The sequence below is a fragment of the Lolium perenne genome, chromosome 4, assembly GCF_019359855.2.
Source record: "Lolium perenne isolate Kyuss_39 chromosome 4, Kyuss_2.0, whole genome shotgun sequence".
NCBI lineage: Eukaryota > Viridiplantae > Streptophyta > Magnoliopsida > Poales > Poaceae > Lolium > Lolium perenne.
The window spans coordinates 179665640-179737728 of NC_067247.2; the positions used below are offsets into that span (position 1 = coordinate 179665640).

The following is a 72089-nucleotide window of genomic DNA, read 5'->3' on the forward strand; positions in this document are numbered from 1 at the left end:
CCTTGGTCTGCGCAAGCCCTCGGCAGCTCAGCTCCAGCCGGTCGTGGAGAGCGCAGCCAAGCGGCTGCCGCAGTGGGGTGCCCGCCTGTTGAACCGCGGAGGTAGGACCATCCTCGTCCAGACCACGCTCAGCGCCATACCGGTCCATGCCATGATGTCCCTGGACATCCCTCCTAAGACCCTACAAGCTCTCGGTAAAGTGTGCCGTGGTTTCATGTGGAAGGGGCGGGCCGACGTCAGTGGTGGCCACTGTTTGGTGGCGTGGGATAGGGTGACCGCCCCCAAGAGGTGCGGCGGCCTAGGCATCCCTAATCTTCGCCTTCTTAACGTGGCTCTGCGGTGTCGGTGGGCTTGGCTCCAGCGAACCGATCCGACGAAGGCGTGGGCCGAGTTCGATCTCAAGGTCCCTCCTTTGGCACGGGCCCTGGCTGACTCGGCTATGGTGGTCTCCTTGGGCAATGGTGAGGATGCCTTGTTCTGGAAGGACCGCTGGATTGGTGGTGCGCGGGTGGCGGACCTTGCGCCTAACCTGGCGGCCTTGGTCAGCAAGCGGCACGCCAACTCCCGCTCCGTCAAGGAGGGGCTCGGTGGGGAGTGGATGCGAGATTGCGGTCCCAACTTGGGAGCTGCGGCGGTCCCAGAGTTCTTCCTCCTGTGGAATACCATCTCCGACATCCTCCTCTCACCTGACCAGTTGGATGCCTTTCGCTGGCGGTGGACGGCAGACGGTGCCTACTCTGCCAAGTCGGCCTACGACGCCTTTTTCGCCGGGACCACTATGGCGCCGGTGGCCTCCCAGATTTGGCGTTCGCGGGCACCTTACAGCTGCAAGTTCTTCGCCTGGCTGGCCTCCAGGAACAGGTGTTGGACGGCAGATAGACTGCAGCGGCGTGGCCTCCCACACCCCGCTGCTTGCCCCCTGTGCGATCAGGAACCGGAGTCCATCCAGCACCTTCTGCTTGGGTGTGTGGTCTCGCGTGGGGTCTGGGCCTGGGCCTTAGCTCGGTGGGGGAAGTTGGAGTGGCTTCCCTCCGTGGACACCGACCTTCTTCAGTGGTGGTCCTCCTTGACATGCCCCTCAGGGTCGAGGCGGGACCTTTGGACGGCGGTGATCCTTGTCTTCTGGTGCATTTGGAGGCACCGGAATGACGTGGTGTTCAACGGCGCAGTACCGGAGGCTCGAGCGATTAGGGGTAGGATCAAGGAGGAATCCCTCAGTTGGCGCTTAGCTAGGTTGTTCCGCTCCGAGTCTTTCGGTTTTCCCGATCCTTTTCCTTTTTCGTGGATAGACGGAGATTAGACTTTGGCAGGGGAGCTGTCACCCCTGTTGACAGCACGAACTCTGTGGTGTGAGCCTTCTGGCTGCTCTTCTATGTGATCAATACACCTTCCAGGGTGTATTCTCGAAAAAAAAAAAGAAAGAGGATGAAATATGTACTCTCTATTGATCTAGGGGCACACTTTAGATTACCTGTTACGAAGGATACTGAATGCAGAAGTGGAGTGTTACAGAACGATGAAAACTGATGGAGGCAGGATACAGAGGAATGGTTGGAAGTCAAAGAGCAGTCCCTACTGAAGCAACGCGTTCTTGCATCTCATCAACAGTTTGGGGGCACCTTGCGCAAAATATGTAGTGTAACACTGTCTACAAAGTCACCCTGTTCTGATGTGGCCACTAGCCTGCAAGCTGCAAGGCTGCTTAGTATTACTATAATTTACCTAGAGATTTAAGATTGAATCGCTAGAACCCCAACTTTCTTTATAGCGCTTGTACATATGCTCGTTAAAAAAAGACAGTTCAGAGAATGGGTACAGCTAGAATGGTTGAGCTTTATAGCGGAGAAGAAGAACAAAACCACTGAATAAAAAGTATGGGAGGTAGAGAGAGTACCTGACAGGGTGAACTGATAAGCCACAGATCATAGTACCGCTGCAGGATTATATCGAGTCTGGTAAGCCAATCACGAAAGAGATAAGAGCATCTCCAGCGGCCGCGTCCCCCAAATGCAGCCCCCAAACAAAAATTTAAATAGTTAACATCGTCGCGATCGAAGTAACCGATCGAAATATTGGACGCGCGATCATGTTACAGACTGGTGCCGTGCAATCTAAACATAAACTAGAAGAAGGGGTTCAGTGAGGCTGACGGCGCATCCTGATTCGACGTAGGCCCTTCGATCACGATGACCTTGTCGGTGTGCCTGCTCCATCGCCGACGTCGAGGCAATCGCCGATGCAGATGCTGTTGACGCAAGTGTACGACGCGCCTGCTGGTGCCGGCTCTTGCTCCGGGTGTGGGGTTGCTGCCGCTGCCTCAGCCGCCGCCATTTTGGCTTCGATGTCGTCGAAGATCATGCCTTTGTAGAAGTTATGCGCCGCCCGCGTCCGGGGAGACATTCTAGCTGTCGACGCGGTCAGCAGGGACATATCCTCCTTGAGTTTCTTGAGCTCCATCTTCTCCTCTTGCATCTTGAGCAGCGCCGCCCACCTTTCGTCGGCCTTTTTGTCGTGGGAGAGCAGGGTCGAGGAGACCTCGGCGAGACACTGTGTGATCGACGCGTGCGTATTCTCGGTCGCCGCTGCGTCGGCCAAGGCGGCCTTGGAAGCCTTGTTGCCGATAGGGGCGCCCTACCGATGTTGCGAGCGGCGCATCCAGATCAATGATATTTTTCCCCTTCGACAACGAGTGACGGGTCGACCGCCATTTCTCGTTCATTTTGAGCTTGCTATAGCAATGCATCAGCGCGGAAGACTTATTCCCTTCTGAGTGCTTCTGATACATCGCCATGGCGTGGTCGAACTAATCAAAGGAAGCACAATCAGATCGAGATTAAACTAGGCGCAAAAACTTTTCGTAGAAAGAGGCGTACCACATCGCTGACGTTTGTGACCCTCTCGCCTCTGGTCTCGACCTTGTTATGGAACCCATGGAACATGTTCACCGACGCCTGGATGATGGCCAATCGCGTCGATATTGTCTTTTGGCTCCTCTTCATTGTCATCTTGCGGTAATCCTTGTTGACAAGTTTGCGCTTATCGAACTCCGTCTTGATCCTCGCCCAATACTTCCCGTACTTTTGGTTGGCGCCGATGATGGAGTCATGGCTCACCGTCGACCACGACTCGCAGAGACATTCATCCTCCAGAACCTTCCACTTGGGGCCTCGTGTGCCCGAGGCTGCCTTCTTCTTCCTCACGCCGGCGGCGTCAACCTCCACGAGGTCGTCTGCATCCTCCGCGGCATCCGCGACGTCCTCCACCCCCTCGTCCCTCCCCCCTCCTCATCCTCCTCACCACCAGCACCCTGGAATTCGAGTGGACCCCTGCGCCCAGTAAACGGTGTGCCGTCCGCACCGAGGCCTGGCTGGCGCTGGATCGCTTGGTCGTACGCCCTGGGAGTAGAACACGATGTTGGGGTTGAAGCCGCCATGCGGCAGCGCATCCTCGTACCGCGGCGACAAGTTCGGTGTGACGCAACCTGGAGCGGCATAAGGGCCGTCGTTGAAGAAGCCGGATGTCGACGGGGACACCACTCCCAGAATGTACGCTGGCCCCGACGTACTACATGGGCTCGCGTTGGTAGCAGCGATACACGCGGCCAGCGCCTTCTGGTGCGCACGCGCCACCTCTGACTTCTTCTCCTGCTGCACCACCCGCTGTCCCCTCCGCTCCGCCGTCGACATCTTGCACCGCAGACAATCTTGCTCCCACCTGTCGTCGATCCAGCCTTCCAGTTTCTTCCTCGCAGTCGGCGCCTTCCACGTCTTCGGGAACGGCGCCTTCGGCCCTTTCATCTCATTGCCGGGCGGCTTGGTGGCCGCTTTCTTGCCATTTTTTTGGGGCCTGTCGGCGGCGCCATGGATGGGAGAGGGTAGCAGCGGCGGGAGGGAGAGAGTAGCGACGGCGGGAGGGATAAATTAATCGGCATGAGAGGCGGTGAAATCTTTTGGGAGGGAGAAATGCGCGGCGGGAGAGGCGCGATGTGGCGAGAGAGGGAGTCGAATTTTTATGTCTCGCTGACGCGCCGGTCCCGTGTCTGCTTGCCTCTCCCCTGTGGACCGGGACAGACTCGGTGCGCCGGACATCGTATTGGGCTGCGTCGGACAGAAGGAGGCTTTGGGACGCGCGGCTGGAAACGGAATTTCGTTCGGTGTCTCAAATACCTTTGGTGAACGCTTTGAGGCGCAGCTGGAACTAAGAAGGTGGACTTGCTAGTCAACCAGCCCGGCATACGCGAATGGTAAAGCTTAGCTTGGCTGTCGCAGCCACCGTGGTCCTTCTCCACGGTGTCGCTTCTTAATTATATGTCCACCTAAGAGCAATTCCAATAGTGCAGCCGGATGCTGGCTATAAGACCAGCTATAGTTAGCTTATAGCTAACTTGTACAATAGTTGGCTTTAAGGATTGATAACTTTATGTGTAAAAGGCCCACCACACATACTCACAAAGTGCCTAGGAGCACGTGAAGAGCTGGCTCTTGCATGAGAGCCCATCTCTCTTCTCTCTCCACTTCTCTCTCATCCACCTAAGCAAAACAATACTATTTTAATTCTTATAGCCTGCTGAGTCAGCCTTATTGTACTTGCTCTAAGGCGTAACCAGTCTTTAATAGTACTGTACTGCGAATCAGTCCGATGGTTTGTTTCGTATCGGATCACGATATAGAGTGTTTACCCTAAATTAAGCGCCATGGAGTTCTTCTCCACACTAAACTGAACGGCGAGGCATTTTGTTCCTATACACAAGGCGCAACTGAGCGCGGCTGGCTCGGGTGTGCCGGCAACGCCCCTGGTCGCAGTACTGGGAGATGCATCATTCAGCACCAGTAAGAGCCAAGAATTCCCGGAAAACAATACTGAAGACAATAATTAGACAATATTTTCATATAAATAATAAAATATATGTCTCAACAAGCAAATAATAACACAAGCCTGAGGCAATTGGATTCATAACTAGATAACTGAAGGTGCTGGTAGAATTCTAAGGTAGGACATACTTACTGCTCCCTCCTCCTTTCTCCGGGCTTGGGACCGGCTATACCCATAAGTATTACACTTTTCATGATATAGGCGGAGTTACCTACCCTACCAAATAAAAAGTACAAGTCCATACAAATTTAGGTTTAAAAACATTACAAATGAAGTAGATAAAAACTGCATTTTTTCTTTTTCTTTTTTTCAATTTTTTTGGATTTTTTCTTTTCTTTTTTTGGAATTTTCTTTTCCATTTTTTTTTTGGATTTTCTCCTTCCTCCTTTTTTTTGACACAAGATAAATCTGATAGTATTTGTGCGCCCATAGATCAATCACCAGGTTGCAATTTCCAAGCCCTTGCAGTTAACTTCCTACAAAATAAACCAGCATACAAGATAAGCATAATGACTCAAAATTTAAAAAGAAGAACCAGATTAGACTACATAAAAGGTTAAGATCTAGTTATTTGCCAAATTCTTAACAAAACTGGGGTGTGTGCATCTGTCAAACGACATATGGCCATGAAGATTACAATCATGCTGGTTTTGTCATTGATTGTAGCATATCTTGCGCTGCCGCTAATAATATATATAGCAGATTTTTTTCAAATCAACCCACTCTAGTAACTAAAAAGGACAGAGTTGTACAATACATTCCCTTCAACACATTTCAAATAGATTGAAACTAGTATCATCGCTGTCTATTTACAGAAGCACACAATCTCGATACCCATTCAAATGGGCACACTCAATTTCAAAAGAAAATAAAGAAGAAATTATCTACTAGAGCTCTTTTAGGAAATGTACAATCACAATAGATTGAAACATTTTACGTGCTTAATGTTAACACTATCTAGACAAGGCTGCTACCAAGACCTTATTATAAGTGTAAGGGTTTATGCAGTTCGTTGTGCATTGCTAATAGGAGTATAATAAGCTAGTAAAACAGGCAGCTTCTAAAAAATCTTGTCGGTCCAAATTATCTTAAGTAGAACACTTATGACTGTAAATTATACAAGGTGAAGTATGGCCCCTGACTTGGCATCAATCGACTAAAACTAGAGGAAATAACAATAGTACAATACCCAATGGAATATACACAAGACTCAGATCAACTCAAATTTGCTTATAGGATGAGGGGCGTCAAAAATGTTTGTACCGAACAAAAAAATAAGATGAAATGTGCTCTTTTGTCAAAAATGTCAAACGGCCTGGGTTCTTCCTTTTATGGAAAGAAAAGAGCACAGCCTGCCAATGGATGCAAACCATTGACCGGACACCCTTGGTGCCGTGGATGGATCGATCGGGAGAGCGCGCGCGTACTTAAAACTCGTGTCGTATGGGACTCGGTCTACGCGCAAAGCCTGCCCCAGTCTCGTTGAGTCGTTCGTTCAGTGGCGTGCGCTCTCCCGGTCGTAATCGCAACGCAACCGATCAATCCATATCCACGGCACGCCGCACGCACCAAGAGATCTTGGTGCTGATACGAAGAAAACATAAGCTAAAGCCAAACGAGCGCCACAGCCGGCCTGCACAAGCGGAGGAGGCAGATAAGAGATAACCAGCCTGAGCAGGAGCGGACGAGTGTGCCAGCGCAGAGGGCCACAACCTTGCTAGGAACATGATCGACCCACTAAGAGAAATCTCTACCGGCATCCTCGATTGCGGCCCGATAGTATTTTAGAGGCCGGTATAAGGGGCTCGCCCCAAATAGCGCCGGCGCATTTTCGAGCCCAATAGAAGCACCGGCAACCCGTGCCACCCCCTTCGCGAAGAGCGCGAATCGGGCGCGCCGGCGTCTCGCGGTACGACGTTTTTCGTGGGTGAGGGCGTCTTGTCAGCGAGAGGATGCGACGGTTCGCATCGGAAACGGCGTGGGAAGGTTGGTCGTCGGCGTTTAATGGTCTCCCGCGTGAAAACCGAGGCGACGATGAGGGCGGCGACTGGCCACGCGGCGTCCATTCGCTTACACCGCCGTAAATGCGGGTAGTTGGCACCCCTATTAGTACGTACGCCGTCCACCGTCACGGTGCTATCCTCTCATATCCACCACCGCCGCCACGCCAGTATCTCCTCTCCACCTCAAAAATGCCGCGCTGTCTTAAAACGACGTACTCCATGCTTGGCCTCAACGGCCGCGCGCTGCCTGCGGCGCCTCCACCACCGCAGCCGGAGCCGGAGCCGCAGCCCGATGCGGACTACAGCTCGGACGACACAGTGTATCCACGGTTCGCGGTGTGGCACGAGGCCTACGTCGCATACGCGGAAGCTGAGGCGGCGGAGGAGGCGGAGTAGTGGGGTGAGAAGCCGCAAGCCCGCTCCGACCCTGAGCAGGCGACGATCCTGGCGTCGTTGAACGCGTAGCGCTTCCGGAGGTTGAAGGAGGAGGAGCGGGAGTTCATCAGTGACGCGAACCTCAAGCATGCCATCAAGATCTCGCGCCAGCGAGCGGCCACGGAGGAGGCGGGACACCTCCTCATGGAGGCAGAGCGACAAAAGCGCTCATCGCCACTACGAGGCGTTCGCCCGCGAGCAAGCGAGGCGCGCCGAGAACGAGGCTTCTCGGCAAAGGCTGGCAGCGTGGGGACAGCGCCGCCGGCAAGCTCTTGCGACGCCGGTCGCTATGCTCCACCGCTAGATGCGTGAAGCAAGGGCCGATAGGTGGGCATGGACGCATGCGGCAAAGGGAAATAACGATGACGAGGCAGGCCCGTCGCGCGCTCCAACCGAGGCCAGTAGATTAGGGTTAAGTTTAAGTTTTATTTAGGTTTAAATTCGAGTAATTTTTGTATAAATTTTGTATGAATTCCGGTTTTAAATGTCATAACAAGTTTCAAATTCTATCGAGGCCGGCGTATGGAGGCGCCCGTGTGGGAGCAGCATCCCCAAATAGAGCATGCTCTCCCGGCGGCGACCCCCATACGGTAGTGCCGACACCTCTGCCGGCACCAATTTGGAGGCCGCCGGTGAAAATGCTCTAAGTACTACGAGTCTACAAGACTGCAACCATGTCACCGGTACCAAGAAAAATAATGCAAGCCGATAATGTCTAAAGTACCCTGCTAATGAATGGTCACATCTGATTCAATACTACTCCACCAAATAAAAGCACAGCACAGATAATCTGTAAAACAGAAAATGCCTAGTTCATGTCCATACCTCATGCCTTCTCAGTCCATATGCAGTTGGACATTACTACCAGTCGTAGACATCAAGGTCTTCACCGTGAAGTTGTTTGTGCTGCTGTTGAAGCTGTGGAATCCACAGCGAGGATAGCTCTTTCATATCCTCGTCCAGCCACAGCTGTTGCAAATTACCCAACCCCTCAACACACCTCAAGCTTGGGCAATCATTTATCCGCAGCCTCCCCACCTGAGAAAGGTTCGACACCCTCTCCAGCCTGTCGCATCCCTGGATTAGAAGCGACTCAGAGAGGAACGGGAGGTCCTCCACCACCTTCAAGGAGCTTGCTCCTTTTATATCGAGCACTTTCAAGCTGGTGGCCTCCTGTGCTAGCTGTCGCGGGAGAGATCCCAGCTTGGGGCAGCCCCTAAGTTCCAATCTCTTCAATCGTGGCAGCAACTGCATCCCTGGAGACGGGGCTTCCCCCTTTTGTATCTCAGCAGATCCATCCTCTCCCTCTTCCGCTGCATCTACATCTCCCTCTTCAACAAAGGACCACTCCTCCCAGTTGGGCATATCCGAGATGATCAATGATTCGAGCTTGGGGAAAGCAACAACCGCATCCGTGGATCTGGGATTAGCCCCCCTGCATCCCATGAATTCGGGTCCAATCTTGGTAACTGCTACTGCTCCCCCAATTTTCAGATATCTGAGGTTGGGCAGCTGCCCGATTGGTGGAAGATGCACACATGAATTGCAATCTATGAGTTGTAAGTACATAACTGAAGACACCTGGGTGGTACCAAGCCATGTGGGATACCTCCGGCCAAAGAATCTACTGATACATAGATCTTCCAGGTTCTGTGGAGGGATTAGCTGCTGAAAGATCTTCTCAATGTTGCTAACATCTTCCTCTGAATATGGTTCATTTGTACGTTCTGTACAGAACAGATTCAAAACTTTGAGATGTTTTTTCTCTGTCAGCAATGAATCTGTACTGTAAGGAGTAGCCCTTTCCAATTTAATCATATCAAGCTGCCTTAGCTGTGAGAGATGTGCCAACTCCTCCAACTTCCATCCATCTTGTGTTTTACCATTATCACCTCCAGCACCAACAGGAAATCCTTCTAAATCGTTGATGAATTTCAATCTGCCTATTCCTTCTGGAACCTGATTTACTGGTGTATCATCCAGACCAAGGCGCCTTAAATTGCACAATCGTGTAATTGCTAAAGGAAGACAGTGCAGAGCTTTACACCTTTGCAAGTTCAATATCTGAAGATTTATGAGGCAACCGATGGACTCCGGAAGACAAGATATTTCTGTACCATCGAGATCAAGTAGTCGTAGATGGATCAAACTTCCAACACAATCTGGAATGTGTTGTACCAGTGAGTCACTCAGATCCAAAACACGAAGATACGGAAATTTCATGAAAACTGTATTGTCAACTCTCCATGGCTGGCGGTCAGTCTGGAAGGTCCTCACCTTAAATTCTCCATTATCCATGCTAGGTAACACTAATAAATCCTTCTTGGGGATAGCAGTAAGGCGTCGCATTTTTGACATACTGCTAACCATTAATGATTCCGGGTCGCCAACAAAACATTCTTCTCTTGATAAATGACAAGCTAGATGCCTTAAGACGTCATGCACTTTGCATTTCGCATGGTCAAAAGATGTTTCATCTGGTTCGAGAAGATTCCGATGGATTAACTCATAGTAGTACTCTTCTGCTGTATCTTCTAGTAGTTGCCCTCGTTGTTCCTCTACAAAGCCCTCAGCAACCCATAATCTGATAAGATCATCACGGAAAATTACAGCATCTTCAGGATACAATGCACAATAAAGGAAGCACTGCCTCACATGATGTGGTAACTCATTGTAGCTCAGATATAAAGCTCCTTCTATATCATCAGGAAGTTTGCTCTCTGACCAAGCACCAATTAATCTCAAAATATTTTGCCACTCATTTTCTGTTTGATTTTTACTTGCCAAAACACTCGCAATGACCTTGATGGCAAGTGGGAGATAGCCACATTTACGAACAATCTCGATTCCAGTGCTTGTCAGATTGTGTACTTCTTTCTCTGCAACAATATCCATGCTCTTCCAAAGTAGCTCCCATCCCACCTCTTCTGACATTAGATCAACTTTATGGGTATGCTCTGTATGGATATTCATTGCAATTCTAACATCTCGTGTGGTTACTAAAATCACTGCTGTATTTGCACTACACAATGGAATCTTTAGTAGATCGGTCCATACATTAGATTTCCACACATCATCTAGAACAAGAAAGAAGCTCTTGCCATCAATTGTTTCTGCAATCTTGTTCTGGAGCTCTGCTATGGACTCACCTTGCTCTTGATGCACCCCGATATTTCTGAGAATCTCTTTTAGAAGATTAACTTCATTGCACTCTTGAGAAACACAAACCCATGCGTGTTTGTTGAAGTTTCCTTTTATTTTTTGATCATTGTATATTTTCTGGGCTAGCGTTGTCTTTCCAACCCCTCCGGTACCAACAATAGCGAGCTTATAATTCTTATATCCCTTCTGGGCAAGCACCAAATCCACCAGTTTTCTGCTAGAATGTACAATCTCCTTTCCCACAAGGTTGGGTTGTACAATCTTGGAACTTAATCTCTGTTTGGATGTTGAGCCTTGGCCAGAAGGTGCTATACCGGGATGTAGAAAACTGTTTCCATGCTTTGAGAGCTTCTCAATTCTTTTGTTGAGGTCTCTGATCTTAACAGCAATTTCATGACGCCTCTGAATTCCAGGAAAGCAAGATAAAAACGAAATGTCCCAACATGGATTTGATTTTCTAGATGATGATGTGTGATCTCTTAGTAGCTTGCTTCCTTCAAATCTGGCCGAGTCAACAATATCATCAGCATCATACATAGCATCTCTTAGCTCACTGATCCAATTTTGAACTGCTGACTCATGTATCATCCTTTGCTCGGCATCATAAAGGAAGCATTGTATTTGTTTTATTGTTCCCTGCAATTCTTCGAGCTCTTCTTTTACACCGAGAATTAGTACGGCATTCTCCACAATGATTTCTTGCAACTTTCTGATGCATGATCCAACCAAAGGATCTAATACAGCTGCCATCAGACCAACAGAACTTGATGAGGGAGATCTATCAAGTAGCTTTCTTCAAATTATGACGAATTTGTTGGCTGGCAATCAAAACAAAATGTGTTAAGATTGCTTGAAAACTAACAAGGTTAAACTAAACTAGTTTTACAACAGCCACATACATTGTCATTTACTTTTGCAGTTACAGTTTAAGTAAATTCGAATACTGAAGATAGGGACCCCATCTTTTGCACCGCATGTATACCTGTAGCTGTCCAGAACAGTGGAGGAACTAGCTCTGAAGTCTGAATTTATACAAGATGGAACCATGTTCAAAGCCTACACAGCTTATTACTTTCTCGCATGTTACTGCAGTAGAATATCTTTTTGAATTCAGTGGTATGGTTAGCTGGTTGCCCTTTCAACTTTTATTTGTCATATTGGTTTTCTTAGTAGATAGGAGGTTCCGCAGTTGGAATGATACCTGTCCTTGTACAACCCAGGCAGTACCTAGTACCTCAAGGCCCTGGTGCTAAACTCAAAATTAGGCCCAACGTCTAAGAAATGCCACTATCCAAATTAGACATTTTTATATCATATGACTGGAACATGTGTTTTTCTTACAACATTAGAAATTCACACTAAAATAATAAGCACCTTGTCCCTCATGTTCATCATGTTCGTACATTGAAATAAACATGAGATTGATATGAATTTTGATTAAATGTGGGCAACACACCCCACTGGCATCATGTGCTTATATTTTGTTTGTTTGTATGCCAATATTTATTTCTGTTTTGCTCATTAACAAGATTTACTGGTATGTATTACTCCATCGAAAGGTCATTTTAACGGGCAGCTGCATAGCATAGAGATTCGCATGTAGTATTCTATTAGTTACATAAAAACTCTATTTCTACCGAGTGTCCAAGCCTCGCAAAATCTTCTGTTGAGTTAAAATTGTAACCATAGATGAATCGTCTAGCTACAGCTCTCATTTGTCTGACCCATCTTCTCGATCGGTCACCAGCTGCAGGGGCGGAGCTAAAATCTGTCGCGAGTACATGTATCACCTGTTATTTCTCTACCAGGACCAGCGCCATGTGCGTGTATTTGGGGTAATCTCTCGCATGTGAATTAGAGAATAAACTAGTCCACCGAACATGTCACTTATACGTACATGTTAGCCAGTTAACCTCGATACACAGGTTGCTCCTGATCGAAGATAAGGCGACGAGATTATGCTAGCGGGCAGCGCTGCGGCAGCCGCTGGTAGCTCGACGAGAGGACTATTGGGCAGCAAACAAAGATTATTGCAAGGGACTGTGATTAACATGACGCCTCAGAAGAAGAAGATATATCCAAAGCACTCGATCTTGGTGAAGTGAAGAAATATTTTCAAGCGAAGAAAACAAAGCAAATGCAACTTCGTCCTCATAGACGCAATTAGTTTAAGTGGTACCCCTCTTCTATTATGTACCATCTTTTATTATTTGTATCAACGTATCACCTAAATGGCTCATGACTAATTCATCTTATTTTTTTCAGGTTTTCTATATAATAATACATCCATACCTTTAATAATTCAGTTGTGAGTTCGTGTGCAAGATTTGTTTGGTGAGGTACTTTTTGCTTGGTTGGATGACCACCCTATTGCTACATTAGGATCTCAACGTATTGACCCAAGGGAGATGAAAAGAAATCGGTCCAATGTATAAGAATAGCCAACAGATAATTCTGTGTCAATCACCCAAAAAAACCCATAGATATTTCATGCTTTTACAGCTAGAAAGAAAAGGTAAACATAAAAGGTTGTTAGATCTTTATAATAGTACGATTCTTACCTCAGGAACGAATCTTTCAAAACGAAATAAACATTGGATGACAAGAGTCAATAGCAATCATCTGGCAGAAGCAGGTTGCTCCATTGATCAACCCATCGCCACTTTAGATCCTGATTAACCCATTGCCACTTTAAAATCACGATGGACCTAGCCCAGGGGGTCAAAAGTAACTGCTGGAATAGGCTGGTGCACAGAATAGGTAACAGCCAGTCAACAAAAGAAAGCCTCACTGCAGGAGAGTGGAAAAGGAGAAGCTGAAGTGAATGTTTCCTTTAAAACAAAGCTAGTTCAGCGAATGCTAGGAGATTTCCAACTGAGCAGAGCTATAAGAACTAGAGAAAATACCTGACTAAAGGTATGCTGATTAGAGTGCTGAAGGAGGGAGGGGTATATTCATACATATTGTTCCATCCCAATAGAACCTTGCTACGCAGGCTAACAAACAGACAGGATTATCACACCGATCACGAAAGCTTAGCTGCATTTGTATCATTAATTGGTGCAAATTAGGTATGAACTAATAAAGGTGAAGACAAGAAAGAGAATGAAATATGTACTCTCTATTGATCACACACTTGAGCTTACCAGTTACGAGGGAGAACGGATGCAGGTTGGAAACCAATGGATGCAGATCCAGAAGAATGGTTGGAAGTCAAAGAGCAGTGCCTACAGAAGCAACGTGTTCTTGCATCTCATCAACAGTTTGGGGGTACCTTGCGCAAAATAGTATTGAGATGTGGCCACCCTGTTCCGATGTGGCCACTAACTTGCAAGGGATGCTTATTGGTACTGAATGCCAACTGCTAAGCTGCTAGGCTGCTTAGTGGCACCGAGTATTCATCAGGACCCTGCTTACAGGTCTAGTATCTTTATTATGCTAATTAGCTGGCGATGTGATCTGGTTACCTCCTTGAGATTCCATGAGAACACACCGGATTTCCCGTCCATGGTATTAGTTTAGTCTTGGCTGATCACGTACGCTGTATGCAAGTTGTACAGTTTATAAAGTAGTACTGAGGACTTTGTTAATTGATGGATCTGGAATCTTCCCACGAGGGCAGCAGACCAGCAACTCCTTTCCATTCCCACCGTTCTGTAGTATGTAATGGCGCCCATGTGTATGCAAGCTGCACATTTTGAAAGCAGCCCAGACAACTAATCAATGTTATAACTAATCGATCTTATCTAACCCGGGAAAAAAAAACCTACTGAAGTCGATGGTACGGTAAAAAGAGGCGACAACGAACCTACTACGAAGACCCCAGTAATTTTCCCCCATCCTGACACCTGCCCTGAGCAGAGCATGGTTCGCTCCCCAGGCAAAAGCAGGGCCATCCGTCCCTGAGCGGAGGGAGATTCCGTTCCGCCTCCCAGGCGAGCGGCGAGGTCAGGCATCTTCCCGCTGGGCACCACGACGGCGACGAGAGGGGACGGAGACCACCGGCGACGGCAAGGGGAGTGATTCGCCTGGCCTGGGCTTTGAGCCTTTTGCCACAGCACCGAAAAACAGCCCAGATCTTTTGCGAGATTTAAAACGGCGCAGTTACGTTGTGGCTCAACGGTTGAGCGGTTGAACAGATAGAAACGGCACGCCAACAAGAAGGCTCTGTACAACTGGGACAACTGGACAAGGCTTTGTCATTAGTTGTGGACTAGAAGGACCGAGCCCGTCTTGTCACGCCCGCTTTTCTATCTTAACGTTGTGCTGGAGAGCATGGATTTTTAGGGGAATAAACGAACATTACAGAATTAGAAGCCGGCCTGGTGCAAATACACAGTTCTATAAGTATGGGAAACTGAACAAATAAATGAAAGGATGCACCGTGGATTCAATTTCTCCGGGTGACCGGCCCCCGCGTCGCTCCTCCCCTGGGCGACACAGACGGCGACACAAATCGCGCCGGCAGCCACCCCTCCCCATGCACCACCTCCCCTTGCCGTCGCCGGTGGTCTCCACCGGGCAAAGCCCACGTGGAGCCAGCGGCGGCAGGGTCTGTTTCTTCTCCGGCTGGCGGAGGCTCGCTCGCGGGTTGGGGAAACCGCGGCGACGGGATGCGACCCAGGTCTTGGCGGCTCGAGGAGGAAGATGCCGCGCTGGGGGCGGCGGCGATGGTGGTCGCGGCGGGCGACCTGCGACGTCCCGGAGCGCGGCTGCTGGCGGCGGCGTGACGGGCCCGATCTAGGCTCGTCTTGGGCCGGGCGGGCCGCGACCTATGCGGAGGCTGGGAGGCTGCCTGGGCGCCTGGCGGTCGGTTCTGGGGCAGGAGGTGGCGGTCGGGGCGTCGGTGCTACGTGTGGGATGCAGAGGGGCTTGAGGCTGGAGCGGTGGAGCATGGCTCGCTGGGTGGGGGAGGTCGTGCTGCTCCTCTGTTCGGCATGCTCCAGGGGCGAGGAGGCTGGGGCGGCGGCCCCAGGGCTGCGGCTTGGGCGCGGCCTGGCATGGCATTTGACGCAGCTTGAGGTGTTGCGATGGATGCGGCATGCAGTGAACCTCGGTGGTCGACGACATGGTCGGGCTGCACCTTGCGGCTCCCAAAGCTTCGTGGTCGGGTTGAACTCCGGGTGAAAACCCTGCACCGACTTGGTCGCTGCCAATGACGGCGGCGCCTTCGGGCGTCGTTTTCCTTCTTGTTGGCGTCGTTGTGGAGTTTCGACCCTGACCGACGCGAGTGGCTTCAAGTTCTCCGGGAGAAAACCTAAGCTCCGTCGGGAGTGGGCGGCGGTGGCGGACGCGCCACTACCTTGTTGGAGGCGTCGCCTTGGAGCTCTTGGCTTTTGCGGTGCGATGTGTTGGCGGCGGTGGGGGCACTTGACTATGTGGTCGCGGGCAGGGGATGCCGGGGCAGCGGCCCCGGATGGTGGTGGCACTTCGAGGTGGCGGCCTCGATCTCCTTTGCAGTTGCAGCGGTCTTATGGGGCGAGGTCATGTCACTGCTTGGCTCTGGGTGGTGATCCTGGTGCTGCGTGGGCGCCAAGGTCGTTGACCCGGCTGGTTCGTCTTTGGGCTATGCGAAGGTCGTCCTGGATGGTACGTCGGGGCGGCAGCCCCGGAGCTAGAGGTGTGTCTGTTGCGTTGGTAGCCTGCGTTGTGTGGATGATGGGACTCCTCGCTTGTGCGGTTTTTCGTCTCGGTTTTTCTTATAAACCGGGCAATGTATGGTTTTTGGATCCGATTTTCCTTATAAACTGGGTCATTTTGTGCATAGCACTCTATCTATCTAATCGGACGGCAGATTCGACTGCCTTTTCCTCAAAAAAAAAAAAAAAACTGAACACAGCAAATGAAGAAGACATCAAGTACTTAGAGGTGCATGGTAAGAGTGCCTATTGGCTGGACCGGAGAAAATTTAAGGAAACAAAATATAGAAAAATTGCATCCGGATTCAGGAACACATGGCCCCCATTTTCTGCTCAATCTTTCTATCACGTAGAAGCCAGCTCACAATTCTGACACAAACACAATCAAACACCATTGGCATGCATTGCATGCCGTTTTATTCAAAAACATCATATTATGAATTAGTTAACACCGGGTGCAACCTTTCGATGCAGAGGTTGAATTAGTTAACATAGCAGATATTTAATTGATCGCTTATGAATTAGTAACACGACAGCAAAAACACAAGTTAGCCTATGAGACTGTTGGCCATCCTACTATGATTTTATTTCTGATCAGTCCAGACTTTCTAAGCATGTTTCATTAAGTACTTCCATCTTGTACATTGACATCTCAGCACCATGGAAAAACTTCTTAGCATGTTCATTCCAGGTGTAACCAAGAACCTGCGAAGTAATAGAATCAGAATGTACAAAACATAAGAGCAAAAGTAATACTAGAATCCATGCCAAATTACTGCATTATATTACTATGCAGTAAATCAAATGTGTGAGGCATTACCACGGTCTATTGGCCAGAATAGCTTTCCTTAACCTGGAACTCCCCCAATCTTCTTGATTTGATCATGGTGTGGTGACACGTTGGAGCTATCACCAGTAGTATGTAAATCTGTAACAAAACTCAACCCAGATAAGGCATTCGTACAATATGTAGGCAAATTCAAGCAAGCAGCATATACTTAATCAGTATGCAAACCATCTAAATGCAAGATCTAAAATATTTTCTCATGCACATGTGAAAATTAGAAGCAAGTCAGGATCTTGTACAGAAGTAAGCTGATGTAATTGAAAAAAAATAGAATTAATAACCATTTCGTATATCCACTGGAGACTTGACGGACTTACAAATACACTCTCCAATAATGGGAATAGTTATCTGTAAAACTTGGACTGGACATGTGACATGGTCTGATGAGCTGCAGATCTAAAGATCTGATAGAATAATTATGGCAATGTTGAGTAAGTGCTTACTACACCTGATCGAGTCCCCCAAAACAGAAACCATTAAGTGTGGATGACATATGAATCTAATATAAAGTTCGTTTTGCCAGAATATTATCTGTAGAAAGCAAACAATACTATTGGCATGAAAAACTCACGAGACACCAGAACAGAACGTAATATTAGGAGGCAGACGAACAAATCATCTTATTGATGTGTGCAGCCATCAAGTACTAATGGATGCTTAAACAGACACACTGTAGCCTTTTCTCCATACTTGAAGAAGTAAGCTGATGTAATTGAAAAAAAAAAGAATTAATAACCATTCTGTATACATACCCATTGGAGACTTGACAGACTTACAAATACACTGTCCAATAATGGGAATAGCTATCTGTAAAACTTGGACTGGACATGTGACATGGCCTGATGAGCTGCAGATCTAAAGATCTGCTAGAATAATTATGGCAATGTTGAGTATGTCCTTACTACACCTTGTCCTTACTACACCTTGACTGAAGTACATCATACCATATCTTGACTGAGGGAGGTCAGCAAGCTCCCAGGTGCGGTTCTTCTCGACCGCATCCATCTCCAACTGCATGGCGGCGCGCCATGCTGCGTCTTTCTCAGCCTCTACAAAGGACTGAGGCTCGCCGTCGTCATGCGCAAGCTGCAGCTGCGCCTCCGGGTCGCGTGGCACCTGTCCCGGCACCGGCTAGTCGCCGAGAAGGTTCTCCATCGTACGGTACCGCAGCGGCTCGCCGCCATGCATGATACGCATCGATGCGCTCCCCGTCGTGAGAGAGCGGGGAAGCGAACTCCACCGGGTTGTGCTCAACATGAGCTGGTGTAGACGTGCCCGGAGAGTGACTGTCGGTGCTAGAGTACGTGGTGATGCCGGCTATGGTGGTGTAGCAACCACCGGGGTCGATGGAGACTTGGGGACCGAGGTAGGCAAGCTTGTTGAAGAAGAGCTGCCTACTCCCCCGGCTGCCTCGAAGTGGACATACTCGACAATGAAGTCGTCATACGTCGGAGTCGAGCTGCCCTACACCGCCTTACCCCATGCCCATCATCGCCCTTTGTTGAACACGACGTCTCGCGACGTGCGCACACGCTGTGTCTTGGGGTCGAGGATGCGGTAGGCCTTCGAGCCCTCCAAGTAGCCAATGAACACTCCTGGAGTGCTCCTGTCGTCATGCTTGCCGATGTGGCCGAGCTCCTTGGTGAATGCGAAGGCAGCCGAAGACCCGCAGGTGGGAGACTGCCGGCTTTCGCCCATGCCAGGCCTCATACGACGTCCTGCCGTCGAGAGCCTTAGTAGGCCAGCGGTTGAGGATGTAAACGGCCGTCAACACCGCCTCTCCCCAGAAGATAGCCGGCATCTCTCTGCTTGAGAAGGGCCCGAGCCATCCCCACAACCGTCTGGTTGCGCCGCTCGACGACACCGTTCTGCTACCAGGGCCGGTCCTAAGCTTTCATGGGCCTGGGGCGAGACTAAAAATTTTGGGCCCTTACTATAATTTTTTTTTTAAAATATGAATGTATAAGATATCCACACTAACCGGTTCCTCATCTACATGAAAATTAATATTTTCCTCTCTAATAGCCCCTTCTCCACTAATGTATCTCTTTTGCTTTGTTATTAAGACTATCTCAATTTATGGAGTCATAAATATCCACACTAACTGATTTCTCATCAACACTAGGAGATTCTGTAGGAAATGAATTGAACACGTGCTCATGATCACTCACATTGTTATCATCCGCTTTGATGTTAATATTGTCTTCAGAGACCTTATTTTCTAGATCAACTTTATCTTGATCCCTGCAAGAACTAGTGCCAACTCTTCTGGATTTGTCAAAGTGCTCATGTTACTCTTCAAAAATTTATGAATAGATCTTCTATGTGCTTCCGTGAACTTCTTTTTTTCCTCTCTCAGCTTTCTTTTGGCACAATCCTAACAAAGGTTTTCTAAGCGACATAACCTAGCTGAAAAAAAGAAAAACAAGTTGTAACTGAAATTAGGCCATATAGCCATAGATTAAGTAGAGAACATATCAGGAATTCAAAGATCGGCTGTAAAAAAAGAATTCAAAGATCAGATCACTATACCTGTGTTAGATTCTTTCAAGTTTCAGATCTCTGTCCTGCTCCTGCCGCCGGCTGCAGTGGGTGATTTGACCGCACAAACGGAACTAATTGGCGGCGACTGGGAGTACTCGACAGAGGGTCAGAGGCCGAGATGCGAACCGTTCCTTTCCTGATAACCTGATCGCTGATTGGGACGCAATTTACACAAGTAGGAACGCAGGTAAACCTGTTCGTGGAGGCCCCCGGACGGCCGGACGCGCAAAGTGATCCGTTAGTGAAAAAACAAAGGCCAGCCTGAGTTCCTGCCGTACTCGAAAATTCTAGAAAAAGGCCGATCTTTGCGAAGGGAAGATAACTCGCTCCGCACGCGATAAGTGTCGCGCTGTGGTGCCGGAAAATTCCTGGAAAGTGGTCTCCCTGCTCGCCACGTGTCGCAAGGAGAAGCAAAGTGGGGATGAGGGTGGAGAGAGAAGCCAGAGGGGGCTGCGTTTTTCCCTTTATTTTCTAGATTCGTTTTTTTAAAATGAAATATCTCGAGAACCGTAAGTCCAAATTACGAACCGTTTTCACTTTTGAGATCCTGGCGTCGAGATCTTCAAAACTAGATTCCATGTTGATAGGTTTCGGCATACTTTTTTCTGTACTTCCAATAATAGTATGGTTGTACCTGTGGTGTGTACCTAACTGTACTCGTGTTTCAAGTGATAAGTACCTCTGTTTTTTAGTGTGTTTGGTGCAGTTTTTCCCTTTTCTCAGTAACTGTACTCGTCCGTGTGTTACCTGTATTTACTCGTGTGCGCGACTGTACTCGCTCGTGTGTGCGACTGTACTTCTGTACATGTACTTGCTCGTGTTCACGACTGTACCTGCTCGTGTCTTGTTGTACTGCTCGTGTACGTATTTGTATACGTACATGTACACCTTTCGTGTGCACGATCAGTACTTGTTCGTGTCTTGATTTGTACTGCTCGTATGTCTGCCCCATGTACGATCGTGTGCGCTACTGTACTTATGTACATGTACCTGCTCGTGTGGGTGACTGTACTCGCTCGTCTGCGCGACTGTATTCGCTTGTGTGCGCGACCGTACTCGTTCATCTGGATGACTGTACTCGTCTGTGTGCGATTGTACTCGCTTGTCTACACAAATGTACTTGTATTTGTGCTCTATATGTAGTTGTATGTGTGCATTACCGTACTCGAAATACAAACATGCATGCAGCGTGGTGGCTACGTTTTCTGATTTTCACATGCACTTAGCACGGTGTGGGGTGCGGCCTCGCGTGGAGTGCGGCCTTGCGCTGTGGGAGAATGAGGCCAGCTAGCGCGAGTACGCGGAAGGATGTACCTAGCTAGCACGTACTCGAGAGGAAGGATGAGCAACGCGTACTCGCGTGCGGCCGCGCGCGTACTAGCGCGAGACCGGAGGAGCGCGGACTCGAGCACGCGGCCGCGCGGGACGGGACTCATGCGGGATGCACACGTGTATGCACACGTGTCAGCTTTTGGTGCGTTTCGCGGGACGTATTTTTCCCTTAGCGGAGGTTGGTCTTTTTCTAGTGGTACCCTGCGCTTGGGGCCTGGGAACCAACGTGAATATGCAATGGGCCCAGTAGTACTAGTATACAACATATACCTGGGGAGGGCTCCTAATTTTTTTGGGCCTAGGGCGGCCGCCCCCCCTTGGGCCGGGCCTGTCTGCTACGGGCTGTAAGGCGCGGAGTAGTGGCGCTGGATGCCTTCATCGACGCAGTACGACGCGAATTTAGTCACTCTGAATTCGCCGTTGTTGTCGGTACGCAGCACGCGCAACTTGCGGCCCCTCTCCGCCTCCGCAGCAACATGTGAGCGCTTGATGGCGTCCGCTGCCTCTCCCTTGCTGCCGAGGATCACCGCCCACATGTAGCGGGAGAGGTCATCAACGAGCAGGAAGTAGCGTCGTCCTCCTGGTGTGGCCAGTGTCACCGGGTGACACAAGTCCCCGTGCACGAGCTCGAGCTTCTCCTTGGCTCTGAAGCTCGCCTGCTGGGGAAACAGGAGTCATCTCTGCTTCGTCAAAACGCAGACGTCGCAGAACTATTCCACATGGTCAAGGCACGGCATGCCTCGCACCGTCTCCGTGGTACTGAGCCGCTTCAGGGCCTCGAAGTGAAGGTGCCCGAAGCGCTCGTGCCACTGCCACGCCTCGTCCTCCCGGCGAGTAGCGAGACAGAGGGGTTGTGCCACCTGTACATCAAGAACATAGATGCGATTTGTGCCTCTCGTTATTGTAACATCCCAAAAATTTCAAAACAAAGAAAATGAATTTCCCTTTTTCCAAAATTTGGAACAAATAAAAACTTTTCTTAAATTAAGTTTGATGCATAGTACTCCTGCTTAATTCTTGTGCTATTGCCATGATTGCTTGTGGAAGTATTTTGAAATGATCTTAAACCCTAAACCTCACCCCTCTTTTCACCATCCAAGTTAAAATAAAATAAAAAGAATTTAAATAAGAAAAAGGCCTATGTGCCTATGGCTATTTTTGTAAAACTTTACCCTAGGCCTTTCTACCTTGTTTAGAGGATTGAAAAACCTTCATAAACCTTTTCTAGTACTTATCAAACCAAATCCAAAGTAAAAGAAAAGAAATTAAAAACAAAAGAAAAATGCTATAGAGGCATATGAGAGTAAAAGGCAAATTTGTGAATTTGAGGATCTTGACCCTAAGATTTGTTGTGAATGGTTGGATCACTCCTCTATACCATTTCAACACTCAACAACATCAATTGGGTCAAGAAATATCAGATCAAAACTCAAATTAAGAATCAAATGCAACATATGCATAGAGGCATATGTGGCACATAGCCATTTTCCCCAAACCTTGACTTTGGCCATTATACCTTACCCAAATGGTGTGAAACCATATCTAAACCTAATCTCACACTAAATGGACCCTAGACCTTGCCCAAGTAAAGCAAGAGGAACAAAAGAGGGAAATAAGGAAAATTGGCATATCACCTCTTATGTGTTTATGGCCATTTTTGCAAATCTTTGAGCTAGACCTTTTAGAATGGTTTCAATGGTTTGGAAATGTTCCTAAACTAATAAGAATCACTTTTGAGTCAAGAAAAATCAAATCAAATAGAGAGAAATGAAATAGTGAGAAAATCCCATTTTCACTCACATACACTTCGGCCAATTTTTCAAATCTTTAACCAAGGCCACCTTCGCTTGTGCCTTTGCTTGTGAAACACTTATATATCCAAAACAAACCCTTTTGCATCAAAGAAACACTAATCAAATCAAAGGAAAAATCAAATCTCTCTCACATATCATAATGGTCACTTGGCCATTTTTAACATCTTACCCACTTTGCACCCCTAGTTTGGATGATTCTTCAACAAAACTTGGTCCACCCTTTCCACCTCATCCAAGACCATGTCAAGGTGAACAAGTTTGATGTTGACCATCAGGGTTGACTCTGCCTAGGTTGACCAGAATAGATGAGACAAGTGGAGACTTTGAATCCAAGAGAAGATGAGCCCATTTTTGAAATCTTGCAAACCAGCACCATTTTGACCACCACCACCACCATTCTACTCCTTTGAATATTCAAATCAACTTCACCAAAAATATTTCCAAAATTCAACAAAAATGTTCATGCGGCCAATTCATCAAACACTTGGCAGGCATACTTTGGCTTTTGACATACATCCTATTAACCACTGGTTCTTAGCCTAAACCCCTTTCCCATGGTGATCATCAACCTCCTGTACCTCCTCTGCATCAAGCCCTACCCTTCAGCCCCGATTAAAGTGGTGCAATGATCAAAAACTTCACCATGCCGAGCTCAAGGACACCACCATGCCACCCTATCTCCCCATCTCTCTCTGGTCCACTCAACCTTGCCAAAATAGCCTCTCTCACTCTGCAAAGCAAGCTCGACAAGGTCTCTGGACAAAAGGAAGCCTCCACAGCCCTAACTCGACCGAGATCACCGCGCCAGGGCATGCCAGCGCGCGCACTGGCATGTCACTGGACGCACCAGTACACCGCGTCGCCTGGTCGCGTCTGTCCTTCCCTTCCCCTCTCCTCGCGCACGCGCACCCTACACCACACCAGAACCCTGCTAGACAACCTCATAGGCTCGCGGAAGTAACGTCGCCGTCACCATGATCGAAGGATTTCCCGCCAATACTACGGCACTCATTTGCACGCGCCCGATCCATCCTGTCACTCTTTTGCAGCGCTAGCTAGACGTTGAGCATTTCCTAGACGTCGCCTACCGCACGCGCATCTCGCCCTGCCCCTTCGCGCCCTGGAACGCCATCGCCGTCGACGACCTCCACGGCACCCTCGCAGCACCCCGAGCATCTATAAATAGAGCCATCCCCGCGCTTCCTTCTTCACATCAAACTCGCTCCTCTCCTTCTCCTCGATCTCCTCGACCCCTGCTCCACCTCGATTAAGCACTAGTTAGCTCCAATTGCGCCATCGATCGCCGGAACCCGCCGCAGATCAATCCGTCGATTGACGCCTCCCCGAGCGACGCCACCGGTACCAGTGCACTCCCCATCCTCGACAACATCGCCCTGCCCAGTCGCCGTTGATCGCCGGAGCCCCAGCTCGCCGTCGACCCCTACCTCCGCCGTGCCAGCAACCCCATCTCGTCGACGACGACGACGAAGCTTCACCATCCGATCTCCATCTAATCCTACGGCTCCAGTTCGCAGGTACCGTTTTGGTGAGATTACTCGCTGGCACATGGGACCCACTCTGTCAGTTGGCCGCATCGCTAGTTGGGCTGGCCTGCTTCTCTCTCTCGTTTTGGCCCATTCCCTTTCCCGCCTAAGCCCAAGTTTCAAATTTAGTTAAATCCTTTTCAGTTTTAATTCAACACTGATGCTTTGCTAGAATTTAAATAGTTTCAAATCTACACATCCAATTTTGGTGTTTGAAAATGTTCTGGAAAGCTTATGAAATAATCTAACTAACCCCACTGGTTTCAACCTCATAGCTTGTGTAGAATTTAAATAGCAAAAATAACAAGATAGAGACTTTTCAGTTTTCAAATAATTCTTAAAAATCAACCCTAATGAATTTTGAAGTGAATACAATTGCTATGATTCAAATTTCAACCTCTCTAATTTAGTATGCAAAAATATCACATGGTTTCTGTACATGATCATGGGCTAGAAGCAAAATATTGGCTATGTAGTCAATAACTAGCCCATTTAAACCATTTCAAATTTTAGGATTTCAAAGCTATGAGGTGTAGCACCTCATTTAAATCAATTTTCCAAGTGTTATGAAGTAATGTGATGACCCATATTGCATGGTCTCATACTTGTTCACTTGTGGAACTTAAATCAAAGTAATATGTAAATCACATGAGATGATGAATCTCATTTAAATCATGTTTCTCAAATAATAAGTGGAAGTGTTGACCTTGGTCAACTTGTGATCATACCTCGTTGTTTGAGAAGATTAAATCTTAAGAAGATTCCATGAGAGGAAATTATTTCTCCAAAACTAAATAGAAACCCTAATTCACATTTCAATGAGAGGAAATTATTTTCCTAATACTAAGTAAGGAAACCCTAGCATAATTTTGTATAGATATTAAGTAGTGATGCTAGATCATTTGTGTGAGCCATTAAGGCTAATTAAGTCTACTTAAGTGTTGTTTGGTGATTGTATCATCGTATTCGTTTATAGACGCTAGTACCGGAGACTATCAAGAGGAAGAGGTCTTCTACCAAGAGGAAGAAGAAGAAAACTTTGATCACCTCACCAATCAAGGCAAGCTATTACCAATGCAAGATAGATTAGTGCAAAGCTCTACAAGAGCAAGGCACCATTACATTTTACTTTATGAAACTATCCCAAGTTTTTTACTTTACAAGTTTTATTGAATTTTATTTATCAAAGTTACTTTTTGATTTATGATTCACTTGGTTTAGTTATGGAGTAGTACAAGAGCATCACACTTCCTAGAAAGCTATAAGCTATTTAGCACCCCTCATAGCTAGTTGCTAGTGCTAAATATTAAAAGTGACTACTCTAGTTGGGGACTTGTGAAATGAAATGACTTTGAAAACCTTGGAATGATGAGTCATTCTATTGAGAGATTTTGAAGGTGAATATGACTGGTGAATGACTTGGTGAATTTTACAAAACTGATGGTTGGGTTCGGATGCGATACCATTCCAATTTTACAAGTACCCCCACAATACCTGAATCTGGGTAAGGCTTGACTGGAAACTTATGTATTTTAGTATGGGTTCCCTCTGAACAAGCGTCAGAGGGGTTATGCTGAGGCTGCCTCCATTGAAAGTGAAATGACGTGAAATGAGGTGAATGTCCTACCCAAGCCCTGTGCAGTTCCCGGGTTGGCCGTTTGCTTTCACCGGGAGGCCAAGCTCATGGGGAGAGGTGCCTATATTAGGGTATGTAAATGAAAGGTTAGGATTGGTAGTTCGCGTACTGCATACGATAAATCAGGGCCAGTTACCCCTGACGAACTATTGCAATTGTTGTGGCACAAGTGTACAACCTCTGCAGAGTTTAACCTATTCGAATAGCCGCGTCCGCGGTCATGGACAGATGGAAAGGCCATACTGTTCCGTCATCAGAACTTTTCTAAAAATATGAATGGTGACTTGTGACTTGAATTGAAATGTGACTTTGACTTTGAATCACAACAGAGTTGTGGGAATGACACTAATGTTCCCACTTGAGTAAGTTAGGAAAATGAAGAGGTTTTGTTTAGTAAAGTGCTTATGAAATAAAACTGGCTTTATGCAAATGAAATTAGAGCTTAGAACCCCCATACTATAGTTAATAGTATTTACCTTAGTATTAGTTTGCGAGTACTTTAAAGTACTCATGGCTGTGTCCCTGGCTATTCAAATGGCCAGACTATGAAGAGGAGTATCAGAACCCGGAAGAAGGACAACAGGACGTCTACGACAACTAGGACCACTCCTGACGTCAACGGTTGCCTGTGGAATAAATGGACTACTACTACGCTACTTCGCTTCCGCTATGTGTTATGTAATTGATCAATATAACTTCTATTTTTGTAATGAGACTGGATCATGTGATCCTTTATTTGTAAGACGATTATGGTATGTAATGAATGATGTGTTGTGATATCAATCTATTATGTCTCGCAAAAACAATATTCCTGGGATTGCGAGGAATGGCATAATAGGCATCTGGACTTAAAAATCCGGGTGTTGACAAGTTGGTATCAGAGCCATTGTTGACCTTAGGAGACCCTAGTTAGAATGGACGTATGAAAAACTTAGTTTCAAAACAAATGAAGTGATTATTTATGAAAACTTATTCTCACTCTCATCCTTGAGATCTTCTTCAAAATAAGAAAGTTATGCTCTATTCTTCTTATAATACTACATAAAATTTTGACACACACTCACTTCTCTAATTTACTCATCCTGATCCTTCACAGATGGAATACACCTGCAAGTCCTATCAGCTTGGCCACGGAGTGAACCTCATGTTCGAGAAGGAATTGAAGCAACTAGTTGAGTATTTAGGACGCCCGTATCCCGAATTCTTCGGAATACCCCTCAACAATCCATTAGGAGGACAACCTCGGTGGGAAGTGACTGCAGATCTGAGAGGAAGCCTTAGAGCCCCAATATGGGAAACCATCTGGTTTTCTGTAACGGGAAACACTTGGAAGTAAGGAATAGTCAGAGCTATGCAAGAAGCAATTACCCGTCTGTGTGGACAGAACGCGAACAAGCTCAAGAATACCCGCTTCATTTACTACCCAAGACATGACCCCATGGGAAGACCAATAAACATGCCCCCGCACCCGGAGATGAACCACTATGTTGGCTACCTCGACTTCATGCTGTACAAGACCCGCAAGGAGTTGGACAACGCCCTCGCCTTTAGCCAAGCACATTACCCGTGAAGACGAAGAATCCCCCCCTGAAGAGTAGTATCACTAAAAGCACTCTCGTAGGTGTGAGTTTGTATCAGGATCCCCTTGTATCGTAGAACGAATGAATGGTTCTTCAAACCAACGGTGTGTTAGAATTGTAATGTGTGATGCTTGGTATGAATGAAAAAGTGTTGTTGGTTTTTACCCCCGCAACACTACTCAAATTTTCAAGTTATGAACTTTTTAAACTTTAAGAAAACAAACCATAGAAATTTCCCTCTTATCTTATCATCTATCTCAATGATCAGATGGCCCCACCAACCCGCAGCACCAACCAAGACGCAATGATGCAGATGCTTCAGATGATGATGGCAGACCGAGAAGTCGAGAGAGCTGAACACCAAGCCAACATTGTTGCACTGCAACAGATAGCTCAGAACAATCAAGGCCATGGAAACCACGATCACCCTGGGTCGAAGCTGAAGAATTTTTAGAACACCAACCCTCCGATGTTCAACAAGACTGAAGAACCCCTAGATGCTGATGACTAGCTCCAGACGATGGAGAACAACCTCGAAGTTGCGGGAGTTGAAGCCGCAGAAAAAGTACTGTTCGCCACCCACTACCTGTCAGGACCTGCCAGAGCCTGGTGGACAAGTGCCCGTGCCATGAATGCGGGACAGATGATGACCTGGGAAGACTTCAAGATGAAGTTTAGCAAGTACCATGTGCCCCAAGGACTGATCAAGAAGATGAGAGACGAGTTCCGCGAACTCAAACAGGGAAGGATGTCCGTGGTGGAATACCGCGACAGGTTTCTTACTCTGTCAAGGTACGCCCCGGACGAGACCGACACCAATGAGAAGAGAAAGGAAAGATTTCTGAATGGACTGCATGATGAAATGCAAACTGTGTTAGTGAACATTCCGTTCGCTGACTTGGAAGCCCTCGTGGACTCAGCCATACAGATGGAAGGAAAGCTGCATCAAGCCAACGAGAATCGCAAGAGAAGGATGATGAACCAGAATGGACCCCACCATACCCAGAAGTACCGCAACAACTCCTCAGGAGGATTTACCCCAAGACACAACAAGCTCCCTGCTCAGAGTTATCGCCCCAACTACACCAACAACAACGGAGGACTCCCGAAGCCCGGAGGCAACAACAAAAACAACCACAACAACAACAACCACCACAACAACAACCACCAGAATGGGAACAACAACCACACCAATACTGCCCCAAGGACTGGGAGCAATGCTACCCCCATCACCCCAAAGGACAAGGCAACCATCACCTGCTATGAATGTGGCACTGTAGGCCATTACTCAAATGAATGCCCCAAGAAACTTGCCAAGACTGCCCCCAATACTGCTGCACCTGCCCAACAACAGCGCCGCTTCGCAGGTAGAAGGAACCAGAACAATCACAACGGCCGTCTCTACCACATGAATGCCACTGAAGCCCAGGAAGCACCTCAGGCCATGTCAAGTATGTTTCTTGTTATTCAATTGCTCAATCTCTCTTAGGAACCTAACTTTTCTTAAAATCTCGAGACGAGATTTGTTTAAGGGGGAAGGGTTTGTAACATCCCAAAAATTTCAAAACAAAGAAAATGAATTTCCCTTTTTCCAAAATTTGGAACCAATAAAAACTTTTCTTAAATTAAGTTTGATGCATAGTACTCCTGCTTAATTCTTGTGCTATTGCCATGATTTCTTGTGGAAGTATTTTTAAATGATCTTAAACCCTAAACCTCACCCCTCTTTTCACCATCCAAGTTAAAATAAAATAAAAAGAATTTAAATAAGAAAAAGGCCTATGTGCCTATGGCTATTTTTGTAAAACTTTACCCTAGGCCTTTATACCTTGTTTAGAGGATTGAAAAAGCTTCATAAACCTTTTCTAGTACTTATCAAACCAAATCCAAAGTAAAAGAAAAAAAATTAAAAAGAAAAGAAAAATGCCATAGAGGCATATGAGAGTAAAAGGCAAATTTGTGAATTTGAGGATCTTGACCCTAAGATTTGTTGTGAATGGTTGGATCACTCCTCTATACCATTTCAACACTCAACAACATCAATTGGGTCAAGAAATATCAGATCAAAACTCAAATTAAGAATCAAATGCAACATATGCATAGAGGCATATGTGGCACATAGACATTTTCCCCAAACCTTGACTTAGGCCATTATATCTTACCCAAATGGTGTGAAACCATATATAAACCTAATCTCACACTAAATGGACCCTAGACCTTGCCCAAGTAAAGCAAGAGGAACAAAAGAGGAAAATAAGGAAAATTGGCATATCACCTCTTATGTGTTTATGGCCATTTTTGCAAATCTTTGAGCTAGACCTTTTGGAATGGTTTCAATGGTTTGGAAATGTTCCTAAACTAATAAGAATCACTTTTGAGTTAAGAAAAATCAAATCAAATAGAGAGAAATGAAATAGTGAGAAAATCCCATTTTCACTCACATACACTTCGGCCAACTTTTCAAATCTTTAACCAAGGCCACCTTTGCTTGTGCCTTTGCTTGTGAAACACTTATATATAAAAAACAAACCATTTTGCATCAAAGAAACACAAATCAAATCAAAGGAAAAATCAAATCTCTCTTACATATGATAATGGTCACTTGGCCATTTTTTAACATCTTACCCACTTTGCACCCCTGGTTTGGATGATTCTTAAACCAAACTTGGTCAACCCTTTCCACCTCATCCAAGACCATGTCAAGGTGAACAAGTTTGATGTTGACCATCAGGGTTGACTCTGCCTAGGTTGACCAGAATAGATGAGACAAGTGGAGACTTTGAATCAAAGAGAAGATGAGCCCATTTTTGAAATCTTGCAAACCAGCACCATTTTGACCACCACCACCACCATTCTACTCCTTTGAATATTCAAATAAACTTCACCAAAAAGATTTCGAAAATTCAACAAAAATGTTCATGCGGCCAATTCATCAAACACTTGGCAGGCATACTTTGGCTTTTGACATACATTCTATTAACCACTGGTTCTTAGCCTAAACCCCTTTTCCATGGTGATCATCAACCTCCTGTACCTCCTCTGCATCAAGCCCTGCCCTTCAGCCCCGATTAAAGTGGTGCAATGATCAAAAACTTCACCATGCCGAGCTCAAGGACACCACCATGCCACCCTATCTCCCCATCTCTCTCTGGTCCACTCAACCTTGCCAAAATAGCCTCTCTCACTCTGCAAAGCAAGCTAGACAAGGTCTCTGGACAAAAGGAAGCCTCCACAGCCCTAACTCGACCGTGATCACCGCGCCAGGGCACGCCAGCGCGCACACTGGCATGTCACTGGACGCACCAATACACCGCGTCGCCTGGTCGCGTATGTCCTTCCCTTCCCCTCTTCTCGCGCACGCGCACCCTACACCACACCAGAACCCTCCTAGATAACCTTATAGGCTCGCGGAAGCAACATTGCCATCGCCATGATCGAAGGATTTCCCGCCAGTACTGCGGCACTCATTTGCACGCGCCCAATCCATCCTGTCACTCTTTTGCAGCGCTAGCTAGGCGTTGAGCATTGCCTAGACGTCGCCTACCGCACGCGCATCTCGCCCTGCCCCTTCGCGCCCATATTGCATGGTCTCATACTTGTTCACTTGTGGAACTTAAATCAAAGTAATATGTAAATCACATGAGATGATGAATCTCATTTAAATCATGTTTCTCAAATAATAAGTGTGAAGTGTTGACCTTGGTCAACATGTGATCATACCTTGTTGTTTGAGAAGATTAAATCTTAAGAAGATTCCATGAGAGGAAATTATTTCTCCAAAACTAAATAGAAACCCTAATTCACATTTCAATGAGAGGAAATTATTTTCCTAATACTAAGTAAGGAAACCCTAGCATAATTTTGGATAGATATTAAGTAGTGATGCTAGATCATTTGTGTGAGCCATTAAGGCTAATTAAGTCTACTTAAGTGTTGTTTGGTGATTGTATCCTCGTATTCATTTATAGACGCTAGTACCGAAGACTATCAAGAGGAAGAGGTCTTCTACCAAGAGGAAGAAGAAGAAAACTTTGATCACCTCACCAATCAAGGCAAGCTATTACCAATGCAAGATAGATTAGTGCAAAGCTCTACAAGAGCAAGGCACCATTACATTTTACTTTATGATCCTATCCCAAGTTTTTACTTTACAAGTTTTATTTAATTTTGTTTATCAAAGTTACTTTTTGATTTATGATTCACTTGGTTTAGTTATGGAGTAGTACAAGAGCATCACACTTAGTCTAGAAAGCTTTAAGCTATTTAGCACCCCTCATAACTAGTTGCTAGTGCTAAATATTAAAAGTGACTACTCTAGTTGGGGACTTGTGAAATGAAATGACTTTGAAAACCTTGGAATGATGAGTCATTCTATTGAGAGATTTTGAAGGTGAATATGACTGGTGAATGACTTGGTGAATTTTACAAAACTGATGGTTGGGTTCGGATGCGATACCATTCCAATTTTACAAGTACCCCCACAATACCTGAATCTGGGTAAGGCTTGACTGGAAACTTATGTATTTTAGTATGGGTTCCCACTGAACAAGCGTCATAGGGGTTATGCTGAGGCTGCCTCCATTGAAAGTGAAATGACGTGAAATGAGGTGAATGTCCTACCCAAACCCTGTGCAGTTCCCGGGTTGGCCGTTTGCTTTCACCGGGAGGCCAAGCTCATGGGGAGAGGTGCCTATACTAGGGTATGTAAATGAAAGGTTAGGATTGGTAGTTCGCGTACTGCGTACGATAAATCAGGGCCAGTTACCCCTGACGAACTATTGCAATTGTTGTGGCACAAGTGTACAACCTCTGCAGAGTTTAACCTATTCGAATAGCCGTGTCCGCGGTCATGGACAGTTGGAAAGGCCATACTGTTCTGTCATCAGAACTTTTCTAAAAATATGAATGGTGACTTGTGACTTGAATTGAAAGGTGACTTTGACTTTGAATCACAACAGAGTTGTGGGAATGACACTAATGTTCCCACTTGAGTAAGTTAGGCAAATGAAGAGGTTTTGTTTAGTAAAGTGCTTATGAAATAAAACTGGCTTTATGCAAATGAAATTAGAGCTTAGAACCCCCATACTATAGTTAATAGTATTTACCTTAGTATTAGTTTGCGAGTACTTTAAAGTACTCATGGCTATGTCCCTGGCTATTCAGATGGCCAGACTATGAAGAAGAGTATCAGAACCCGGAAGAAAGACAGCAGGACGTCTACGACAACTAGGACCACTCCCGACGTCAACAGTTGCCTGTGGAATAAATGGACTACTACTACGCTATTTCGCTTCCGCTATGTGTTATGTAATTGATCAATAGAACTTCTATTATTGTAATGAGACTGGATCATGTGATCCTTTATTTGTAAGACGATTATGGTATGTAATGAATGATGTGTTGTGATATCAATCTATTATGTAGGCATGGAATAATAGGCATCTGGACTTAAAAATTCCTAGGATTGCGAGGAATGACATAATAGGCATCTGGACTTAAAAATCCGGGTGTTGACAGTTACCTTGGCAAGCAGGCGACGGTGGCGATCCCAGATGCGCAGAACTCCGCTCTCGATCAGCACGCGCGAGCCGTTCTCATCCAGCTGTCCCAGGATGATGATGTAGTTCCTCAGCGCCGGGATGTAGTAGACACCGGTGAGCAGCCGGTGCTCTACACTCTTGGCGGCGAAGATGACGAAGCTGACACCCTTGATCTCCACGGCGGAGGCATCCCCAAACTTCACGGAGCCTAGCACGTCGGAGTCGAGCTCAGCGAAGAACTCCCGTTGGCCGGTCATGCGGTGGGTGGCACCGGTGTCGAGGCACCACCCGCCAGTCTTGTCGTTGCCGGAGCAATTGCCGAGAAGGGCGTGTGCTTTCGGCTCGTCAAGGTGGAGGAGAGTGGTACGGTGGAGAGCCGCTGCGGTCGGTGCCGCTGGAGACAGCTCAATGCTGGCATGCGCTATGAACATAGTTGGCTCCTCCTCCCCCGCCTGTGAGACGTGGGCCTGGCCACGTCGTGGTTGTCAGCACTCGTTGGCCCAGTGACCAAGCTTGCCGCAGTTATGGCAGGCGTCATCCTTTGCTAGCTTGGGATTGCCGGCGGCACCTCTGCCGGCATCACCTTGTGCCTTGGCATGGCCTTCCTTCTGCGCCTTGCGCGGCTTGCCGCGCTTGCGGTTTCCTGTCGAGGAAGATGGCTCCCCCTTCTTCCTGTCACCGTGGGCAGCATCCCACTACTCCCGAGTGAGGAGCAGCTTCCCGCCGGTGGTGATGGGCCCCGACGAAGACTGTGGCTCGTCGGTGTCGACGACCTGGAGGCGACCTACCGCCTCCTCGATCGTCATGGTGGAGAGGTCCAGCAGGGACTCGATCGAGCGAGCCATCTGCTTGTACTTCTCGGGGACGCAGCGAAAGAGCTTCTCGACAGCTCTCTCCTCGTCGTAGGCGTCATCGCCGAACTGCACCATCTTCTACAGTAGAGTGTTAAGACGGAGAGCAAAGTTATCAACGTCCTCACCTGGCTTGAAGGCCAGGTTCTCCCACTCCTTGCGAAGTGCCTGCAGTGTGGGTGTAGACTTGCGAACACGGTCATTGCCGATGCGTGCCGCGGCGATGGCGTCCCAAGCCTCCTTGGTAGTCTACCTGTGGGAGAGCGAGAACTGCATCTCGGCCGAGACTGCGGTGATGAGGGCGTCCAGCGGCCATCAATCCTCATGATGGTCGACGTCGCCGCTGTGGACTGCCTCCCACATGTGCCGCATCTGGAGCCTTTACTTCATGATCGCGGCCCACTCGACGTAGTTGGTTTCGGTGAGGGTTGGCCACCCAACACCGGGACCAACATCCCTGGCCACTGCCCGGACCCCGTAGAGGCCGTTGTCTTGGTCATCCCAGCCGCCACCGTCGTGCGCGCATCTTCTGGGAGTGTCATCCCAAGGTAAGTGGGCGTGCTCGGCTGCCCATTGCGCCGCCCGCTGCGCCGCCTGCCGCGCCGCTGCATCAGCGCTACCATCAGCAGAAACGGAGCCGTTGGCGCTGCCGCGCAGCACCTCGACCTCCGCTGCCGCTGCACGTGCTGCCTCCGCTGCCGCTGCTGCTTCTACCTCCACTCTGGCTGCTGACAGCTCCGCCACTGCCAGCCTCGACACCCTTGCTGTCGCCGCAGCAGCTGCCACAACCACTCGTTCACGCTCCTCTGCCGCGGCGCGATCGGCATCCTGCCGGCGCCGCGTGCTGGAGGTAGCCGTGTGCTGAGAGTGGCCGTCGGACATGGCTCGTGTTGGAGATATGCCCAAGAGGCAATAATAAAATGGTTATTATATATCTTTGTGTTTATGATAAATGTTTGCATACCATGCTATAATTGTATTAACAGAAACATTGATACATGTGTGTTATGTGAACAACAAGGAGTCCCTAGTAAGCCTCTTGTATAACTAGCTTGTTGATTAATAGATGATCATAGTTTCATGATCATGAACATTGGATGTTATTAATGACAAGGTTATGTCATTAGATGAATGATGTAATGGACACACACAATTAAGCGTAGCATAAGATCACGTCATTAAGTTCAATTTGCTATAAGCTTTCGATACATAGTTACCTAGTCCTTCGACCATGAGATCATGTAAATCACTTATACTGGAAGGGTACTTTGATTACATCAAACACCACTGCGTAATGGATGGTTATAAAGGTGGGATTAAGTATTCGGAAATTATGAGTTGAGGCATACGGATCAAGAGTGAGATTTGTCCATCCCGATGACGGATAGATATACTCTAGGCCCTCTCGGTGGAATGTCGTATGATTAGCTTGCAAGCATGTGACTTGGTCACAAGAGATGACATGCCACGGTACGAGTAAAGAGTACTTGTCGGAGACGAGGTTGAACAAGGTATGGAGATACCGATGATCAAACCTCGGACAAGTAAAATATCGTGTGACAAAGGGAATTGGTATTGTATGTAAATGGTTCAATCGATCACTAAGTTATCGTTGAATGTGTGGGAGCCATTATGGATCTCCAGATCCTGCTATTGGTTATTGGTCGGAGAAGAGTCTCAACCATGTCTGCATAGTTCACGAACCGTAGGGTGACACACTTAAGGTTTGATGTCATTTTAAGTAGATATGGAATATGGAATGGAGTTCGAAGTTTTGTTCGGAGTCTCGGATGGGATCCAGGACATCACGAGGAGGGCCGGAAAGGTCCGGAGAATAAGATTCATATATAGGAAGTCATTTTCTAAGTTTGAAAATGATCCGGTGTATTTATGGAAGGTTCTAGATGGTTCTAGAAAACTCCGGAAGAAATCACCATGGAAGGTGCAGTCCCGAAGGGACTCCACCAACCTTGGCCGGCTAGCCAAAGGGAGGAGGAGTCCCAGGTGGACTCCACCTAAGGGGGCCGGCCACCCCACCAAAGGGAAATGGGAGAGTCCCTATCCCTCTAGGTTTCGTCCTTATGGCAGTTTTTGAATTGGGGTCTTATTCGAAGACTTTGGGCAAACCCTTAGGGTTCCACCTATATAATGAGGGGGAGAGGGAGGGGGCCGGCCACACCAATACCACCTTGGCCGCACCCCTCAAGGCACCCAGGCCGGCGCCCCCTCTCCCAAACCCTAGCCGCCTTCCTCCTCCCACCTCTCCCGCATAGCTTAGGCAAAACCCTGCCGGAGATCTCCACCACCACCGCCACCACGCCGTCGCGCTGTCGGGATTCCGAGGAGGATCTACTACTTCTGCTACTCACTGGAACGGGGAGAAGGACATCGTCATCAACACCGAACGTGTGACCGAGTACGAAGGTGCTGCCCGACTGTGGCACCGTCAAGATCTTCTATGCGCTTTTGAAAGCGGCAAGTGATCATCTTCTGCAACAACGAGATCTAATCTCGTAGGCTTTGGAAATCTTCGAGGGTTAGTCTCATGATCTTCTCGTTGCTCCCATCTTCTAGATTGCATCTTGGCTTGTTATTCGTTCTTGCGCTAGGAATTTTTTTGTTTTCTATGCTACGGATCCCATCAGTGGTATCAGAGCCGTGTCTATGCATAGATTGGTTGCACGAGTAGAAGACAATGGTTTTGTGGGCGTTGATGCTTTTGTTGTCTTTAGTTCGTGTACTTTGCATCTTGCGGGATGGTGGGATGAAGCGGCTCGGGCTAACTTTACATGACCGTGTTCATGAGATTTGCTCCATGCTCGACATGCAACTTGTATTGAATAAGTGGATTTGCGGGTGTCTGTCTCTCCCACCATAATGAAGATTAAATCTACTCTTTCTATTGACAACACTAGTATCACCGTTGTGGTTCATGTTCGTAGGTAGATTGGATCTTACTCGAAAACCCTAAACCACGTAAAATATGCAAACAAAATTAGAGGCATCTAACTTGTTTTTGCAGGGTTTGGTGATGTGATATGGCCATAATGTGATGATGAACATGTATGAGATGATCATTATTGTATTGTGGCAACCGACAGGAGCCTTATGGTTTTCTTTAAATTTCATGTTGAAGTATTATTTCAAAATAGTTGTAATAGTTGCTACATGGGAGAACAACCATGAAGATGGCTCCATTTACCTTGACGCTTCGCCTACGATGATGGAGATCATGCCCGTTGATGATGGAGATCATGTCTGTGCTTTGGAGATGAAGATCAAAGGCGCAAAGACAAAGGGGTGATATCATATCACATATGAATTGCATGTGATGTTAATCCTTTTATGCATCTTGTATTGCTTAGATCGCGACGGTAGCATTATAAGATGATCCCTCTCACTAAATATCAAGATAATAAAGTGTTCATCCTTAGTATGCACCGTTGCTAAGACTTGTCGTTTCGAAGCATCACATGATGATCGGGTGTGATAGATTCTACATGTGCATACAACGGGTGCAAGCCAGTTTTGCACACACGGATACTAAGGTTGCCTTGACGAGCCTAGCATGTACAGACATGGTCTCGGAACACAGGATACCGAAAGGTAGAGCATGAGTCATATGATTGATATGATGAACACTTTGAGTGTTCGCCTTTGAAGCTACATCTTTTCTCGTGATGATCGGATTTGGTGTAGTGGATTTGGTTCGTGTGATCACTAAGTCAATGCAAGGGATATTGTTTTGAGTGGGAGTTCACCTAGTTAATTTAAGAATTAAAATTTGAACTATCATAAAATTAGTCTAAACTCTTTGCAAATATGTTGTAGATCATGGTGTCCCCCTCCATCAATTTTAACCAGTTCCTAGAGAAAGAAAAACTTAAAAGTAATGGTATCAACTTCACCGACTGGTTCCGTCATGTGAGGATTTTCCTCAATGGTGGAAATCTGCAATTTGTGCTCGAAGCACCGCTAGGTCCGCCACCACCTCCTGCAGTATCCGAGGACGAAAAGAATGTTTACGAGACTTGGGTGATTCGATACTCTCAAGTTCAGTGTGCCATCCTGTGCAGCCTAGAGGCGGAGCTACAAAAGCGTTTTGAGCACCACGACCCATATGAGATGGTCCATGAGCTAAAAGCTATCTTTGAAACTCATGCGGCCGTCGAAAGCTATGAGGCCTCGAAACACTTCTTTGGCTGTATGATGGAAGAGGGCAGCTCCGTTAGTCAGCATGTGCTCGCCATGTCCGGGCATGCGAAGAAGCTCAGTGACTTGGGGATAGTGATTTCTAACCAGCTGGGTATTCATCGTTGAATGGATTGTAGCGAACAAGAGGGGGGGGGTGAATGGCACTACGACAAGTTTTAACCTTTTTCAATTTTAGCGCAACGGAAGGTAAAGGTGATAACTTTTGCAATAGCGGTGTTCCTACAATGATGCTAGAGCATGTGCAACAAGTAAAGGAATCAACAAGGTAGTAAGAGTAAGGAGCGAGACAACCCGAGGGCGCGGAGGCGAGGCGAGGTTTGTTTACCGCAGTTCCTTCCACAACAGGAAGTACGTCTGCGTTGAGGAGGTGCTAGTATCACACAAGAGACTAGACGGCCACACCACGAAGGAAGGCCTCACCCTCTTCCTCGAGAGAGCTCCACGGAGGTGCTCTCCCTCTTCCACTAAGGCACCGGTCGAGGCGGTGATTCCTTCACAAGGTTGGGGCGAGCTCCACACACAAGGATGCTCCCAACACCCTATGGAGCTAGTACATCACCAAGCTAGACTCCATAGCTGCACATCTCCAATGCTCCACCATAGGAACCCATCTCCAATGCTCCACCAAAGGAACCCTTCCAATACTCCACCAAGAAGCTCTTCCAGTGCTCCACCAAGAAGCTCTTCCAGTGCTCCACCAAGAAGCTCTTCCACCAAGGAACCCAAACAACAAGATCCACTAAGAACTACCACGAATTGGTGGACTTTCTCTCGGTAGAATGATAGATCGGGGTCTCCTCCACCACCTCACAAAGTATGAGCAAGATTGGTTGGGTGGATGAGGAGATCCCCTCAATTTTGAGCTCAGCAACTATGGAGGAGAGAGAGAGAGAAGAGCTCAGGCTGGCTGGAGAAGAAGGGTCCTTTATATAGGTCCCTCCAAATCCAACCGTTGCTCACTGTTTTTGCCTAAGCGGTACTACCGCTTCTGGAAGCGGTACTACCGCTCTGAGTTCGAATCCCCACTGAACTTGTCCACGTGGATACATTGCGGTACTACCGCTCGCGGTACCGCTTGCGGTACCGCAATAGGGTCCAGACTGTAACACCCCAACTTTTTCAACCTTGATTAGTTGTCCTTATTTCAAAAATCAGGGGGAACAAAAACTTTTTCTATAGACTAATTAAGGTGAATTGCCTTGATCTGTTGGTAGATAAATTGTCTTGATTTGCTTGTTGAATTTTGTCTTGAGCTACCTCATAGAACGACACCCCTAGTGGTTAAACAAGCAACTCACCAAATAAAACACATGTGTGGCTTAGGAAGAATTGTTTTCCTTCTTACTACATCAAACCTCTCTCCTGATGACAACATGGGTGTGCCATCTTGATTTTTCTCTTTGTGGTACAAGATAGCTCAATCATCCTTAATTCACAACTTGGTGATCTCAATGCATGGATCTCATCTGTGCATCTCCCTCTACAATTTCCACATCCTGCATGTCTCATTCTACCCTTGCATCACATATATTCAACTTGATCTTATACCCTATCCAATGATTCAACTCTAGATCACTTCCTTCACTTTTACCTCTTGTTTTTATTCAAGTTTAATCTTCACAAAACCAAGAGTGGGAATGATGGATACATTTTGTAGCCACCATCTACCCTTGAGAACACTCCTCCCTAAATTAGTTTCCCTCCTCAAAAATCCTACAGTTTTCCTTCTCTAGTTTTGATCACAAAACTACTTCTAGTTTTATTAAAACTTTCCAAGATTTCTCTTCAAAGAAAACAAGGAACTGAAATGGGTTTTGTTTTTCATCCCATTTCTACCAAGTATTGATTTATAAAACATTATTTCTATTTTGCTTTGTTTTAACAAAAAGCTTGTTTATGGTACCTATACCATTTCTTGTTTTCCTCTTGCTTATTTTTACCTTTGAGAAAAACTCTACCTTACTTGAGAAAGTAAGTAGAATATTTTGAACCCCTACGTTCCAACTAGTTTTATCTCAACACTTTCAAACTTCATTCCACTTGAGTTCATTCCCAAGTGTCCCTAGACAATTGAGGTGTTTCAAATACTTTTCAAACAAGATCTATTTCAAATGACAACTCTTGCACATCTTATGCACATCTCTGATCCACCACATTGTATCCCCTCCATCCTCCAATTCTGGATCAAATGGATGATCATTTGATACTTTCAACTCACTCCCTATTGACCTCTCATTTGTAGAGCAATTTATATTCTTTTCCATCATTACCTTGACCTCATGAATTCATGATTTAAGTCCCCATATTCTTCATTGTGAGTATATGGTTACTTCACTCACCATCTCTCTTAATCTTGCTCTACCATTGTCTCAACCACCATCACCACCATCATCTCTTGGCCAATATGATAATTTGATCAAAGTACTTTATTCTCCAACATTGCCACCAATGTTTATTATCACCTCTCTCCCAAATTTTAATACATCATCAAACCATTTTTAGCTAACCCCTCAAATACTCAACCTTGGTCGACATTCATGAAGTGGCATTGCACTTTGTTTGTTCACTTGTGGTTGTCAAGAAGGAGCCGGCCATGGCAAGAAAATTCGGCCAGCCCTCCCTCCTCATTTCCTTCTCTTCCAAGCCTTGTCTCCCAACTACCCCAATCACTAAATGGGCAGCCACCCAACTTGGCCAATCAAATAAGGAGGCAGCCACCCCTCTCCCTCTATAAATTGGCCCTTGGCCGGCCACTCCCTCCTCCTTTGGTCATTTTTCTCACACTCCACTCCCTCACACTCTCCTCTACCTCTCCCCCACGAAAATGCTGCTGCCCCTTGCTCCCATGGCCGGCCATGGCCATGGAAGGCACTCCAAGATGAAGCTCCCTCCTCCCTCAAGCTCCTCCTCACCATGAGAGCCTCCCTCTCCTTCTTCTCCCCAACCCTAGATGGTTTTCTCTCCTCTTCCTCTTCCTCCATTGCTAAGATTGGATCTTGATGCAGGTGCATGTTGGTCCAAGCATGGAGAAGCTTGAGCTATCCTCAGATCTGAAGTTCTTGAGCAAAGTTCGTCCAAATCCTTGCAGTAATTTCTGCTATCTTGCTGTTTCAGATTCTGGTACAAACTTGTAAAATCCACCAAATCTCGTGCGCAGATCCAAATCGAGTGATTCAAAGTTCCGCAGATAGATACGGAAAAGATCTACAACTTGGCGTTGGTCTCATCCTCAAATTCGTTACGGATTGTCCGCGGTAAATAAAGTTCTGTAAACATACAGATTCACTGTTTGTTAGATTTGTTCCGTTTTACGAAACCTTTTTGAGCAAACTCAACTGTAGGTGAAAGCCCTCTTCAATACCTTCATTTTGGCGGTAGTTTCACTTCGATTGACCTCCGGAAACAGAAATGGTTCACAGGTCAAGATCTGGTCAGATCTGACTTTGTCGAATTAAACCAGGAGCTTGGGAACGAATTTTTGAATGAAACCAATTGGGTAAGAACCAGCTTTTCAATACCTTTCATATGCATCTTACCTCATATTTTTATGAGTTATGTAAGATTTTGGGTGAATTAAACTTGTTATGTGTGTTCTACAGACTTGGCTGTTAGCTTTTAAATCACCAAAAATCCATTTTTGAACCTAATTGAGTGATTCCAATTATGTAGGATTACTGAATGTTTTCTTAATCTTCTCAAACAAGTTTCACACCTTTATCTGTTCTGTAACTCCAGAGAGAAAGCAAATGGTACAAACATGCAGTAACCTTGTCAATCCATTTGTGAGAGTTTCAGAAACAATTTGAACCCAAATCCAGTTGTGTATGCATCTCTGTTTAATTATCTTTCAAATGCCAGTGGTCTCATATTTTTAGGATTTTTCTACGATTTATGGCTTACAGATCTTGTTTTCTGTACAGTCAGATTCAAAGAAATTCCTAAATTTGTAGGATTCATAGTCTTGGGTGATTCCAATTGGGTTAGTCTTGTATTAGTACTGGCCATCTAGGAAAAATATTATTAGTCTCTGTTCATACATTTCTGTTGCTGTTAGTAATGTATATGTGTGACATGCTTTGTTGAAGCAAAACTTTTCGGTTTATTTAAAACCCTTGACCAATTCTTTTTAGTAGAAATGGGCAACCTTTGTTTTATGCTTGCAAAACAAAACCTCTGCAAGTTAACATCAGCTCTTTTGTTTTGCTTAAGTTTTCAAATGGTAGGGCATATTATTTGTTTCCTATTCTTGTGTGGTGTTATGTGAGCAAACTAAGTTAGGAAAACTGTTTTCTACTTTTCCAAAAATGATTGAAAATGTTTTGTGAATGTATTTGATGTCAAACTAATGCTCTTGTCCTCTTTATGATGTTATCTACCAGGGGATGTTGGGTTATACCATGGTGATAACCGAGAGAGGCAATTGCTAAGTTGTGATACTCTCATACCTTTACTAGGTAAATAACATGGGTTTTCTTTAAGTTGTTTGTGGTATCTATAAGTCCTTTGTATGGTAGCTCTTTATTGAATGGTTAAATTATGGTTGTTGTATGTTTGTTTTGTTGGTGCAATGTGATTGATTGTGTTCCTTTTTATATTTTCCGGCGATAGACGCGAGCAATTCCGGAGAAGAAGAAGAAGTGGAATTGGACAAGGATTTTATTTATATTGTTGGGATTCTTATATTGATAGAGTTGAAGAAGTACAGGGACAAATAAGCCAAGGCAAGCCATCTTTTGATCTCTGATATGATGTCTCTTTGGATGTCATCTTGTGCTATCAATAGCATCTTGGTTCTATGTGTGATGATCTCCATATTGTTTTCATCTATGCTTGGATGCAAGCATGGTACCTCTAGTAGTTTTATCTTGTCAAGGTCTTGGTAATTGGTTGGGTGTATGGTATCATGGCCATTGCTATCCAACTTGTTTTCTATATTTAGCTTGAATATGTTCCACCTCGGGACAAGATTCATACTACACCCCTTCTAGTGTAGATGTATCAATACCATGTTTTTGGTGTATTCTCAAATTGTGATGAGTATGCCTGATTCCCTTAATGGTGTTGGTGTTGGTCAATTCTCATCCCTATCTATTGATTGGGTTAGATAGCACCACAAATCTGAAAGTATATTTTCCTCTTGTGTTGTCATAATACATGCTTAGCTCAAGCAAGTATGATCCACTCCAATACCTCTTTTTCATACCCTCAATGGCGTGATGACCCTCATCTCGGCCATAATGTTGTATTAGTTCAACTCATGAAACTTTAGGTTGGGAACCCCTCAAGGTTTACCTTGTTGTAAATGTTTATGAAAACCTTGGGTGATGCAATCTTACCCAAGCGTATGGTTTATGAAAGGAAAGGATCTTGACAAAGATGGTTGGAAAGAGGAAAGTGTGTGTGACTTGGGTTCTTGAGAAAAACGACACATGGTTCTTTGTATTCGCCCGGAACAACTAAACATCGCAACCATAGCTACTCCAACGTGGGCACGGGGCTTAACTTGACGTTTGTTCTTATTAGCATGCGGCACCGCACAACTATACAAGGGTACGGTTACCCCCGAGTCCGGGTTGTCATGGTTGGGACAATAGTATAACGGGAGGCCTTCGGGGCTGACCCTTCCGGAAGACACTATGGGTCTCCTGGCTTGGCGGAGAGCCCACGCTAAGAGGAGGTGAGCTGCCACGGTGCCGGGGAGGTACATACTCCATAGGGTAGGACCTCGTGTTAAGTCGAATGGGCGAAAGGTTATGTCCGGGTATCTGTCGTGGCATATGTCGTTATGCGGGGATGATGCCCACACGATAGGTATCCGGATAGTTGTGGTGAAAGTGTGCAAACTCTGCAGAGTCAAAACTATTCGAATAGCCGCGTCCGTGGTCATGGACGGTTGGGATGGCCGTTACAGAGCTGTGTCGAGTTTTGGTTTTGAAAATGATTTCCAAAGGAAATGTGTGTGTTGGAAGTACCGGAAGGGTACGGGAAAGATGTTGTGCCGACCATGTGGAGGTGGTTGAGGAAAATGAAACAAAAATTGGGTGACCCTTCCTAGTGTTTTCATGTAGAGGAACTCTTCTTCTATAAAGATGTAGAGATGTCATAGTTTATCTTTTGAAGAATCTTCTTCAATAAAGATATAGAGATGTCATAGGACCACCAAAGTGTCCGCATCACTTGAGATGCCGGCATGCTTTATCCACAAGAGAAACTGATTCTCTTTCACATGCTATATCCACAAGAGAAACTATTCTTCCTCTCTTGTCTCTTTTAGTTAGCTCTGTTAGCATCTTTCTTGATGGTTTGCGAGTACAATTCCAAATGTACTCACGGCTTTGTCCCTGGCTATTTACTTGGCCAGACTTGGAGGAACACGATGGATGAAGAAGGAGTTGACGACGTCTATGCGAGCTAGGAACGTCTTCCCAGTCAGTTGCCTGTAGGGTTATGGCAGATGACTTGGGTACTGCGCTGCTGAAGTGATGATGCTACTCTGATGTTTAGTTAGCCCTTCGAGGCTATTATGTAAGTATGGGTCATGTGACCATGTTGTAATTTTCTTTCTCCGCTTTGTAATGGATGGTGTAATTTGATATCAGTTCGGTTATGTGTTCACGACGCACTGATCATGGGATCGTGAACTGTATACATAACAGGGAATTTCGGACCGTTAGTCCGGGGTCCCCACAGAGCTGGTATCAGAGCCATCCTGACTGTAGGAGACCTTAGTTAGCATGGACGTTAGTTAGGAGACAAGTAATTGGGGAAAAACTATTTATGAAACAAATTATTTCTTTAGTAGGAGGCATAGCTTCTACTCCTCTTATTTCTTCAAAGCTTCTAAATTCTTATCCCTCCGCTTTATTAAAATGTTTGAAAATTCTTACTCTATTGTCTCATCCACTTCAAACCCACATGTTAGACGATGTCCCCAACTCAGACCGGAGACTCAAACTCAAACATGGATCAATCCCTCGGGAAGACTCGTGTATCTCCAACGACAGCTATTGAAGATTGGATGCCGACTTAGCCGTGCACATAAAGGGATAAAGGATAATGTCTTTGGTTGTCACCAAAGTCTGTCAGAGAGCTGACCTTGTTCCTCTTTGGACTCGCACTTTCGCAGTCGTCAAGGATCAAGTTCTTAATTTCTTGACTAGTTATTTTTAGGCCAGCCACGAGAAGATCTCTACTTCAGAAGCACCTCAACAGCTACCTCTTCGAAGACTTCATGTTTCCGGGATGTCGAGACTAGAAGTTCTACGCAGCTTTCTCCTCCGCCTCAACATCAACGACTCAACACCCGGCCCCTTCACCACCAACTGCTACAAGGATCCAAGTTGAAGCTGATGCTAATGTTATGAAGACGTCAACATATGCGACCAGCCCCAAACCTATAGGATGGATAGGACAAACTCAATCTCTTTGATTGAGCTACCCCGCGCATTAGGAATTTCTGGGTACTTAGAGTACCATGTCTGGTGTGATGATTGCTTGTGGTTCCCTAGTGTGCTGCCTTGAATGTTTGTATCTGTTTGCTGTGTGCATGTATGTCTTGCTATTTAGACGTTTCCGCCCTTTTTAATTGTTTGAAGTTTGTGAAACAGAAATTAAAAATGGAAATCTGCCAGTGTACTGTTTTGCTAAAAAAAATAGTTTGGTAGCTCCGATTGGTGTGATTCGAATTGCACTAGAACCAGTATGAAATTATCTTTCAGACGCCACTGACCTTGTATTTTTAGGATTTTTGTGCGATTTTTAATAAATAAAACTTGATCACTATTTCTGGTTAGTATTTTGAGTCTCAAAAATTGAAAAATAAATATTTTTGAATGATTCCAATTGTGTTGATCTTGTTTTCTTACTGTGCATCTAGGAAAAATACCAGTAGCCTCTGTTAGTGGTATTGTGTCTCTGGTTATGGTTGTATGGGTGTCACATGCAATGATAGGATTAAAGTTTGCCTCGCCGATGTATTGCTAACTATTAGTTAAATTGGGTAGACTAATGAAAGACTCTAACTCTAAACCCGTTGGAAGTTGTTTTTCAACCGTCAAGAAAACTAACCCGACCCCTATCTACGCTGACTTCCTTCAAGATCAGCTGGAGCATCCCCACTACGCCAAGAAAGAAGAAGCCCTACCTTCAAGAGTGACTGCACCTCTACGAGAAGACATGCTAACTTGGTCTAACCTTGGAGTATACTCGCGCTAACCGCGAGAATATCTTTTTGAAACTACCCTCGAACACACCGTCTAACAAGTTGAGAGAACAATAGCGTCAAAGCCGAGCTACACCACATGGTTCATCTGGTCCTCATCAAATGAAGCTTCTGAAGATACTCCAAGACTCAAGACTTTAGGCGTAGTTTACCCGCTAACTTCTTAGTTGTTACTGAAATCAGCACTGACCCTCAAGCTGAAGATTGTCTTCGACGACCCCCTGTTGCTGCTTCATATGGGTACCAACTAGGCGTTTCTTCAACTTTCTAACTCGCCGCGCGTCCCATATGGTTCAGTTAACACCGTGAGTGCCTCTTGAAGTGGTGGTCTGCACGTCGCCCCCGAAGATTCTTCAGCTGAACAAGGAAGACCGATGACTTCTTCCTAAGCCCCAGACAGAACTGCAAGGCAGAAGCTCTGAGTTTTTCCGACAACCCGATGAAAAAATCTTAAGGGTGGAAGACTTCGTCTCCCACTAAAATCAAGCTAACTCTAAAAAGGTTTTCAGCCCTGCTCAAGCGCCGTTGGGTGCACTAACCCTCCCACAGTCTTGAACCTCCGCCAGGATCGTGAAGAAGCTACAGATCCAACACCTGCATGGAGTAGTCAACCTCTTCATGAAGCTCGCCATCGGCCGAAATCCAACATGTCTCCCAGAAGATGAAGCAAACGACTTTCTCTACAACGGCACGTCTACAGAAGAATGGAGTCTGACTTTGGTTAAACTTTATAACCCCTCTAGTTCTACACTCAGTAATCTCGGGACGAGATTATTTTAAGGGTGGAAGATCTGTAACACCCCAACTTTTTCAACCTTGATTAGTTGTCCTTATTTCAAAAATCAGGGGGAACAAAAACTTTTTCTATAGACTAATTAAGGTGAATTGCCTTGATCTGTTGGTAGATAAATTGTCTTGATTTGCTTGTTGAATTTTGTCTTGAGCTACCTCATAGAACGACACCCCTAGTGGTTAAACAAGCAACTCACCAAATAAAACACATGTGTGGCTTAGGAAGAATTGTTTTCCTTCTTACTACATCAAACCTCTCTCCTGATGACAACATGGGTGTGCCATCTTGATTTTTCTCTTTGTGGTACAAGATAGCTCAATCATCCTTAATTCACAACTTGGTGATCTCAATGCATGGATCTCATCTGTGCATCTCCCTCTACAATTTCCACATCCTGCATGTCTCATTCTACCCTTGCATCACATATATTCAACTTGATCTTATACCCTATCCAATGATTCAACTCTAGATCACTTCCTTCACTTTTACCTCTTGTTTTTATTCAAGTTTAATCTTCACAAAACCAAGAGTGGGAATGATGGATACATTTTGTAGCCACCATCTACCCTTGAGAACACTCCTCCCTAAATTAGTTTCCCTCCTCAAAAATCCTACAGTTTTCCTTCTCTAGTTTTGATCACAAAACTACTTCTAGTTTTATTAAAACTTTCCAAGATTTCTCTTCAAAGAAAACAAGGAACTGAAATGGGTTTTGTTTTTCATCCCATTTCTACCAAGTATTGATTTATAAAACATTATTTCTATTTTGCTTTGTTTTAACAAAAAGCTTGTTTATGGTACCTATACCATTTCTTGTTTTCCTCTTGCTTATTTTTACCTTTGAGAAAAACTCTACCTTACTTGAGAAAGTAAGTAGAATATTTTGAACCCCTACGTTCCAACTAGTTTTATCTCAACACTTTCAAACTTCATTCCACTTGAGTTCATTCCCAAGTGTCCCTAGACAATTGAGGTGTTTCAAATACTTTTCAAACAAGATCTATTTCAAATGACAACTCTTGCACATCTTATGCACATCTCTGATCCACCACATTGTATCCCCTCCATCCTCCAATTCTGGATCAAATGGATGATCATTTGATACTTTCAACTCACTCCCTATTGACCTCTCATTTGTAGAGCAATTTATATTCTTTTCCATCATTACCTTGACCTCATGAATTCATGATTTAAGTCCCCATATTCTTCATTGTGAGTATATGGTTACTTCACTCACCATCTCTCTTAATCTTGCTCTACCATTGTCTCAACCACCATCACCACCATCATCTCTTGGCCAATATGATAATTTGATCAAAGTACTTTATTCTCCAACATTGCCACCAATGTTTATTATCACCTCTCTCCCAAATTTTAATACATCATCAAACCATTTTTAGCTAACCCCTCAAATACTCAACCTTGGTCGACATTCATGAAGTGGCATTGCACTTTGTTTGTTCACTTGTGGTTGTCAAGAAGGAGCCGGCCATGGCAAGAAAATTCGGCCAGCCCTCCCTCCTCATTTCCTTCTCTTCCAAGCCTTGTCTCCCAACTACCCCAATCACTAAATGGGCAGCCACCCAACTTGGCCAATCAAATAAGGAGGCAGCCACCCCTCTCCCTCTATAAATTGGCCCTTGGCCGGCCACTCCCTCCTCCTTTGGTCATTTTTCTCACACTCCACTCCCTCACACTCCCCTCTACCTCTCCCCCACGAAAATGCTGCTGCCCCTTGCTCCCATGGCCGGCCATGGCCATGGAAGGCACTCCAAGATGAAGCTCCCTCCTCCCTCAAGCTCCTCCTCACCATGAGAGCCTCCCTCTCCTTCTTCTCCCCAACCCTAGATGGTTTTCTCTCCTCTTCCTCTTCCTCCATTGCTAAGATTGGATCTTGATGCAGGTGCATGTTGGTCCAAGCATGGAGAAGCTTGAGCTATCCTCAGATCTGAAGTTCTTGAGCAAAGTTCGTCCAAATCCTTGCAGTAATTTCTGCTATCTTGCTGTTTCAGATTCTGGTACGAACTTGTAAAATCCACCAAATCTCGTGCGCAGATCCAAATCGAGTGATTCAAAGTTCCGCAGATAGATACGGAAAAGATCTACAACTTGGCGTTGGTCTCATCCTCAAATTCGTTATGGATTGTCCGTGGTAAATAAAGTTCTGTAAACATGCAGATTCACTGTTTGTTAGATTTGTTCCGTTTTACGAAACCTTTTTGAGCAAACTCAACTGTAGGTGAAAGCCCTCTTCAATACCTTCATTTTGGCGGTGGTTTCACTTCGATTGACCTCCGGAAACAGAAATGGTTCACAGGTCAAGATCTGGTCAGATCTGAATTTGTCGAATTAAACCAGGAGCTTGGGAACGAATTTTTGAATGAAACCAATTGGGTAAGAACCAGCTTTTCAATACCTTTCATATGCATCTTACCTCATATTTTTATGAGTTATGTAAGATTTTGGGTGAATTAAACTTGTTATGTGTGTTCTACAGACTTGGCTGTTAGCTTTTAAATCACCAAAAATCCATTTTTGAACCTAATTGAGTGATTCCAATTATGTAGGATTACTGAATGTTTTCTTAATCTTCTCAAACAAGTTTCACACCTTTATCTGTTCTGTAACTCCAGAGAGAAAGCAAATGGTACAAACATGCAGTAACCTTGTCAATCCATTTGTGAGAGTTTCAGAAACAATTTGAACCCAAATCTAGTTGTGTATGCATCTCTGTTTAATTATCTTTCAAATGCCAGTGGTCTCATATTTTTAGGATTTTTCTACGATTTATGGCTTACAGATCTTGTTTTCTGTACAGTCAGATTCAAAGAAATTCCTAAATTTGTAGGATTCATAGTCTTGGGTGATTCCAATTGGGTTAGTCTTGTATTAGTACTGGCCATCTAGGAAAAATATTATTAGTCTCTGTTCATACATTTCTGTTGCTGTTAGTAATGTATATGTGTGACATGCTTTGTTGAAGCAAAACTTTTCGGTTTATTTAAAACCCTTGACCAATTCTTTTTAGTAGAAATGGGCAACCTTTGTTTTATGCTTGCAAAACAAAACCTCTGCAAGTTAACATCAGCTCTTTTGTTTTGCTTAAGTTTTCAAATGGTAGGGCATATTATTTGTTTCCTATTCTTGTGTGGTGTTATGTGAGCAAACTAAGTTAGGAAAACTGTTTTCTACTTTTCCAAAAATGATTGAAAATGTTTTGTGAATGTATTTGATGTCAAACTAATGCTCTTGTCCTCTTTATGATGTTATCTACCAGGGGATGTTGGGTTATACCATGGTGATAACCGAGAGAGGCAATTGCTAAGTTGTGATACTCTCATACCTTTACTAGGTAAATAACATGGGTTTTCTTTAAGTTGTTTGTGGTATCTATAAGTCCTTTGTATGGTAGCTCTTTATTGAATGGTTAAATTATGGTTGTTGTATGTTTATTTTGTTGGTGCAATGTGATTGATTGTGTTCCTTTTTATATTTTCCGGCGATAGACGCGAGCAATTCCGGAGAAGAAGAAGAAGTGGAATTGGACAAGGATTTTATTTATATTGTTGGGATTCTTATATTGATAGAGTTGAAGAAGTACAGGGACAAATAAGCCAAGGCAAGCCATCTTTTGATCTCTGATATGATGTCTCTTTGGATGTCATCTTGTGCTATCAATAGCATCTTGGTTCTATGTGTGATGATCTCCATATTGTTGTCATCTATGCTTGGATGCAAGCATGGTACCTCTAGTAGTTTTATCTTGTCAAGGTCTTGGTAATTGGTTGGGTGTATGGTATCATGGCCATTGCTATCCAACTTGTTTTCTATATTTAGCTTGAATATGTTCCACCTCGGGACAAGATTCATACTACACCCCTTCTAGTGTAGATGTATCAATACCATGTTTTTGGTGTATTCTCAAATTGTGATGAGTATGCCTGATTCCCTTAATGGTGTTGGTGTTGGTCAATTCTCATCCCTATCTATTGATTGGGTTAGATAGCACCACAAATCTGAAAGTATATTTTCCTCTTGTGTTGTCATAATACATGCTTAGCTCAAGCAAGTATGATCCACTCCAATACCTCTTTTTCATACCCTCAATGGCGTGATGACCCTCATCTCGGCCATAATGTTGTATTAGTTCAACTCATGAAACTTTAGGTTGGGAACCCCTCAAGGTTTACCTTGTTGTAAATGTTTATGAAAACCTTGGGTGATGCAATCTTACCCAAGCGTATGGTTTATGAAAGGAAAGGATCTTGACAAAGATGGTTGGAAAGAGGAAAGTGTGTGTGACTTGGGTTCTTGAGAAAAACGACACATGGTTCTTTGTATTCGCCCGGAACAACTAAACATCGCAACCATAGCTACTCCAACGTGGGCACGGGGCTTAACTTGACGTTTGTTCTTCTTAGCATGAGGCACCGCACAACTATACAAGGGTACGGTTACCCCCGAGTCCGGGTTGTCATGGTTGGGACAATAGTATAACGGGAGGCCTTCGGGGCTGACCCTTCCGGAAGACACTATGGGTCTCCTGGCTTGGCGGTGGAGCCACGCTCAAGAGGAGGTGAGCTGCCACGGTGCCGGGGAGGTACATACTCCATAGGGTAGGACCTCGTGTTAAGTCGAATGGGCGAAAGGTTATGTCCGGGTATCTGTCGTGGCATATGTCGTTATGCGGGGATGATGCCCACACGATAGGTATCCGGATAGTTGTGGTGAAAGTGTGCAAACTCTGCAGAGTCAAAACTATTCGAATAGCCGCGTCCGCGGTCATGGACGGTTGGGATGGCCGTTGGGAGTAGCCGTGTCGAGTTTTGGTTTTGAAAATGATTTCCAAAGGAAATGTGTGTGTTGGAAGTACCGGAAGGGTACGGGAAAGATGTTGTGCCGACCATGTGGAGGTGGTTGAGGAAAATGAAACAAAAATTGGGTGACCCTTCCTAGTGTTTTCATGTAGAGGAACTCTTCTTCTATAAAGATGTAGAGATGTCATAGTTTATCTTTTGAAGAATCTTCTTCAATAAAGATATAGAGATGTCATAGGACCACCAAAGTGTCCGCATCACTTGAGATGCCGGCATGCTTTATCCACAAGAGAAACTGATTCTCTTTCACATGCTATATCCACAAGAGAAACTATTCTTCCTCTCTTGTCTCTTTTAGTTAGCTCTGTTAGCATCTTTCTTGATGGTTTGCGAGTACAATTCCAAATGTACTCACGGCTTTGTCCCTGGCTATTTACTTGGCCAGACTTGGAGGAACACGATGGACGAAGAAGGAGTTGACGACGTCTATGCGAGCTAGGAACGTCTTCCCAGTCAGTTGCCTGTAGGGTTATGGCAGATGACTTGGGTACTGCGCTGCTGAAGTGATGATGCTACTCTGATGTTTAGTTAGCCCTTCGAGGCTATTATGTAAGTATGGGTCATGTGACCATGTTGTAATTTTATTTCTCCGCTTTGTAATGGATGGTGTAATTTGATATCAGTTCGGTTATGTGTTCACGACGCACTGATCATGGGATCGTGAACTGTATACATAACAGGGAATTTCGGACCGTTAGTCCGGGGTCCCCACACAGACCTTACTGGATCCCAAGCGGTACCCGAGCGGTACCAGAGCGGCACTACCGTAACGCGTTACGGTACTTAGGGCGGTACCGTGGGCGGTACTACCGCTTCAGAGCGGTACTACCTCTCATGGTACCGTGAAGGTACCGCAACGTGTTCTGTGGGACACTGCTGCGTGCAAACCTCAGAGCGGTATCACATGCGGTACCAGTAGGGGTAGCGGTACTACCGCCCCTGGTACCGGTAGTACCGCTATGGCTAAAACAGCTTTTCCTCTCTTCCTCTCCTACCATGTTACCTCACGACACACACACAAAACCAGAAACCCTAAGTACTACGCTTCGGTCTTCTGGTCATAATGTGCTCAGCGAGGGTACCGTGCAACTTGCAAACCTATCAATGACAAACTTTGTGCACGGTTAGAATTGTTCGAGTGTTGTTATCAAACACACAAAACACGGGATATTGATCTTGCTCTTACAATCTCCCCCTTTTTGGTGTTTGACGACAACACACGAATTTGCAATAAATCATAGGATATTATGATAAGGTATTTTGGTTTGCAAGTATAGGTGAAGCTCCCCCTAGATGTGTGCATATTTAAAATATGCACTTGTATACAAATGCACACATCCTAGAGAGAACTCCCCCTAAATTTCACAAACCAAGCACAAGTGCTAAGATGATCATATGACAAGATTATGTAGCACAAGTACACTATAGAGGCAAGAAAATTTGTATATAGGGGAGTTTGGGTGAACCTTTTCATACCTTTGCCTTGAGAAAACCCAAACTCACCATAATAATAGGTGCCTCCATAGGAATGATATGGCCAAACAAAGCATAAATAATGGAGATCATTGACCATTAAGCTACGCACGATTAAGTCTTAATACAAATGGGGGGATCGGGAGATCCACGAATAGAGTAGCAAACACACATACGAATAAAGTTCCGAATAACTAGGGAAAAGGTTTGATGCCAAGGCCGAAAGAACCAAAACAAAGCCACCAAGCCCTTGGCATCCCCATGCAAATTCCCGTCCTAATAGATCAACTTCTCCCCCTTTGGCATCGAGACACCAAAAAGGGAGAAGGAGCATACTAGCGTCCCAAGGGAATCACTCGTCGTCGTCATCCTCCTCGTCATCATCATCCTCGTTGTCATCACCTTCATCCTCAATGTCCTCCTCCTCTTCATCATCATACTCTTCATCTTGGGCAAGGCCTTTGCCATGAGGTGGCTCGGGGATGGATTCCTCGGAGCTAGACCAAACAAGCTTTGACTTCCACTCACCGGGAGGAGTGATGTTGTCCTCGGAGCCCTCGGCGACCGGGAGTTGCATATGCCTCATCATCACCTTTTGGCGTTGGCGGATCTTCTTGTTGTCGTGATGAGCTTGGTACATCCTATCTTCGAGGTCCCTCTTGAAGCAAAAGGACTTCTTGAGGCGAGCGGTGAGCTTGGCGAAGAGGCCCTTTTGCTTGGTGGAGTTGGGCACATAGTCGGAGTCGTCGCTGTCGGCTTCGTCTTCATCCTTGTCCTTGGGAGCTCCTTTGCCAAACCTTGGAAGGTCATGGTCCTTGACAAGAGGACTCTTCTCCTTGTGAATGGTGACGTTGGGGCGGCATTGCTCCAGAAGATCTCCGCGGCCTTCTTGATCCCACTTGAGACAAATGAGCCTCATGAGATAGGGAGCGTACTGAGGAAGCTTCCGGAGGAAGGCACAATCACGCATCTCATGCCAAATATAGTCCATGATGTCCAGTTGCTTGCCGCGGCCCCTCAACTCATGTGTGCGCACAAGGAGATTCACAAGGAATCCATGCACCTCATTGTGGTTGGTATGCTTGGGGTTGATGGTGCTGCGGTAGATGCGGTTCATGATATCATAGACAGGTAGGAGTCCCTTGGTGCTTCCACACAACATTCTCGCTCGAATGTAGAGGTCGGCCATCTTCTCCTTGGCCATGGGCTTGGCTTGGAGATGAATGCGGAAGTGGTTGGAGTTGTCTTCGGGAAGCTCATAACCAAGGCATCGAGCAAAGTCTTGCCATGAGGCCTCCATCACATGCTCCTTGGTCATCCACTTCAAGGAGCGATAGCCTCCTTCATCCTCAAGAAAGGCCACGGTGGCATAGAATTGGCAAATCACCTCCCGGGAGAAATCATGAGAGAAGGTCATTATAGGAATAAGACCTTGTTCTTCACATATCTCAAGTGCTTCTCCGAAGTAGTCGAGGTCGGAGTGGAGCTTGTCCATGCTTATGGAGTATTGTGGGCAAAACTTGAACTCCTTGGCCCCATAGACCTCAGTGTAGATCTTCTCTTGATTGATGTGATGAAAGTAGGTATTGGGGCATTGGCGAGCATTTCTTGGGAGCAAATAAGGATTGGCTCCCCGCACCTCCAAGAACTGGCCTTTCTTTACATCGAGCATTGATTTTTGAGGTCCCCTTGCCCCTGATGCTGCGTCTCTCTGTCTCTTGGTGGTCCTTGTTGGCATGATCTCCTCTTTCTCTTCATCGCGATGATGACGAGAGGATGGCTTGACCTTGCCACCACGGGTCTTTGGTGCACCTGTGAACAGCAGAGGTTTGGGAGGGAATAGGGGATAAGTGCACAAGCCAAGAAATTAGAGATCAAATTGGACACTAACAAGCAACATTGGTGACTCTACATGGCGGTAGTACCGCAATTTCAACCGGTAGTGCCGCTTTGACCGGTAGTACCGCCCAAGAATGAGCGGTACTACCGCTCAAGCTCGCACAGCCAAATCGAGATTGGGTCATGGCAAGATCGACCCTAGAGCCACACATTGTTGCTAGCTAGTATCCTTACACATGAATAGCTTCCAAGAGTGCTTCTCCACCAAAAAACTCCAACAAACCCTAGCATATGCATCTAGGGAGATCAACTCACCCTAGAGAGAGAATTTAGGATTCATACCGGAGGACATGGCGGAGAAGAGGTTGGGGAAGCTTCTCCACGGAGGAGATTGGGCCGATGGCGGCTGGAAAAGGAGATCGGGGCCAATCTCCTCGAGCTCTTGAGCTTGGGGATGCCTTTTGACTTGAGGTGGAAGAGGAGAAGTGGTGAGTTGGGGATGACCCGACCCCAACCGATACCTCTTGTCAAAAGGAGCAAGCGGTAGTACCGCTCCTAAAAGCGGTAGTACCGCTTACCGGTACTAGCCCGATACTTAGAGCGGTAGTACCGTTCTGGGGATAACTTTCAGTTTCGTCAGAGAACTGCCCCAGAGCGGTAGTACCGCCCCAAGAAGCGGTAGTACCGTCCACAAATTCAAAAAGAACTCAGATTTTGGTGTAGACTTGTGCTTTTAGACGGAGTTGGCTCAAGAGGTAGATGATGGCTCAGGATTAGATTACGGAACTGTTAAGGTACTACCCAACCAAGCTTGCAAGAATCAAAGCTACAAAAACCAAGCTTGGGTGAATCTCCCGAGAAGAAACAAAGAGGAAAGAGGAAACGACAAACAAAAACAAAAAGAGAAAAGAAAACAAAAAGAACAACAACTCCTCGAAGAGGAGGTTTGGTGGCCGAGGCCACCGTGTAAGACTTTGGTAGTGTGAGGTCGCGTAGAGACCTAGGACTCACGACTACTACTCAACATGAAGCTCATAGTCACTTGATTGACAAATGGCATATGCTTTGGATTTCTTTGTGCATCATGTGGGGAGGGATATCTCAATAATTTAAACCGCACTCCCCCTATGTTCATGCATGCTTTACATCTAGACATATGGCACAAGAGTGGTATAGGTATCCACTTATGACACAATGTCCAAATGAGAAGCACAAAGGTAGAGAGGCAAACCTTGACGATAAACGATAGAGAGTGAGTCCATTGTCTTGTTGGGCACATTTGGGAAGAATAGATCCTTGGGATTGCTATACCGTTGGATCCCATCACATCTTGTTCTTGAGAATATCTTGTGCTTTGCTTGGATTATGAAGGAGTCTTGACGTATTAGCACCCCGGCGAGAGAAGATCAAACGGATAGGTTCGTGTGAGATTCCTTGACCATCATCAAGATTTGGGTCCTCGCCTTGACGTCATTGATGTTGATGCCAAACTTGAGGTTGTGGAAGAGGTGACTTAGCACTTGGTTGTCCAATGGAAGAGACTTGGCCTTGTGGTGTAGATGGATCCATATAGATGGAACTTCGTCCTTCCCCGGTACTCATAGAAGGTAGCGTTTGAGATTGGCGGGAGCCAACACTCATCCTTCCTATGGTAATCGGGGGAATTACATCTCCTTTCTCACAAGAAGCACTTCGCCTTCTCCAAAGACTATCATATCTATCGAGAAGTCTCATCACTCAATACCACAAGCCTCTCAATAGACTCATACTCCATCATTATGCTTGAGTGTCTTCTTAGGTTTGTCTCTCGCTTCCGGCAACCCTATGAGGTTAGGGTAAGAGTATGGCTAGGAGCGAAAGGTGGATTCCTTCTTTGCCAATGAAGAAAACCAAGATCTTGAGAGCAAACTCCGTTCCATTGTTGCCTCTTCTTGCAAGGATTATGTCATAGAACTTGTATCGAAATTGTTTGAGAAGCTTCATCATGATGCATTTCCTTTCAACACAATTCCTACAAAACACAATCTCTACACAAAGAAGCAAATTCCATTAGTCCTAGACTGTGGCCTCTTGAAGAGACTAGCTCCACAAGAGGACCACTACATGTTCACAATAGTAGGTACAAAGACCCAAGAGTGTAGAGCAATGAACAAAGAGAACATATGTAAGAGTCTTGACAAGATAGGACTTTGATCACCACCTTGTCAAGGCTCCAATACCTTTAAGCTTGTTTGTGTCGTCGTCATGAGGTAGATAGATATAAGGACTTGATGACGACAACAAATCCCTTGCTTCCGGCAATAAGACTTGTGGCTTCAAGATAACCACCCAATAAGCACCTCCGAAAGCAAGGCCCTTCATGGATCAAGAATTGGAAATAGGAGCCCACTTTTCAATGGGCTCTACCTTCATATTCTTTGCTTCATTGATCCTTCCTTCTCTCTCAATCTTCTTTGGCATAATTGCCACTTCTCCTTCATTCCATAAGTCCTCGTGGGCTTCAATGACTCCTTCCAAGAATTGGACTTGAATTTGGAGACTCTCAATCTCGGACCTCAAGTCATTAGCTTCATCTTCTCGGTCCACTAGAGCTTCCTCAAGGAGAGAATTCCTTCTCACGAGTGAATGCTTGTGTCTCTCCAAGGTGGCAATGTCGTCCTCATGATTGCAAAAAATGTAGTCTTTGCTAGAGCGTTTGTATTCTTCTATGGCTTCATCTTGCATAAGCTTGACCACCATAAGTTTGTCCTTGCTCCTCTTAAGATAAGCAATTTCATCCTCATGGTTACAACACGTGGCCTTTTCTTTGCTCAAACGGATCCACTCCAACAAGGACTCATTTTGCCTCTCATTCACTTCAACTAGCTTGGCCTTGTGTTTCTTTAGAGTGGCAATCTCTTTTTCATGATCACAACATCGCACCTTCTCTTTACTCAAGCGATAGTATTCATCTAAGGCCTCCTCTTGAGTTGAGATGATATCCAAGAACTTTGCATTGTGTTTTCTCAAGAAGCATATTTCGTCAAGGAGCTTGTCACAACATTAATTAGGGCCTTCATCCTCTTTCTTCTTGGCAAAGGTTGCAACATCCTCAATTGACCATTCATGATCTTCTTCAAGATAATCCTTCTTTGTCTTGAGCTTGTCCAACCAACCAAGAGAATAATCTCGATCCTTGAGTTGGGAGATGAGAGAGTTGTTGTAGTCTTCAAGAATAAGAGCACTAGTTTCAAGAGTCATACGCATGCACACTTCTTCCTCATAAGCTTGGGTGAGAGAGATAAGCTCCAATTCCTTCTTCTTTTCAAGTCTTTCATTTTCCACCATATGGTCTTCATCTTGAAGCATGTTAGTTCTAGGCTTGTCAGTGAAGGATATCTTGGTGACGTGGTTGTTGGGGAGCCGTTTGGGAAGGGGTCGAAACTTGCTCTTACGAATGAGGTATCCACCATATAAGTCCCTTGGCTTGTAGAGACAATCCGCAACGAAGTGACTTTTGTCGCGACAATTGAAGCAAGAGTTCCTTGATCCCGAGTTTGGTTTCTTGTTTCCACTCCAAGGAAGTAGAGCATTGTAGAACTTTTTCTCGATCCAACGGTCATCAACAAAAGTGGCTCCAAGATCTTGCATTTGGATGGCGAAAGCAATAAGGCGTTGGTACATCTCTTCGGGCGATTCTCCCTCTATCATGACAAAGTCATTTGCCATTGCTTCACTAAGATGAGAGCATTGGATGTCCCCATTTCCAAGGAAGAGCTTGTCAAGTTCGTCCCAAGCTTCCTTGGCGGTCTTGAGCGATTGGATATGAGCGCGTTCCTTGGGAGTAATGGACAAATGAATCATGTCGATGGCGATGGCGTTGAGTTGGTGGTCCACCACTTCCCTTCTTGTCAAGTTCATTGGGTCTTTTGGTGAATATCCTTCTTTAATGATCCGCCAAAGCTCGATAGAGGTGCTGCGCACATGAGAATGCATTAATAGTTTCCAATCACCAAAGCTATTAGATTCAAGTAATGGTGGTGGACCATGAGTCATGATGCAAGGCATGGACATTTGAGCATTTGAGTCATAATCACTTGATGGAGATGCATCCTTCCCCTTTGATGAGGTGTCAACATCCTCAAGATCCTTTTCCCGATGTGAATTTGTTGATTGCTCAACAATCTCAACACAAGGAAGAGAGTCGACTTGTGATGGGGAAGCATTGACACCTCTATTATTATCTATGATGGGGTTAGGTTTTGGAGTAATCAACTCCATCATCATAGCCTTCAATTGAGATACAATGGATGACTCCAATTTCTTGAGGTCATACATAGTAGCCGGAGTATTATCGGCACTTGATGATGGAGATGATTGCTCACGGGGAAGAACTCCACTCACAACCACCTCTTGTACGGCCATTTCTTAGGCGGTAAAGCCCGAGCAAGAAAACCTTGCTCTGATACCACTTGAATGGATCGTAGCGAACAAGAGGGGGGGTGAATGGCGCTACGGCAAGTTTTAACCTTTTTCAATTTTAGCGCAACGGAAGGTAAAGGTGATAACTTTTGCAATATCGGTGTTCCTACAATGATGCTAGAGCATGTACAACAAGTAAAGGAATCAACAAGGTAGTAAGAGTAAGGAGCGAGACAACCGGAGGGCGCGGAGGCGAGGCGAGGTTTGTTTACCGCAGTTCCTTCCACAACAGGAAGTACGTCTGTGTTGAGGAGGTTCTAGTCTCACACAAGAGACTAGATGGCCACACCACGAAGGAAGGCCTCACCCTCTTCCTCGAGAGAGCTCCACGGAGGTGCTCTCCCTCTTCCACTAAGGCACCGGTCGAGGCGGTGATTCCTTCACAAGGTTGGGGCGAGCTCCACACACAAGGATGCTCCCAACACCCTATGGAGCTAGTACATCACCAAGCTAGACTCCATAGCTGGACATCTCCAATGCTCCACCATAGGAACCCATCTCCAATGCTCCACCAAAGGAACCCTTCCAATACTCCACCAAGAAGCTCTTACAGTGCTCCACCAAGAAGCTCTTCCAGTGCTCCACCAAGAAGCTCTTCCAGTGCTCCACCAAGAAGCTCTTCCACCAAGGAACCCAAACAACAAGATCCACTAAGGACTACCACGAATTGGTGGACTTTCTCTCCGTAGAATGATAGATCGGGGTCTCCTCCACCACCTCACAAAGTATGAGCAAGATTGGTTGGGTGGATGAGGAGATCCCCTCAATTTTGAGCTCATCAACTATGGAGGAGAGAGAGAGAGAAGAGCTCAGGCTGGCTGGGGAAGAAGGGTCCTTTATATAGGTCCCTCCAAATCCAACCGTTGCTCACTGTTTTTGCCTAAGCGGTATTACCGCTTCTGGAAGCGGTACTACCGCTCTGAGTTCGAATCCCCACTGAACTTGTCCACGTGGACACATTGCGGTACTACCGCTCGCGGTACCGCTTGCGGTACCGCAATAGGGTCCAGACCTTACTGGATCCCAAGCGGTACCCGAGCGGTACCAGAGCGGCACTACCGTAACGCGTTACGGTACTTAGCGCGGTACCGTGGGCGGTACTACCGCTTCAGAGCGGTACTACCGCTCATGGTACCGTGAAGGTACCGCAACGTGTTCTGTGGGACACTGCTGCATGCAAACCTCAGAGCGGTATCACAGGCGGTACCAGTAGGGGTAGCGGTACTACCGCCCCTGGTACCGGTAGTACCGCTATGGCTAAAACAGCTTTTCCTCTCTTCCTCTCCTACCATGTTACCTCACGACACACACACAAAACTAGAAACCCTAAGTACTACGCTTCGGTCTTCTGATCATAATGTGCTCAGCGAGGGTACCGTGCAACTTGTAAACCTATCAATGACAAACTTTGTGCACGGTTAGAATTGTTCGAGTGTTGTTATCAAACACACAAAACACGGGATATGGATCTTGCTCTTACAATCGTGTCCTCCAATCACTGCCATCAAGTTACAAGAACTTCGTGATGAACTACAACATGCAGAACATGAACAAGGAGTTACCTGAACTCTTCTCCATGCTGAAATCTGCTGATATTGAGATACAAAAAGAGCACCAAGTGTTGATGGTCAACAAGACCACCAGTTTCAAGAAGCAAGGCAAACCTAAGAAGGGCAACTTCAAGAAGGGCGACAAGAAATTTATTGTGCCTCCTGTGAAGCCTAAGGCTAGCCCTAAACCCTTATACTGAGTGCTATTACTTCAAGGAGAAGGGGCACTGGAAGCGTAATTGCCCCAAGTACATGTTTTATCTGAAGAGCGGCCTTGTCAAGAAGAAAGGTATATTTGATATACATGTTATAGATGTCTATCTTACTGGTTCTCGTAGTAGTGCCTGTGTATTTGATACTGGTTCGGTTGCTCAGATTTGTAACTCGAAACAGGAACTACGGAATAAACGAAGCCTAGCGAGGGACGAGGTGACGATGCACGTTGGAAATGGATCCAAGGTCTATGTGATCGTCGTCGGCACGCTCCCTCTACATCTACCTTCGGGATTAGTTTTAAACCTCAATAATTGTTATTTGGTGCATGCGTTGAGCATGAACATTATATCTGGATATTGTTTAATGCAAGACGGTTATTCATTTAAGTCAGAGAATAATGTTTGTTCTATTTTTATGAATAATATCTTTTATGGTCATGAGCCTGAGATGAATGGTTTATTCTTGTTAAATCTTGATAGTAGTGATACGCATGTTCATAACATTGATGCTAAGCGAATTAAATTGAATGATAATTCTACTTATATGTGGCACTGTCGTCTTGGTCATATTGGAGTGAAGCGCATGAAGAAACTCCATTCCGATGGAATTCTTGAGTCACTTGACTTTGAGTCACTTGATAGATGCGAAGCATGTCTAATGGGAATAATGACTAGGACTCCATTCTCTGGTACAATGGAGCGAGCTACAGACTTATTGGAAATCATACATACCGATGTGTGCGGACCAATGATTGTAGCATCGCGCGGTGGTTATCGTTATGTTCTAACCTTTACGGATGATCTGAGTATATATGGGTATATCTATTTCATGAAACATATGTCCGAAACTTTCGACAACTTTAAGGAATTTCAAAGTGAAGTAGAAAATCAACGTAACAAGAAGATTAAGTTTCTGTGTTCTAATCGCGAAGGCGAATATTTGAGTTATGAGTTTGGCGTGCATTTAAAGAAATGCGGAATACTTTTACAGTTGACACCGCCGGGAACACCACAGCGCAATGGTGTGTCCGAACGTCGTAATCGAACTCTCTTAGATATGGTTTGTTCTATGATGTCTCTTACTGATTTGCCGTTATCGTTTTGGGGTTATGCATTAGAGACAGACGCATTCACTTTAAATAGGGCACCATCTAAATCCGTTGAAACGACACCGTATGAATTGTGGTTTGGGAAGAAACCTAAGCTGTCGTTCCTTAAAGTTTGGGGTTGCGAAGCTTATGTAAAAAAGTTACAGCCTGACAAGCTAGAACCCAAAGCGGAGAAATGCGTCTTCATAGGATACCCTAAAGAAACTACTGGGCATACTTTCTATCACAGATCCGAAGGAAAAATCTTCGTTGCCAAGAAAAAATCCTTTCTTGAGAAGGAGTTTCTCACTAAAGAAGTGACTGGAAGGAAAGTACAACTCGACGAGGTTATTGAACCTTCTCTCGTAGATCAGAGTAGCGCAGTACCGGAAGATGTTCCTGTGCAGCCTACACCGGTGATACGCGTACAACACGCGTCCGTTGGGAACCCCAAGAGGAAGGTGTGATGCGTACAGCAGCAAGTTTTCCCTCAGTAAGAAACCATTGTTTATCGAACCAGTAGGAGCCAAGAAGCACGTTGAAGGTTGATGGCGGCGGAGTGTAGTGCGGCGCAACACCAGGGATTCCGGCGCCAACGTGGAACCTGCACAACACAACCAAAGTACTTTGCCCCAACGTAACAGTGAGGTTGTCAATCTCACCGGCTTGCTGTAACAAAGGATTAGATGTATAGTGTGGATGATGATATTTGCAGAAAACAGTAAAGAACAATTGCAGTAGATTGTATTTCAGATGTAAAGAATAGGACCGAGGTCCACAGTTCACTAGAGGTGTCTCTCCCATAAGAATTAGCATGTTGGGTGAACAAATTACAGTTGGGCAATTGACAAACAATGAGGGCATGACAATGCACATACATGATATGATGAGTATTGTGAGATTTAATTGGGCTTTACGACAAAGTAGATAGACCGCTATCCAGCATGCATCTATGCCTAAAAAGTCCACCTTCAGGTTATCATCCGAACCCCTTCCAGTATTAAGTTGTAAACAACAGACAATTGCATTAAGTATGGTGCGTAATGTAACCGACAACTACATCCTTAGACATAGCATCGATGTTTTATCCCTAGTGGAAACAGCACATCCACAACCTTAGAACTTTCTCACATCGTCCTGCATTTAATGGAGGCATGAACCCACTATCGAGCATAAATACTCCCTCTTGGAGTTACAAGCAAAAACTTGGCCAGAGCCTCTACTAGCAACGGAGAGCATGCAAGATCATAAACAACACATGATAGATTGATAATCAACATAACATAGCATTCACTATCCATCGGATCCCAACAAACACAACATATAGTATTACAGATAGATGATCTTGATCATGTTAGGTAGCTCACAAGATCCGACAATGATAGCACAATGAGGAGAAGACAACCATCTAGCTACTGCTATGGACCCATAGTCCAGGGGTGAACTACTCACACATCACTCCGGAGGCGACCATGGCGGTGTAGAGTCCTCCGGGAGATGATTCCCCTCTCCGGTAGGGTGCCGGAGGCGATCTCCTGAATCCCCCGAGATGGGATTGGCGGCGGCGGCGTCTCTGGAAGGTTTTCCGTATCGTGGCTCTCGGTACTGGGGGTTTCGCGATGAAGGCTATTTGTAGGCGGAAGGGCAGGTCAAGGGGCGTCACGAGGGGCCCACACAGTAGGCCGGCGCGGCCAGGGCTTGGGCCGCGCCGCCCTGTTGTGTGGCCACCTCGTGGCCCCACTTCGTCTCCTCTTCGGACTTCTGGAAGCTTCGTGAAAAAATAGGCCCCTGGGCATTAATTTCGTCCAATTCCGAGAATATTTCCTTTCTAGGATTTCTGAAACCAAAAACAGCAGAAAACAGCAACTGGCTCTTCGGCATCTCGTTAATAGGTTAGTGCCGGAAAATGCATAAATATGACATAAAGTATGCATAAAACATGTAGGTATCATCAATAAAGTAGCATGCAACATAAGAAATTATCGATGCGTTGGAGACGTATCAGCATCCCCAAGCTTAGTTCCTACTCGTCCCGAGTAGGTAAACGATAACAAAGATAATTTCTGAAGTGACATGCCATCATGATCTTGATCAATACTATTGTAAGCATATGTAATGAATGCAGCGATCCAAGACAATGGTAAAGACAATGAGTAAACAACTGAATAATATAGCAAAGACTTTTCATGAATAGTACTTTCAAGACAAGCATTAATAAGTCTTGCATAAGAGTTAACTCATAAAGCAATAAATTCATAGTAAAGGTATTGAAGCAACACAAGGGAAGATTAAGTTTCAGCGGTTGCTTTCAACTTGTAACATGTATATCTCATGGATAGTTGTCAACATAAAGTAATATGATGAATGCAAATATGCAAGCATGTAATAATCAATGCACAGTTAACACAAGTGTTTGCTTCTTGAGGTGAGAGGAAATAGGTAAACTGACTCAACATAAAAGTAGAAGAAAGGCCCTTCAAAGAGGGAAGCATAGATTGCTATATTTTTGCTAGAGCTTTGGTTTTGAAAACAAGAAACAATTTTGTCAACGGTAGTAATAAAGCATATGTGTTATGTAAATTATATCCTACAAGTTGCAAGCCTCATGCATAGTATACCAATAGTGACCGCACCTTGTCCTAATTAGCTCGGATTACCTGGATTATCACCGCAATACATATGTTTTAACCAAGTATCACAAAGGGGTACCTCTATGCCGCCTGTACAAAGGTCTAAGGAGAAAGCTCGCATTGGATTTCTCGCTTTTGATTATTCTCAACTTAGACATCCAATGTTCTTCTCTAACAGTATGCATGCTCAAACCATTCAACTCATGGTAAATCGCCCTTACTTCAGACAAGACGAACATGCATAGCAACTCACATGATATTCAACAAAGAGTAGTTGATGGCGTCCCCAGGAACATGGTTATCGCACAACAAGCAACTTAATAAGAAATAAAATGCATAAGTACATATTCAATACCACAATAGTTTTTAGGCTATTTGTCCCATGAGCTATATATTGCAAAGGCAAAGGATGGAAATTTAAAGGTAGCACTCAAGCAATTTACTTTGGAATGGCGAAGAAATACCATGTAGTAGGTAGGTATGGTGGACACAAATGGCATAGTTATTGGCTCAAGGATTTGGATGCATGAGAAGTAATCCTTCTCAATACAAGGCTGAGGCTAGCAAGGTTATTTGAAGCAAACACAAGCATGAACCGGTACAACAAAACTCACATAAAAACATATTGCAAGCATTATAAAACTCTACACTGTCATCCTTGTTGCTCAAACCTTTACTAGAAAGTATCTAGACTTTAGAGAGACCAATCATGCAAACCAAATTTCAACAAGCTCTATGTATTTCTTCACTAATAGGTGCAAAGTATATGATGCAAGAGCTTAAACATGATCTATAACAATTTCTAAGTATCAAATTATCCAAGACATTCTACCAATTATCACATGTAGCATTTTCCGTTTCCAACCATATAACAATTAACGAAGCAGATTATGAGTAAAGCCAAAGGACATATTTGTCCATATGCAACAGCGGAGCGTGTCTCTCTCCCACACAATGAATGCTAGGATCCATTTTATTCAAACAAAACAAAACAAAAAACAAACAGACGCTCCAAGCAAAGTACATAAGATGTGATGGAATAAAAATATAGTTTCACTAGAGGAACCTGATAATGTTGTCGATGAAGAAGGGGATGCCTTGGGCATCCCAAAGCTTAGATGTTTGAGTCTTCTTGAAATATGCAGGGATGAACCATCGGGGCATCCCCAAGCTTAGAGCTTTCACTCTCCTTGATCATATTGTATCATCCTCCTCTCTTAATCCTTGAAAACTTCCTCCACACCAAACTCAAAACAACTCATTAGAGGGTTAGTGCATAATCAAAATTCACATGTTCAGAGGTGACATAATCATTCTTAACACTTCTGGACATTGCACAAAGCTACTGAAAGTTAATGGAACAAAGAAATCCATCAAGCATAGCAAAACAGGCAATGCGAAATAAAAGGCAGAATCTATCAAAACAGAACAGTCCGTAAAGACGAATTTTTACGAGGCACCATACTTCCTCAAATGAAAATTCTCAAATTGAATGAAAGTTGCGTACATATCTGTGGATCACTCACGTAAATTGGCATAATTTTCTGAGTTACCTACAGAGGATTAGGCCCAGATTCGTGACAGCAAGAAATCTGTTTCTGCGCAGTAATCCAAATCTAGTATGAACCTTACTATCAAAGACTTTACTTGGCACAACAATGCAACAAAATTAAGATAAGGAGAGGTTGCTACAGTAGTAACAACTTCCAAGACTCAAATATAAAGCAAAAGTACTGTAGTAAAATCATGGGTTGTCTCCCATAAGCGCTTTTCTTTAACGCCTTTCAGCTAGGCGCAGAAAGTGTGTATCAAGTATTATCAAGAGATGAAGCATCAACATCATTTTCATAATTTATCCCATTAGGTATCTTAGATGCTCCTTTTTCTATAGTGGTATTAAGAGCTTTATCAATTTTAGTTCTATAATATTTTTTGGTTTAGGCACCTTAGAAACATACATGAATTTTTGCTCCTTACCCACATAAGCTTTCTCTCTAAACTTAATAGATGAAAAGGTTGAACCCAAGGTTCCCATAGCTTCTTCAAGTTCACTAATTCTTTGGGTTTGATTATCGTGAGTAGCACAAGCTTCTAGGATGGCGATTCTCTCACTAATTCCACCTAGAGATTTGTCAAGTTTATCAGTGCTATTAAGTAATTCTCCCAGTTTAGTCTCTATACTTGGAAGGTTTTGCTCTATGGTTTTCAACTTTTCCATGGCATCTTCAAGAGAGATTTCAGTTTTAGCTTCATTAACAGGTGGTATTCCAAATAGACTCTCAATAATGCAACTAGCTTCTAAAGCAGGAGTGCCTAGGAAATTACCTCCCGCGAGACAATCAAGAACATACCTATTCCAGCTAGAGGTACCAACATAAAAATTCCTGAGTAGGATAGTGGTGGAGTGTTTCTTAGTGCACCTATCATGAGCATCACTAATTCTATACCAAGCATCTTTTAAACATTCTCCCCCTTGTTGCTTAAACGAACGAACTTCGACTTCAGGATTACTCATTTTAGCAATAGTAAATAAAGCAAACTAGATAAAGTAAATGCAAGTAACTAATTTTTTTGTGTTTTTAATATGGAGATTGCAAACAAGACAGTAAATAAAGTAAAGCTAGCAACTAATTTTTTTGTGTTTTGTTTTATTGCAGCAAACAAAGTACTAAATAAAATAAAGCAAGACAAAAACAAAGTAAAGAGATTGGAAGTGGAGACTCCCCTTTCAGCGTGTCTTGATCTCCCCGGCAACGGCGCCAGAAAAAGAGCTTGATACGCGTACAACACGCGTCCGTTGGGAACCCCAAGAGGAAGGTGTGATGCGTACAGCAGCAAGTTTTCCCTCAGTAAGAAACCAAGGTTTATCGAACCAGTAGGAGCCAAGAAGCACGTTGAAGGTTGATGGCGGCGGAGTGTAGTGCGGCGCAACACCAGGGATTCCGGCGCCAACGTGGAACCTGCACAACACAACCAAAGTACTTTGCCCCAACGTAACAGTGAGGTTGTCAATCTCACCGGCTTGCTGTAACAAAGGATTAGATGTATAGTGTGGATGATGATGTTTGCAGAAAACAGTAAAGAACAATTGCAGTAGATTGTATTTCAGATGTAAAGAATAGGACCGGGGTCCACAGTTCACTAGAGGTGTCTCTCCCATAAGAATTAGCATGTTGGGTGAACAAATTACAGTTGGGCAATTGACAAATAATGAGGGCATGACAATGCACATACATGATATGATGAGTATTGTGAGATTTAATTGGGCATTACGACAAAGTACATAGACCGCTATCCAGCATGCATCTATGCCTAAAAAGTCCACCTTCAGGTTATCATCCGAACCCCTTTGATACGTCTCCGACGTATCGATAATTTCTTATGTTCCATGCCACATTATTGATGATATCTACATGTTTTATGCACACTTTATGTCATATTCGTGCATTTTCTGGAACTAACCTATTAACAAGATACCGAAGTGCCAGTTGCTGTTTTCTGCTGTTTTTGGTTTCAGAAATCCTAGTAACGAAATATTCTCGGAATTGGACGAAATCAACGCCCAGGTTCCTATTTTGCCCGGAAGCATCCAGAACACACGAGAACCGCCAGAGAGGGGGCACAGGCCAAGCAGACCATAGGCCGGCGCGGCCAAGGGGGGGCCCGTGCCCCCCTATAGTGTCGTCGCCCCGTTGACCTTCTGACGCCGCCTCTTCACCTATTTAAGGGCCCTTGACCTAAAACCTCGATACGGAAAAAGCCACGGTACGAGAAACCTTCCAGAGCCGCCGCCATCGCGAAGCCAAGATCTGGGGGACAGGAGTCTCTGTTCCGGCACGCCGCCGGGACGGGGAAGTGCCCCCGGAAGGCTTCTCCATCGACACCACCGCCATCTTCATCAACGCTGCTGTCTCCCATGAGGAGGGAGTAGTTCTCCATCGAGGCTCGGGGCTGTACCGGTAGCTATGTGGTTCATCTCTCTCCTATGTACTTCAATACAATAATCTCATGAGCTGCCTTACATGATTGAGATTCATATGATGATGCTTGTAATCTAGATGTCGTTATGCTAGTCAAGTGAATTTTACTTATGTGATCTCCGGAGACTCCTTGTCCCACGTGTGTAAAGGTGACAGTGTGTGCACCGTGTGGGTCTCTTAGGCTATATTTCACAGAATACTTATTCACTATTATGAATGGCATAGTGAAGTGCTTATTTATATCTCTTTATGATTGCAATGTGTTTTGTATCACAATTTATCTGTGTGCTACTCTAGTGATGTTATTAAAGTAGTTTTATTCCTCCTGCACGGTGTAATGATGACAGTGTGTGCATCCGTGTTAGTACTTGGCGTAGGCTATGATTATGATCTCTTGTAGATTATGAAGTTAACTATTGCTATGATAGTATTGATATGATCTATGCCTCCTTTCTTAGCATGAAGGTGACAGTGTGCATGCTATGTTAGTACTTGGTTTAGTCGTATTGATCTGTCGTGCACTCTAAGGTTATTTAAATATGAACATTGAATTGTGGAGCTTGTTAACTCCGGCATTGAGGGTTCGTGTAATCCTATGCAATGTGTTCATCATCCAACAAGAGTGTAGAGTATGCATTTATCTATTCTGTTATGTGATCAATGTTGAGAGTGTCCACTAGTGAAAGTCTAATCCCTAGGCCTTGTTCCTAAATACTGCTATTGCTGCTTGTTTACTGTTTTACTGCGTTACTACTGCTGCGTTACTACTGCTTGTTTACTGTCCTGGGCAAAGCACTTTTCTGGTGCCGTTTCTACTACTTATTCATACCACCTGTATTTCACTATCTCTTCGCCGAACTAGTGCACCTATTAGGTGTGTTGGGGACACAAGAGACTTCTTGCTTTGTGGTTGCAGGGTTGCATGAGAGGGATATCTTTGACCTCTTCCTCCCTGAGTTCGATAAACCTTGGGTGATCCACTTAAGGGAAAACTTGCTGCTGTTCTACAAACCTCTGCTCTTGGAGGCCCAACACTGTCTACAGGAAAAGGAGGGGGGCGTAGACATCAAGCTATTTTCTGGCGCCGTTGCCGGGGAGGAAAGGTAAAAGGTACTCACACTCCGGATCTCGGCTACTAAGCTATTTTCGCCGTTGTAAGTACTCGAAGCTATTTCCTTTAGATCCTGCAATTGCATCTTTTTGTTTCTTGTTTTACACTAGTTAGGCATAATGGAAAACAACAAAAATATGAGAGATCTTTATGAACTTTATCTTGAATTAGGACATGATGTGTTTGAAGAGAGAGTTAAAAAACCCATGGAACTTTATATGCATGCTAATGGGAATGTTATTAATATGAATGCTTTGAACACTATTGTTGCTAATGCTATGGAAAATTCTAAGCTTGGGGAAGCTAGTTTTGATGAGCATGATCTTTTTAGTCCCCCAAGCATTGAGGAGAAAATTTACTTTGATGATACTTTGCCTCCCATATATGATGATTATAATGATAGTAGCCTTTTGGTGCCACCTACTATGGAGAGTGAATTTTATTATGATTATACTATGCCTCCTACATTTGATGAGAATAATAAGGATAGCTACTTTGTTGAATTTTCTCCCACTACAACTAATAAAATTGATTATGCTTATGTGGAGAGTAATAATTTTATGCATGAGACTCATGATAAGAATGCTTTATGTGATAGTTATATTGTTGAGTTTGCTCATGATACTACTGAAAGTTATTATGAGAGAGGAAAATATGGTTGTAGAAATTTTCATGTTACTAAAATACCTCTCTATGTGCTGAAATTTTTGAAGCTACACTTGTTTTATCTTTTTATGCTTGTTGCATTATGCTTCTTGAACTTGTTTATTTACAAGATTCCTATGCATAGGAAGCATGTTAGACTTAAATGTGTTTTGGATTTGCCTCTTGATGCCCTCTTTTGCTTCAAATACTATTTCTTGCGAGTGCATCATTAAAACTGCTGAGCCCATCTTAATGGCTATAAAGAAAAAATTTCTTGGGAGATAACCCATGTGTTATTTTGCTACAGTACTTTGTTTTATATTTGTGTCTTGGAAGTTGTTTACTACTGTAGCAACCTCTCCTTATCTTAGTTTTGTGTTTTGTTGTGCCAAGTAAAGTCTTTGATAGCAAGGTTGATACTAGATTTGGATTACTGCGCAGAAACAGATTTCTTTGCTGTCACGAATCTGGGCAAAATGCTCTGTAGGTAACTCAGAAAATTATGCCAATTTACGTGAGTGATCCTCAGATATGTACGCAACTTTCATTCAATTTGAGAATTTTCATTTGAGCAAGTCTGGTGCCTCAATAAAATTCGTCTTTACGGACTGTTCTGTTTTGAAAGATTCTGTCTTTTATTTCGCATTGCCTCTTTTGCTATGTTGGATGGATTTCTTTGTTCCATTAACTTTCAGAAGCTTTGTGCAATGTCCAGAAGTGTTAAGAATGAATGTGTCACCTCTGAACATGTGAGTTTTTGATTATGCACTAACCCTCTAATGAGTTGTTTCGAGTTTGGTGTGAAGGAAGTTTTCAAGGGTCAAGAGAGGAGGATGATATACTACGATCAAGAAGAGTGAAAAGTCTAAGCTTGGGGATGCCCCGGTGGTTCACCCCTGCATATTTCAAGAAGACTCAAGCATCTAAGCTTGGGGATGCCCAAGGCATCCCCTTCTTCATCGACAAATTATCAGGTTCCTTCTCTTGAAACTATATTTTTATTCGGTCACATCTTATGTACTTTACTTGGAGCGTCTGTTTGTTTGTTTCTATTTTTGTTTTTGTTTGAATAAATGCTTGTGTGGGAGAGAGACACGCTCCGCTGGTTCATATGAACACATGTGTTCTTAGCTTTTAATATTCATGGCGAAGTTTCTTCTTCGTTAAATTGGTATATGGTTGGAATTGGAAA

At 45.0% G+C, this 72089-nt stretch overlaps 1 protein-coding gene and 3 long non-coding RNA genes across 7 annotated transcripts; 2 read left to right on the plus strand and 2 right to left on the minus strand.

Moving 5' to 3' along the window:
- Positions 1–4872: 4872 nt before the first annotated feature.
- LOC127294554 (putative disease resistance protein RGA4) lies at positions 4873–14367 on the minus strand. Of its 2 annotated transcripts, none has more exons than XM_051324396.2 (6): positions 14281–14367; positions 13619–14160; positions 13379–13511; positions 13034–13216; positions 8136–11290; positions 4873–5348 (listed from the first exon to the last, which is right to left on the minus strand). In XM_051324396.2, exon 5 carries the CDS (start codon positions 11220–11222, stop codon positions 8172–8174), a length of 3051 nt encoding a protein of 1016 aa, XP_051180356.1. In that variant the 5' UTR covers positions 11223–11290; positions 13034–13216; positions 13379–13511; positions 13619–14160; positions 14281–14367; the 3' UTR covers positions 4873–5348; positions 8136–8171. The 2 variants fall into 2 exon arrangements, with proteins under 2 accessions (XP_051180356.1, XP_051180355.1); XM_051324395.2 differs by having other exon boundaries at positions 13034–13262.
- Positions 14368–16610: 2243 nt separating this feature from the next.
- Positions 16611–17702, minus strand: LOC127294559 (uncharacterized). Of its 2 annotated transcripts, XR_007846754.2 has the most exons (3): positions 17276–17702; positions 16932–17039; positions 16611–16816 (listed from the first exon to the last, which is right to left on the minus strand). It is a non-coding gene; the product is annotated as an uncharacterized lncRNA (long non-coding RNA). The 2 variants fall into 2 exon arrangements; XR_007846753.2 differs by lacking the exon at positions 17276–17702 and having other exon boundaries at positions 16932–17250.
- A 23705-nt stretch (positions 17703–41407) lies between these two features.
- On the plus strand, positions 41408–51153 carry LOC127294553 (uncharacterized). Of its 2 annotated transcripts, none has more exons than XR_011743110.1 (4): positions 41408–41510; positions 42394–42468; positions 42623–42735; positions 50535–51153. It is a non-coding gene; the product is annotated as an uncharacterized lncRNA (long non-coding RNA). The 2 variants fall into 2 exon arrangements; XR_007846746.2 differs by lacking the exon at positions 50535–51153 and adding an exon at positions 44376–44629.
- On the plus strand, positions 48735–49325 carry LOC139830565 (uncharacterized). Its single transcript, XR_011743111.1, has 3 exons — positions 48735–48994; positions 49084–49180; positions 49268–49325. It is a non-coding gene; the product is annotated as an uncharacterized lncRNA (long non-coding RNA).
- Positions 51154–72089: the final 20936 nt, after the last annotated feature.

Coding starts and splice junctions, on each gene's coding strand:
- LOC127294554 (XM_051324396.2), bottom strand. CDS start 11,222: ATGGCAGCTGTATTAGATCCTTTGGTTGGATCATGCATCAGAAAGTTG.